The sequence below is a fragment of the Diabrotica virgifera genome, chromosome 4 (genome assembly GCF_917563875.1).
Source record: "Diabrotica virgifera virgifera chromosome 4, PGI_DIABVI_V3a".
NCBI classification, from domain to species: Eukaryota; Metazoa; Arthropoda; class Insecta; order Coleoptera; family Chrysomelidae; genus Diabrotica; species Diabrotica virgifera.
This window is the reverse complement of record NC_065446.1, coordinates 134902321-134974409: the sequence shown is the minus strand read 5'-3', so window position 1 is coordinate 134974409 and position 72089 is coordinate 134902321. Positions and strand designations below refer to the sequence as shown.

At 33.1% G+C, this 72089-nt stretch overlaps 1 protein-coding gene across 1 annotated transcript; it reads right to left on the bottom strand.

Annotated features, from left to right (window-relative positions):
* Nucleotides 1–25940: 25940 nt before the first annotated feature.
* LOC126883939 (uncharacterized) lies at nt 25941–68685 on the bottom strand. The gene is made up of 2 exons (XM_050649712.1): nt 67889–68685; nt 25941–27147 (listed from the first exon to the last, which is right to left on the bottom strand). The coding sequence occupies exons 1-2, from the start codon at nt 68615–68617 to the stop codon at nt 26698–26700; spliced, it is 1179 nt and encodes a 392-aa protein (XP_050505669.1). The 5' UTR covers nt 68618–68685; the 3' UTR covers nt 25941–26697.
* Between the last annotated feature and the right edge of the window lie 3404 nt (nt 68686–72089).

The following is a 72089-nucleotide window of genomic DNA, read 5'->3' as shown; positions in this document are numbered from 1 at the left end:
TTTGATAACGGATTTTGGATTTTCGGGAATAATTGCGGAACACCCTTCTTCCCAAGCCCGTTCAATTTCTTCAAATTCACTTTCGCTCATATTTTAATTTATAATAATCAAAATTGTACTTAAAATTATTGACAACTAAATAAAAACTCAATTCTCCATTGTTGTTATGCACCCTAGTTACTACCTAACAACCAAAGTATCTATTTTGATAAAATGAATGAAACTAGTCAATATGACGAACATGTTTAATTTTATAATTTATAATGTTATCAATCGTGTAAAAAACGTTATAAGCATGTCGAACGTTAAGGGTAACCGATCTCAGGCAATAATTCGTCGTCGCTCCGCTCCTCCTCCAAACAATTGTCTTCGATCGGTATAAAACCCTTACGGTTCTCCATACTTAATATACTATTAATGTTAACTAAAAGTGAGTTATAGCTAATTGAATGTACATTTTTTTCGGCGAGTAAAAAACTCTAAGTATTCAAGCTGAAATAACGGGAAATTTATGCATTTTATAACATAAACTTATTAAACATTTGTCAAAGTACTTAAAAATATCTATCAAATGAGCCCCCGAACATGTTGATAGCGTTAAAATTTATGCTCCAAAACTTTTTCAAAATTTATCTTTTAAAAATTTTTCCAAAAAATGTTATGTTTTTTTTTTAATAACTCCGTTCGTGTTTACGATATCAGGTTCATCTAAAAACTCTTTGAAAGATAATTACAAGTGCTATTCAAGTGCGTTAAACTTAATCTTTTATACCCCTTACTTTTTTAAAAATAAAAGGTTAAATGGCCCCAGTTGCATGGTTCCCACAGCAAAATTTAAGATTTAAACGTTTCTATCTCGGTTATTTTTTACCCTATAGAAATAGTAAAACAGGTAGAATATTTGGCACAGAAAAAACTAAAATTTAGTTATATATAACTTTTTACGTATATTGACTATTTTTGGAGTTATTATCAAAAATAATATGAGAATTACAATAATTTTAAAAATTATGATTTTTCAAGTTATACCTTTTTTTCACAAATATGCATTCTAAACCGGTCATATTTATCGAAAACATCAATTATGCTAATATACAAAAGTTCTTGTAAGGATTACTATAAATTTTAATTTTTGTGGAAATTGCGTAGGTATGTTTTATTTTTCACTTTTTCCTAAAAAATTCGAAACGGTTCTTTTATTTTCGTTATAACTTGCTTAATTTTTACGCTATTACCTTGTTCTGAAAATCATTTGATAGGTATTCCGAAATACTTTGATAAATGTTTAGCAGGAATATTTTATACATTACATAGTTTTCCCGTTATTTAAGCTTGAATACTTAGATTTGAGTACTCGTCGAAAAAGATACACATTCAATTGCCAATAACTCACTTTGACTTAACATTAGACTAGTTCTTTATGATAGTAATGTATTCAATTTTTTATTATCTTCAATTTCAGTAACAATAACTTTTTTGTAAAAGCAATAGTTTTTGATTTATACGTAAAAAACCGATTTAAAACATGCATTTTTTTACGAAAAAATAAAATTTTTGGTCTTTAATAACTCAAAAAGTGTTGATTTATTTTAATAAATTTATATAACAAATTTTGCTTATAATTGGTCCCTCTATCGACTTATGGCATTATTTTTAATAAAATAATTTTCACCCTCGAGAAGGCGTGGCATCCACCCCCAGAGTAAAAGCGCAAGTTCGCATCATGTCACCTTTGCTCCTTGAGGTATCCTCTAATTACTCACCAATTTTCATAAAAATCGATGGAGGTTCAACGAAATCGGAGGTGAAAACCTTCAGTGACTGCACTATAAATAGCAGTCTGATTTTTGCATGAGAGTTTAATGAAAGGGTAATAAATCAATTGGAATTTCTGTCCGACAAAATATATGGGACGTTTTCGTAGTCTGACGTTTCAAATTTTTAATCTGTTCCACAATTAAAACTTCCCCTGTTCCAGTGTTCCCGTACATCAAAATTTGTCCGACTAGACACCGTTAAGCTATTAACAAATTTTCTGCTTGCTATTAATCAACTTATTTTGGTACGCGGGATCCAGGCCTATAATTTTTTGGTTATTAATTAATTAATTAGTTAATTATTAATTAATTATTGTCTGGACAAAATTATATCGTGCGCTCCTTGTTTTTTATAATTTTTAAGACACTAAATTATATAACAAATAATTTTTATTTTTTAAACAGATCGGTAAAGGTCGTCCTTAGGTACATCGGATCGTATACCATACTCAACTATTCATGATTTTATATTATAAAATATTATATAGTACAATATTATAGGAGATCAAGCATCCTAATAACTCTCTTCAAAAAGGGAAAAAATCGGACCCGGAGAATTACAGAGGAATTAATTTATTAAACACAACACTAAAACTAACGACCAAAGTGATAACAAACAAACTGAATAAAATTATAACATTAGGCAAGCCAATTATAACAATTATAACCAACGAAACATGAAACGAAAAACATGAAACATGAAACCTAAAACACGTTTCATGAAAATTAAACACGGCTAAACAAATCTTGAAGTCCGCCTACCAATGAAACGAGTGTGATTCATGCTCATAACCCATTTTTATTTTCGGAAAGTTTCATAAATGACCGGACGTCTATTTGTTTAGCAGAACAACAACAAGGTTTTAGGTCGGGAAGATCATGCACCGACGTTATATTTATAATGAGGTAGATTCAAGAAAAATCGCTAGAATACAACAAACCAGCATACTTATGTTCCGTGGACCTTAAGAAGGCATTTGACAGAGTTAAATTAAAGGACGTTATCCATATATTGTACGCAAGAGAAGTACCTCTAGGAATAATTAAAACGATTGAAGATATCTACCAGAACAACACAATAAAAGTAAAAGTAGATGAAGAACTAACTGACCCAATTGAAGCTGGCAATGGGATAAGGCAGGGAGATTCCCTGAGTCGTCTGTTGTTCAACCTGATCATAGACGAAATAATGAAAAAATAAGAACAAAAAAATGATACCAAATGGGAGAAAAACAACTTAAAATAATCTGCTATTCAGACGACCCAATACTAATCTCTCAAAGTGAAGATGATTTACAACGTATGCTGCACGAATTTAATATAACCGCTAGAAAATTTAACGTGTTAATTTCCCCAAAAAAGACTAAATGCATGGTTTTAACAGCAGATCTAATAAGGTGTAAATTGGAGCTGAAGGGTCAAATAATAGAAAAAGTCATGGAGTTTAAATATCTAGGCATCACACTATGCAGCTACGGAAAGCTCGAATCAGAAGTGGAAGATCAGGTGAATAAAGCAAACAGAGCCGCGCAGGTTGCCTGAATGAAAAAATATGGAGAAATAAAAACATCGGAAAAGAAGCGAAAGGCAGAATCTACAAATCAGTCATTAGACCAATAATGACATACACGGCAGAAACACGACCTGATACAGAAAGAACAAAAATAATGCTACAAACAGCAGAGATGAAAACATTGCGAAAAATCGATGGTAAGACGCTGTGGGATCGAGCTAGAAGTGCAGATATACGAAGGAGATGCAAGGTAGACAACATTAAGAACTGGGTGAAAAGTAGAAGAGTAGAATGGAACGACCAATAAGCCGAATGACAACAAATAGAGTAGTAAGGACGGTGAGAGACGGTTCCCCAATAGGAAGACGATCAGTGGGAAGACCACGAAAAAGATGGAATGACAACTTACTGGAGGCACATTGAAAAACAGACAGAGTAATGTCTATACCTATAGAAAGAAGAAGAAGAAGAAGAAGAAGGAGAAGACATTATTATATATTATATGTAGTATTATCATAAATTAATTTGAATCACCGATTTTCTGTAAATCTAAACTAAAACCTATTATTATTGCCTTATTTCAAATACATTCATAAATTTGGGTGTCAGAAATAAATAGTTAAAAAATAATATTAATCGTATAACACTCTGATAACAATTTTAACTCTAGGCACCTAACCTACGTCTATGCAGTGCGTGTGACAACGATTGGATATCTATCAATATCGCCAAAATTCCTTTATTGCACATGTCTTGTCTAGATGATTGTTGTGATAGTTTAGACTGACCGGCGCGGCGTGCAGTCGAATATTGTGCGAGTATTATCGACATGTAAACTATGTACCTATTTTTAATTGATATACTGAACACAAACTTGATTCAAAACGAGTGTGGTGTGTGACAACAACGGCCAACCGTTATTTAGTGCAAAAACTGAAAGATGTGCTTCAAGAATTTGAAAGGTAGGACTGTATTATTATCTAAATACTTTTTGTATAAGTTTATACCTGTTTGTATTATACCTGTATGTTTATACCATACCTGCTTGTTTTGTGTTATACCTGTTTTTTGCGGTCTTGTCTTGCTCACTGCTACATGGCATTCTTAAACAAAACAATATAGAGAACATACAAGACAAATTTTAATTTCATTTAGGACATTTGTGACAAATTCGTTGTAATAAAGCTTTTTAATATAATTTTTAAGTAACCACTTTTTTATTCAAGATGTTGACATATTTATTCTGTGAATTGTATTTACTCAATATTTTGTTCTGTATGTTTATTTCATTGAATACTACGTTTTAGTATTTAATCAACTATTACACAGGAAACAAAACTAAAAGTTCTTTATGTCCTTTAGATTCTCCACGCAATTTTTTATTTGTATACGTTTGAAGTAGATATTCTCTAGATTTACAGATTAATTAAAAAATCTTTATTTATCAGTTTGTGAAGTCTGTTATCTAGTAAATTTTTGTGAGCTTTTGTCGCATTACCAACATTTTATGTGTTTACTAAAATTGTTCTCTTTCATTGCGTAGTTTCAAATGAGAGACCCTAAGATTTTAAAAACACAAAAAGTTTCATTAGTCCGTTCACTCACGGTAAAATATTGCAAAACCTCTGGATTTAGAAATCTTTGGATTGACATGAAATTTGGCATGCACATAACTAACACGTTACAGAAAAAAATGGTATTGTGTCGATGTGTGCTTTTGCCCTGGGGGTGAGTTCCACCCCTTCTCATGAGTGAAAGAACATCCGTTCAAAAAAGTCCGGAAGTGGGATAAACTAAAATATTCTAAACAACGTTTGTTCCATAAGGCATGAAAAATTTTCATTTTCAAATCAAAGAAACATGAAACGTAAATTACGTTTCATGGAAATAAAACACTGCTACACAAATATACGTCTGGCCATTTATGAAACTCTCCGAAAAAAAAAAATGTGTCATGAGCATGAATCAAACTCGTTTCATTGGTAGGCGGACTTTGAGATTTGTTTAGCAGTGTTTTATTTTCATGAAACATGTTTCCCGTTTCATGTTTCATGTTTTTCGTTTCATGTTTCTTTGGTGTGCGGCTTGACTTAGAGTGTACTTTTCATTCATTTCGACTGATTTGGGAGCATTTTTCATGTTTTTTAGACGGTTTCACAAAAAACTCAAAAACTAAGTATTTCATCTAAAAAAATATCCTCAGCAAAAATATCATCATCACCATCAATGGTGCTACAGCCCTATGAAAGAGCATCGGCCTTCCCAAGTCTATTACGCCAGTCTGTCCTATCTATTGCCAACCATTACCAGTTTGCTACGCCTAGTTTTCTCCCATCCTCATCCACACCATCCTTCCATCTGAGTTTTGGCCTTCCCCTATTTCTACTTCCCACAGGTTGTGACATAAGGATTCTTCTAGGAGGGTTGTTCTGCTGTGATGTTGTTAGATGTCCTGCCCATCTTAGTCTTCCTATTTATATAAGAGATACTACGTCTTTACCACCAAGTACATATATGTTTATATCTGTGGTATACCTTGTAGTTGTACCTACTCCTAAACAACATTTTCACAGATGCCACCGAATATTCCTCTCAGGATTCTTTGTTCAGATATAAGCAGGAGGTTTTCATCTGCCTTGGAGATGGTCCTCTCCGATCCATATGTTAACACTGGTTGTATAAGGGTTTTATATATGGTTATTTTTGTTTATTAGACTTAAGTTTCTGCTTCTCATATGTCTACTCAGTCCAAAATAGCATTTGTTTGCTAGGATTATCCCTCGCTTGATTTCTTCCGTCATAACGTTTTCCTTGGTGATCAGGGAGCCTAAGTATGTGAATTTGTCCACCACTTCAAAGGTAGAGTTATCAACCGTGAATTGGTGACCGATGTTTCTGGCTCTATTGTTGGGTGTTGATGTCATCATCTTAGTTTCTCCTCGTCAGAAAAAATATAGCTTTTTACAAAAGATAAAAACATTCTCTATATACGAAATCTGTAGACCCAGTAAAAGCAGAGATTTAGCTAAAAGTAGGTTCTTATTCGTCAAATTCCAAATCCAATACTTCTCAACGTGCAATATCCAAAAGAAGAATAACCTTCCGGGGGAATGTCATCACAACTTTTTAAAAAGTGTTGAAAGTGTTTAAAAAAACTTTTTTTATTTTTCTAGAAAGTTTTTAGCACCAAAAGTAAACAAGTTACATAAAAAATAATATAGGTCCCTTTTGTATGTTAAAAAAATCGTGATAATCACCCCCTAGTTATAATATCAACTCAAGTTAATAGTTACTTCTTAACAAGTTGATTTACTTATGTATTATTAAATAATACTGATCATTTTTTTCACCTGTCAAATTCTGACGTTTTTGCTTTTTCAGCCAAGCACCACGCGTCGTTCTAGTCAATCATTGAGTGTAATACTGATAAAACAGCATCTTCCTTGATAAAACAGTCTCTTCCCTGATAAAATTTGAGGTACCCTAAATTTCACATAATACGTACATACCTGTGTTTACTAACTTAATTTATGAACAGCCCTGGTACATAGATATTTTAAAAACACTAACCACGATATACTCAGATTTTCTACAGTTTTTATTTTCAAAATAAATATTTCTAAACTTTTCATAAACGTCAAACAGAACCTATGTAAACCGTACACAGAACACAGAACTATTTCTTCTATTTTGTTGCCGATTTCAACAAACCAGTGTTATCACATAAAAGGATTCGAATATTTACAACGTAATATTTTGGAACAATAGTTACTTTTAAAATACACATTATATTAGTAGAATTAGTAAAATAGTTCTAAAATTACATTCTCCTATTTTATTATTACAAAAACACGGGTGAATAATAATTAAATAAAATGCATTCACCTGGGGTTTAGGCAAAACCAATTACACGACTGCACTGTGGTGAACTCACCCAGCGTAGCTGGGTAGACCACGAAGCAAGTAGGCCGCGCAATTTTGACCGATTTAAATTTTCGCGATTTAACATCGTCATAATTTAATTTAAACAAAATGGACGTTAGCTTTAGATTTGCTGACAATAATCATGAACAAATTAAAGATTTGTTAAAAAATAATACGCCTCAAAATACAATTAAGACAAAAAGGTCTGTTTGGACACAATTTGAGCAATTTTGCACAGTAAGGAACTATCAGTTGAATGATAATACAAGTATTCAAGAAATTGCAAAAGTTCTTGAAGATTGGGGAATGAATATGAAGAAAATGAATGGTGAAGATTACAAGGAATACTCTGTTAAAACTATTTGGAATATAACAGCCAAAATGATTCAAGAAAAATATTTTTCAGAGTTTAATATAAGTTTTAACTCGTTTATCGACATTGAATTTAAGAAGGCAAGAGACGTGAGAAATGCAAAAAGGAAAGAGTTACAAAGTCGTCCCGAAAAAAGAAAATAAAGTGCTATAGCGTAGGATGAAAAAGAGTATTTGAGTATTATAGACTCGTGCGATGAAAATAATCCGCTAGGATTAGAGATGAAATTTTTTCATGTTGTCTCTTACGAGTTAGCATGGCGCGGTGGTGAGGGTGTTCATTGTAGAATTGATTATTTCAAATATGAAATAAATAATGCCGGCAAAGAAACAGGAAGGATTGAATATAATCCAATTTTTACCAAAACATGCCAAGTTGGTCAAAAAAAGTGTTCGGATTCAAAATGGCTGACACCAAACATTAAAGATCCAGAAAGGTGCCCAATAAGACTATATAAAAAAATCATGGAGAAGCGTGGTAAAAATATTATCAGCGATAGATTTTTCCTTACCCCAAATCCATACTGGCAAACATGTAATGGAATATGGTATAAAAATACTCCCATTGGACCAAATGAAATGGCTAAATGGTTGAAGAACTCTGCAAAAAAATGCGGATTGGACACACAAAACCGAAAAATAACAAATCATTCAAGCCGATCCAGTGTAGTATCTCATCTTGTTAAGGCAGGAATTCAAGAACAGGAGGCAATAAAAATAACTGGACATGCCACAGCTTCTTCGTTAAAACCTTATTTACAAGTTAATGAAGAACATCATAAAAAAATTATTAATAAACTTAGAACAACTACTACAACTGAGTGCATTGCCAGTATATCAACTGCGACTGTAATTAATGATACTGAAAGTGACGACAGATTAGACGTTATGAACGACATTGGAAAATCTCATATTAGTTATAAAAATTGTGTTTTTAATAATTGTTCATTTTCGATTTAAACAGTTTTTTATGTATTAACAATATAATAAATAAATTGGTTCATTTTTAAATCATAAAATAATTTATCTATAGTCTATAACCTACTTAAGACATTGATCCTAGTTGTCTTAAAAATATTTCACAGATGCCCGTATTTACTAATAATACATATTGGTTCACAAAATAATCTTTTCAAATACCACTCGTCCTCTAAATTTTGCTTGATAAATTTTTTCGTTTTCATACTTAAACTTCTTTATTTAGGGTAAAATCACTCAAACAAACCGAAATGGATAAAATCACTCGTCCTTCGGACTCGTGATTTTATCATTCGGTTTGTTTTCGTAATTTTGCCAAATAAAGAAGTTTTCGTGAAAACAAAAAAAATTATCGATAAAATTTAGATAACTGGTGGTATTACCTTTGATAAATTTTAGGTACCTATATGTAAGTTTCATCGGTTCAAAATGCTTATTTTTGAAAGGCTTGAACAAGTGACTAATCACCAATGTATGCAAATTTTGAACAGCCATATCTTAACCAGTTTTTGTCTTACAGAAACAGTTTTTCTTCTTCTTTCTCATAATACTTAATTCTCTTCAGGGCGATGGATGTCGGGTTCCGCCTTTTATTCATTTCTTCCAAGCACTTCTATTGGTAGCCATGTTCTTCATATCCCTTATACTCGTGTGTCTCCTTTCACCTATATCCTGGATCTCGTCCATACATGTCTTCCTCGGCCTTCTAGTTTTCCTTTTTTTCCCATTTTGGCTTCATGTACCTTCTTTGTAAGTCTCTTTTGCTCCATTCGTTGTATGTACCCAAACCAGCTCAATTGTTTGTTTCCGATTTGCGTCATTATCGATTCCTGTTCCAGCTCTCTTCTTATATATTCATTTTTGAATCTATCAAACTTCGTTACTCCAGCTATTCTTCATGTTTTATCCTTGATTTATGTCTTCTGCACTGTCCATGTTCCTCTCCATATATCATTATCGGATTTACTATGTTGTTATATATTCTGAGTTTAGTTTGTTGTCTATTTCTGACTTAACAAAAACTGTATTATTTAAAGAGCAATACAAGTTAGTAGCCTTCTGCAGTATTACTTATTGACATGTCCGTTTTCCCACCATCTGTTATTATATTTCCCAAATATTCAATAGTAGATAGGTGTTTTATTACTTGTTCCCCTAGTATTATATATTAGTATTTCTTTCTTTTTAATCACCTTCATTTATTATCACAAGTTTTTTTATAAAGATTAATTTCCATTTTTAAATTCTGTATCACTTTTTGCAAAATATCTATTAGTTTCTGCATTTTCTCTACTGTCTGTGATTAAAACTATATCACCAGCATACAGAAGGGAGTTGATCTTTATTGCATTTAAGTCTTTATATTCTTTTTTTATTGAGGATGCAGTCATTTATTTGTAAGGGGCAGGATAAGAAAACTCATTGTTACTATCGAGCTTTCGCAAAATTTATTTGCTTAAAGTATATAATTTTTAATCAATACAATGAAATTAAAATTTAATTTATTTAATATGAAATTTATTTAATATGAAGTTCATAGTATAAAAAAACTTACAACGTGAGCTTTGGCCTAGACCAAACTAGTTTGTCCTAAGCGTGTTAGGATAAACTAGTATGTCCTAAGCCAAACTAGTTTGTCCTAGGCCAATCCTGATATAAAGACGCACACTTCAGGCCAAACTAGTTTATCCTAAAGTGTATGTTTTTATGTCAGGATAAACTAGTTTAGCCTAGTCGAAAGTTATTGATTATAGATTGGTTGCTGATCTAAACGTAAGTTTAGAAGACACTATTAAGGGTTGTAAGACTTTCAAGTATTTAGGGTAAATGATAAACCAAGATGACACTTGTATGAAAGATAGAGAAATGAAAATAGTACGGGGAAAACAAGCCACGAAAGCACTCCATGGAGTGATATGGAAGAACACTCTAACTAAAGAAAACAAAAAGGATTTTTCAGGGCATAGTGCTGAATATTGCTCTACAAGAGCGGAAGAATGGCCAGTGACAACAATAATATGAAATAACATACGAACAGTTGAATTGGAGTTTATCATTCTACCTGGTATAATGACGGAGGAGTTGAGTTCACGGACAGACAGACAGACGAACGTACGGACAGACGGACGTGGATAATTCAACGTTTTCACATTTTTAAAAAATTGGTGAAAACAATAATAATTCGTACTCGATTTTATTCGTCAGTGTATATTTTCTTTTAATGTTTGGAGAAAACCTCATCCTTGTATTTATTATTTTTTATATTATTTAATTATACAAGGATATATTGATTTATAGCATGTATCAATATCTTCATTCTATGTATCATATGATACAATACATCGATGTTTTATTTTTTTTGCCCTCCCTACATGTAAAAGTCCTTAGGTGTTCGCTAAATTACTTTCGACTCGGCTAAATTGGTTTAGACTAGGCCGTACTAGTTTATCCTGAAGTGTGAGTCTTTATTATATCAGGATAAAGTAGTTTGGCCTAGTTTGGCCTGAAGTGTGCGTCTTTCTATCAGGATAAACTAGCTTGGCCTATGTCAAACTAGTTTGACCTACGCCCGATAGGACAAACTAGTTGGGCCTAGGCCATACTATTTTATCCTAACGCGCTTAGGACAAACTAGTTTGGTCTAGGCTAAACTAGTTTGTCCTGAAATCGAGTTTGGCCGGTAACATATATACATACAAATAATATATATACGTACAAAATTTATTTCACCGAAGTGATGACGGTCGCGGTGCAGGTCGCCAAATCAATCCTTTTTCCCCATCCAAAAATAGGTTTTACATTTATTTTAAATTCAAATACTTCTATACAATTTATATACACATACACATAATATAAATGTATAAAATATATTTCGCCGAAGTGATAACGGTCGCGATGACGGTCGCGAATTCAATGCTTTTTCCCCATCTAAAAAGTGCACAACGTCCTTAAAAGAAGTTTTCACTTCAAAAATTATTAAGAACAAAATTGTAGCTAATAGCGAGCGTATAGCGAGCGTATAGCGATAGGGAGAGTATAGCGAGCTGTTGAAAGGTACACACGTTATTTTGATAGTCCGTTTAGTTTTGGAATTAGCAGTGGTAAACTATCTGAAATTAAATTTTTAAAAGTAGTGCACATAAGTTAAAGTGTTATCCAGTCTGTTTGGTGAATTTGGCTCCAGAAAAGTGCATCCAGGCCTGTGTGTAGATAAATTCATCGTATTGCAAGGTCAGCTTTATTTACATTATTTACATTAATCACTATCTATCACTCCCACCATGCCAACTAGTCAAACCTGCGCTAATTGTTTAAAAGCGATCGACGACCGTGAACGTTCGGCCCTACAATGTAATGCCTGCAAAAGAGGAATTCACCTGGCATGTACCGAGCTTCTCCAAGATGATCGCATAACCAGATGTAAGGTGCGAGGAATTAAAATCATTTGTAACAGCTGCTCAAGCAATATTGAAGCGTTTTCCAATTTAAAATCCATTCTTAAGGAATATAATGATGATCTACACTTAAAAATTAGTCAAATAGATGAAAAGATCGCTGAAATTACAACGAAATTCAATGATCTAGAAATTAAATTATCATCTGCTGACCAACATTTGTCACCACAATTTGCTGAAAATATCGCCAATGAAGCCGTCGATCGTATTAATCGTGCCAAAAATGTTATTGTCAGTGGCGTACCAGAATCTACAGGTGATATTCAAACTAAAAAAGATGAAGACAAAAAATTTTTGGAGGAAATTTTGTCGGCTGTAGAATGTAATGCTACCCCGGTTACTTTCTTTAGAGTAGGCAAAGTTGGTGATAGATTTCCTAGAATGATTAAAATGGTAATGAATAATGAGTATGAAGCTAAGCAAATTCTACGAAATAAAAGGAAACTCTTAGAAAAAAACAAAAACAAAAAATGTATCCATTGTTGACGATAAGACACCTATGCAAGTTAACTTTTTAAAAGAATTGCGATCTGAGTTCGAGACTAGAAAGGAAAACGGAGAGCAAAATTTAACAATAAAATACATACGTGGTATACCAAAAATCACTAATTTTCGACAATAATATTATAAAAACCTGCTTTTACGACTGGCTCTGCTTTTATACCAATTTAGCGACATTGCATTCTAAATTTAATGAACTTTTATGTTATATTCACGATTTAAAACCTAAAATAATATTAATCACCGAGACTTGGCTAACACAAAAAGATTCTGACAATTTATATACTATAGATGGATACTCTCTTTACAGATTTGATCGCAGCAATCGAAGAGGGGGAGGAGTGTGCATATACTTGTCATTAGATATTTCTGAGACTTTTTCTGTTGCTAATCTGCATGTTGTTGTACCTAATATTGAACTTTTATGTTTAAAAATTTCTCTTAATTCACTTGTTATTCACTTGGCGCGCATATATCGTCCGGGTAGTACTGTCCTAGAAGATGACCTAATCTTGATTGAAAAAATGGAACTCCTTTCAAACCTTGAAAACCTTGTCTTATTTGGTGATTTTAATTTTGCCGATATCTCTTGGCCTTTGACTATTGTAAGCAATGAACTAACAAATTCGAAAAACATTTTTACAAATTTTGTTCAAAGTTCTAATCTACACCAATTGATTACCAATCCAACTCGTTTCAGAATAAACAATTTGCCATCAACGTTAGATTTGATTTTTACAAATGATGACCAGTTGCTTACAGAACCGGTGATTCGCACTCCAGTGGGCACTTCTGATCATGTAGTTATCACGACAAACATACAGTTTCTTATGGAATATAATCATCTTTCTGAAAATACAGTTATACATGAAATAACAAATTTTGAAAACCTATCTCTTCAATTGCATGATGTTGATTGGCCGTTACTACTGGGAAGTCTAGAACATCCGGAAGAAGTTTGGAATAATTTCATGATCATTGACAACTACAAAAGACTCAACACTACAAAAAAAACTTACTATAGGAACAAACTTAAGCCATGGATTAACGGTGAATTGATATCACTTATAAGACACAAAAGAAAATTATGGCGAAAATACAAACGTACAGGTGATACACGTGACTTGCAAACTCACAAAAACTACACAGGAATACTAAAAAAGTATATCAACGAAGCCAGAATGGCATATGAAGAATCTATTGTAAGCTGCAACGACTCTAAAAAACTGTATAAATATGTTAGGTCTGCTATGTCTTCTAAAGTGTCCATTCCACTGTTAAAAAAGCATAATGAAACGATTTGTCAGAACACGTGTGAGGTCGCTAATATTCTCGCAGATACATTTTCTAAAGTTTTTGCTATTGAACCGTCTCAAAATCAGTTTCCTATAATCAGTAATCCACGAGTTATTCCCAAAATTGATTATATTGATTTTTCACCTGAAATCATTCAGCGTCATATTCACAAATTAAAAAACAACTCATCTCCAGGGCCCGATAAAATTTCTACATTATTTTTGAAAAAATGTTCAGATGTCCTCTCTGTTCCACTATCACTAATGATGCGTTCATCTTTTAATGCACACTCTTTGCCTTTAATTTAGAAAAGTGCTTCGGTGACACCTATATTTAAAAAAGGGAATAAGTTAGATCCTAATAATTACAGACCAATAAGCCTTACACCTGTTATTTGTAAAGTTATGGAATCAATTATTACAGAGTGTCTTTCAGAATTTTTACTTCGAGAAAAAATTATTCCTCAACAACAACATGGCTTTGTGAAAAGTCGATCAACCATGACTAATTTACTGTGGTGTGTTAATGAATGGACAGCAGCATTAGATAAAAAACGACCTGTGGATATAATATATTTAGACTTTGCAAAAGCATTTGATCGAGTACCAAGAAGAAAATTGATGTATAAACTAGAACATTTTGGCATTCGCGGACAACTTCTTGAGTGGATTAATGATTTTTAACAAATCGGGAGTTTTGTGTTAGAGTTGGCAAGTCGCTGTCATCTAAAAAAACGGTTTTAAGTGGTGTTCCACAAGGATCTGTTTTGGGTCCACTTCTATTTGTGTTGTATGCTAGTGATCTTGAATCTCATATCAAATCTAGGAAAGCTTTCTACGCAGACGATACAAAAATATTTGCTGACCCACTCTTGAATGGGCAAGACTTACAAAGTGACTTAGATTCGATCTTCAAGTGGTGTTCGGATTGGATGTTACCTCTAAATAGAGATAAGTGTGTGGTTTTACATTTGGGAAAAAATAACCCTCGTTTGTCTTACTCGATAGACGGGCATTTACTGGATACTGTGGAATCATATAGTGACCTTGGTGTAACAATTACTGAAAATTTGAGTTGGTCGGAGCATATTTCAAACGTTACTAAAAAAGCGAATAGTAAGTTATACCTACTTAGTAAGACTTTTACAAAAATATCATTTTCGGGTTCTATTCGTTGGTATAAAACTTATGTCCGACCCCTACTGGAGTACTGTGGAACGGTTTGGTGCCCAGAATTAGTGCGCGATAGAACTCTCCTCGAAAATATTCAAAAGAAGGCCACCAGACTATGTTTCAAACGAAGAAGGCCAGATTACCAACAAAGACATTCTTTAGCCGGGTTATCAACTTTTGAAGCTCGTCGACTCCGTGGTGACTTAATTATCACCTTCCGAATTTTAAAGTATGGATATGGAGATTTGCAACACTTGTTTATTTTAGACGATCACAGCAGATTACGTGGACATAGTTTGAAAGTGAAGAAGGAACCCTTTTCGTCGATAAAGCGCCAACATTTTCTGTGTAATCGCATTTTTAGTATATGGAACAGTCTCCCAACGGAAATTATAAATTCTCCATCTATTAATGTTTTCAAAAACCAACTAGACAGTTATTTGTTTGTAAACTGATCAGTGTTGTGCACAATCTATTAGTCTATAGTTTATTTGCGAAGCTAATTTTTGTAATGTAGGTACTATTTCATTTTTCTTGTAAATGGGCTTATGGGTCTCCATGACTCCAGCCCTTATTTCTATGTAATAATAATAATAATAATAATAAAAAACCGAGATTCACTTCATAAAGACATATAATCTGGGCAGATTATCGTAGCATAGGCCATTTTTGGGAAAAGTTATTCAAAAGATTTTAATTTTACACCAAAAATACTCAAATAAAAATTCACTGGAATCAAATTCTGCATAGAGAAATGTTTCTCCCGATTTACTTAGACCAAAATTTTCCTCGGAAAATGCGGGTTTTTCATACTTACAAAAGACCATGGAAATTAAATGGACAGTTTAGCAACAATTGAATTGTTAATTAAAAAGTTGCGGTCGCTATAATAACCACAATAATTATGGTACATAAGAATAACTATGATTTTTGTATAAAGTAACACTGTACCTATCTAGTACATTTTAAATAATTGAAATTGGACTATTTAAGCGGTCTCGGGAATATTTTAAAATTATAAACAATTTTTTGTCTTCTAAACAAATAAAATATTTCGGGAAATATTAAATTAAATTAAATAGTGAAAACGGTATTGGAAAAAAGTGACAGGGCGCTTTTTTAAAAGAAAAAAAGGTTTAATTGAAGACGTTAGGACCAGAAGGGGGCATGCCACCAAACAATATTTTGGAGAAAACATCATTTTAAACTATTTTCAAATCCTGAAATCCAATTTTTAAATTTTTCGGTAGTAAGGCCCATAATCGTTTGGAAATATGATATTAAATAGACAATAAAAGTAACACAAATATTTATTTAACGGTTTTTGAGTTTTTGAACATTTTTTGAAAAAATATGAGGCTTGTCCCCTTTTGTATAAAAAAGTATATTCTAAAATATGAACATAAAATGCAACAATAAAATAATTCAGTTGGCAATATTTTCAATATCTGAAAAGTCGTCCAAATGTTCAATGCCTTCCAGTGGTTCATTATTCTCAGTATCTGGTAGAATATGTTGGCACACTCTTTTTTACAACCGCAAGGTTTACCTAATTTTTTGGTTCTATTTTCTTCCCTTTTGTATTTATATACATATTCGTAAACTAGATTTTTTTGTCTTTTGCTTAATTTTTTATGTCACTGGGTATCCTTGTGTCTCCATCTAGAAGGCGCCTTCTTTTCTGAGAAGTTTATGGGGTATAAACCTATTCATTTTCCTACAATGAAGTAGGTATTTTACTAAAAAGGTATAAGCCACAAGAAACCTTTAGGACAATCCTAATATTTTTAGGTTCGAAAAATATAACATAAGGGGACAAGCCACACAGTAAATAAACTTACTGTTCCTGAGTTTATATTTACCCAATCGCTGCTACTTCCGGATACTGTAAAGTCTTTGTTATCTTCGCTTTTATTTAAAAACAGATCTTGGTCACTGTGTTCAGAATCAAACTCAGAAAAGTCTATTCTCCGTTTACATGCACGGGAATGTTCCACCGCCATGTTGATTACTACTGTGGCTTGTCTCCTTCTGTTGCAATATAAAGTAATGGTGACACAACGGGACTTAACTACAGCGGCGCCATCTATGAGAAAACTACTGAAATTTTCTATTTAAGACATTAATATGGTCCTAAAGTTTGTGATTTCTACTTTAACTCATTTTTGACGAAATTGTGGCTTGTCCCCTTCTGGTCCCAAGGTCTTTAATTATGATGAGTGGTTCCTGAGATACAACCGGTCAAATTTGGCGGGCATTTACATATCTCTGTCTCCACACCAATTTTCGTATCTTTAAAATACTCATAACATATATTATTACAGTAAAAACTATCGATATTACGAGTGAAAATTACCAAAAATAGCAAAATTCCAATAAAAAATTACACTGGAGAAAATGTAATCTCAAAGTTCAAAATCGGTATACGTTAAAAAATGCATTTTCTCGGCTTCCCATGGTGCAATTTTCTTCATTCTTTTTTTGTTCCCAAGTAAGTAGAGTAGAGCCATCTAACCAACGCATTATTAAATGCCAGAGTTGCTTCTGTTTTGTTATAATAAATTTATTTATTTATTATAACAAAATTTTTTAATTTGTTTAAATAAAGTTTGTTTAAATAATTATATAGCTTTCAAATTAAAATATTTGTGTTTTTAACTTTACAAGGTACACTTGTAGTAAGTTTATCTAAAAAAAGTCCACCACTGTAAAAAATATGTAGTTTTATTTTCTCATAAATAAATTAATCTATTAAAACAAAACAAAAGCAAGTTTGAGATTTAATAATGCATTAGTTAGATGGCTCTACTCGAGTTACTTGGGAACAAAAAAAGAATAAAGAAAATTGCTTCATGGGAAGCCGAGAAAATTCATTTTTTTTAACGTATACCATCTGCATCTTTTAACATGCAGCATCTTTCTCAAATTCCGTAAACTGACAAAAGCCTACCTATCCGAAATACCATATTATGCAGTAGAAGATTTTCTTAATCAATAACTAAGAAATTAGAGTACCCTTTGCACAAGTAGTATTTTTATTATTGTTTTTTATCTGCATTTGGGTGTCATATGCAGCAGCTTAACTTTTAAATTTAATTACTAGGTAGACTAAGCAATTTGAAATTTATTTATATTTTTTATTACAATTGATCAACTGTTTAACTTCATTATTATTATTATTTTTTTAATTTATACTGACGATTTATCTAATTTTAGTAAATTGAATTGTTATTGTTTTGTTTTCTTAATTTTTGTAAGCTTTGTCGATAAAATTTTACAATTTTTTATGAAAATAAAGCATATTTCTATTATATTCTATTATTCTTCTCTTTTCTTGATGTTTTTTTCTTTATTTGTCGTTACTTCAGGTGTTGTTGTTTCATTATGGACACCTTAAGTCGTGTGGACCATACCCTCAGAGGAGAAAAATACGTAATCCCTCAAATAAACATCAAAGGAAAGACTGATAAGAAGAGGGAGCAGGTCCCAAATAATAAATATCGTGGCTGCGAAGTATAAAGAACTATACCTCGTCCAATTTACTTACCGTTGCACGTCATCCGCGCCATAGCCTGTGACACGATACCAACACGAAATATCTAGGCGGTAGGTGTGTTCCCCTTTAGAATCATTTTGATTCTAAAAAAGAACACACCCACCGCCTAAATATTTCGTGTTGGTATCGTGTCACAGGCTATGGCGCGGATGACGTGCAACGGTAAGTAAATTGGACGAGGTATAGACCAGCATAAATAACACTGACGAACTTTTGCATGCCGCAAAAGACAGACGTCTAACCTTGCAAGCAATTTGATTTAACCCGACCTGTGGGAATGTCCACCCTCTCGAAAGAGTACATTCGGGTGTAACAATTCATTGGGGCGAGGTGTTTTGACCCGAGTGTAAACAGGGATCACCCCACCTCGCTCCACTCTAACGTTACGATAATTCGCCAAAGCACTATATAGGTGCACGACACCATTGAAGAAGTCGTGTTCCGTCTGTTGTGAGAAGCTCTGCCAGTGTTCCCTGTTTAGTCCGTTCGCTGACAATAAAATATTGCAAAATCTATAGATTTTAAAGAATCGCTTAGATTGATATGAAATTTGGCTGATATAAATAGGTAACATGTCAAAGAAAAAAAGTGATATTGTCCGATGTGTGGTTTTGCAATGGAGGTGAGTTTCACCCGTTCTCGGTGGTAAAAAAATATAAGTTCAAAATAAGCCTGCAAGTACATAAACTGACTAATTCTAACCAACTTTTATTCTATAGCATTTTTTCACTAAGGTAACACTTTTCGAGTTATTTGTGAGTAAATATGTTAATTTTTCAACAAAAACATCACGTTGTTAGAGGGTGTTTTAAAAATAACTAAAAAAATAGTAATGATTTATCGAAAAAAACATCCTTAGACAAAATATAGCCCATAAAGTAAAACAAAGGTGTTTGAATAAGATCTCCAGACCCTGTAAAAATAGTTTCATACTCCTGAAATAAGCAAAAAAATAAGCACTTTTTGGGGAAAACTCAATACAACTTTTTTGAAGTGTGTAAACAAATCTTTATTTTTGTTTTTATAAAAAAATTTCTATCTAGCATTAAAATTAAGGAAATTGCGACCAAAATACAGTTGGTCCCTCTTTTTTTTGGTAAAAACTCGTGAAAATCACCCCCTAATTAGCATCCCAAATGAAATTAATCATTACCACTTTATGGTCGAAGCGAAGATCGGTGGGATATGTGCATTTTATCAATGAAATTCGATATTTTTAAAATATTCCAGAAGCCGCTACAGATAAAATGTTTTAATAACCTATTAATCCTTCAGGATTACCCGACAGATATTAGTACAGTTAAAATAATATTAAGACGATAACAGGACAATAATGATTTAATGAGTGAAATTTAGTTTTTTTTACTTTAATGGCAACAAAAAGCAAGCCCATTAGCAGAACCCAATTAAAAATTATTTTGCACATCATATTTGAAACATTATTTGGTTGAAAAATCTCATTTTTGTTGGCAAAAAATATATTAATTTGTTTGGACTAAATTACAGTTGTGCTCTGATCAACTTTCACACAGTGTTGCCAAACTGAATTTTGTTATTTTGGATGTAAATTTTTTCCACGGATCTCCGAGAGTACAATACAAGTTTCTTTACTCGTCTACGTATTGTTTATAAAAATTGATGAAAAAGATCTTCTGTGTAAAGGTATATTTATTTAAAACCCCAATAAAGGGCTCCATTAAAAAACAGAACCCTTTCGCTCTAAAGAGAGCATCATCAGTGTTCTAAGCCTAAAATAAATATAACCATAATTAGTGAAGACAAGAGTAAAAAATTTAAAGATTGATCAAGATAAAAAATTACGTTATACTCACAAATTCTACATGCTAAGCCACCAAAAATACATGGGTTAAAACCCTTAAAATGCCGACCAAAAGTCTTATATTGGCGTGTTATATATTAAACCCTGGCGATACCTCAAAGCATCATATAACTATACCACGAGCATGTGGGTGGTTGAGTTGATTTCTCTGTCTTCACAAAGAGAAAGGTGAAAGCCAACTGAGTACAGGTGACAGGTGTGAAAGCGTTTCTGACTGAAGATACAGTCGAACCCGCTTAATGGAATAGCCTTCGTGCCAAGCGAAAGTATTCCTATAACCGGGATATTCTAATAACCGCTCATTGGTGGCTATTAGAAACCTTTCGGGTCCTCAAATTTCTATTCCTTTAAGCGGGATATTCCTTTAACAGGTATTCTAATAAGCGTACGAGACAGACGGTGTAACATAAAGTTTTGTGAACTGATATGTAGTTAGGTACAATAGCCAATAGTTTTAAAAATTTATTTATCGTAAAATTCGATACTAACAACAAACATCTTGTGCTGGGATTACAAGTATTCACTATTAAGCTAACAAGAATAATATACGGAGTGAAAATAACGTTATTTAAAACCAATTGTCAGCGGGGTTTAATAAGTGTATTACTAAAGATAGGCAACCAACCATACATGAGGTGTATTTTAAAATAAAGATATTATTTTGTTTTAATAGTTGAAAAAGAAAAATTTGCCCATATGATCAAATGCATTTAGGACAAAGAAAATAAGTAGATTTTTTAAACTATTAAACACGGTGAGGGCAATGTCTAGGTAGAAGTTTATATTCTTATAAGTATGTAGTTGTTTGACATCCAGCACAAAGATGATTGACGTACCTAACTGAAGAAATGAGAAAGTCAATAAAGGTATGACTAGTGGTAAAATTATGAGCCAGGGAGATCTGTATGTCTCATATTTTAGTATTGATATGAAGGATGAATTAATGTAACTGAAATTCGTAGTTTAGTAAAGTTTATGGGGTATGTAAGGGTTACTCAACATTGATTAGGAAAAATAGTTGTTATAAAAAGGTTTAGAAAAATTATTCTGTCCTTATAGGTATGTGTATATCTAGGGCAATGAAAAATTAAGTATGATTTTCCAAGTTATTACTTTTATGGAGAAAATAAAGAAAGAGGGTGTTGAGTAAAAGTTGTTGTTTCAAAAAATTTCTTTCTCTAAAATATTAAAAAGTTAAAAATTAGATCGACGAAAAGTAATTAAATGCAATTAAGTTGTGGAATAAGTAAACATCACATCAGACAGCACAGTGATTGAGATTGATGATTCATGATTGAAATGAGAGACTGAGAGCCACAGTAGTCCGACCACCACCATCTACCATAGGATGAGGATGATAGGCGAGAAGATAAGATAGATAGATGTAAATGTGTAATTGAATCAGTAAAGGGTATTGTTGATGTTAATGAAATGAATGTTGTGTAGTGTTGGTTGGAAACTAGATGAAGACCCCTATAAATAGATGGAAATAGAGAATAGTGAGAGGATTGTTTATATGCTCTGTAAAGTTCATCAGTTGAAACTGCTTATTTTTGAAGGGGCTCTAGTTGGAAGGACTTGAACTGGTCAATATTCACAACTGTATGCAAAATTTGAACAGCGATATCTTAACCAATTTTTTCCTTACAGAAAAAAAAATTCATCATATGTTTGTTATCACTAATAAATTTTAAGTTATTTTGAAAAAAAAGCATTTTTCTTTACATTAAAAATTAAAAAAAAAATACTTTAAAAACAAATTAAAAAAAAATAATCCCTTTGAACCAATAGTGTAGGAAACAGAGGTTGAACCTCGCCAAATGGACACAAGTCCCGTTTTATTTTTTTTCTGGTATATCAAGGGGTGCTTATTATGGGAATTCCCTTTTTTTTAATATTTCGCCTTGGAACACCCCTTTTCATCCCTTTAAAGGGGGTAATTTGTGGTTTTTGCAAGACGTAGTCCGTCCTGTAAGTTTTGCAAAAAATTTACTTAATAGTAAAGTGAAGAGGACTATATTTCCTACTATTTATTTCCCGACAGCATATGTCTATCACCCACCGTTTAGCGGGGTGGCACCCCAAAATTGACAAGTTTTTAAAAAGATGATTAAAAGAATATTTCTCCCTAACTGTAACGGAAATCTAGAAGGAACCCCGCGTCAGTTAATTAAAAATAAGTGGCTGATTTTTTGGTATAGGTTTTATTTAAGGAAAATTGCCCATTTCTTAATTACAGTGTGTTAGATTTAAAAAAAAAACCCTTTTTATACCATCTGAACCACTTATGCTGGAGTAAAAAACTTTCAGCGATTACCCAAGTATAAGTATTATTCAAAAAATTGTATAATGCACCCTCATATTCTCCCCGGAACCACCACAAAAGAAGGAGAATTAATAAAGAAAATATCCAAAAATTGATTTTGGGCCACCACTGTGATCTTAGGGTGCAAACAAAGTAAAATATGCATAGGTCATAATGTGTAGAAGACAGTGACAGTAATGTGTAGCAGACAGATTTTACATAAGTACGGTATCAATAAAATGAATAGGTGACGAAACAAACAAAAAAAAAAAAACAAAAACTGGAGCCCGCCAAAGCATTTCTGAGGTTTACGGCGCCAAAGTGCCGTAACGGTTGCTTATCCGAAAAAAAAATCGTAGGACCTTATTTGTAAAGAAAATAGTGGTTTTAATTTTTTTTTAAGTTTTGTTTCAAAAAAATGCATAGGTAATGATAAAATCGTAAAAACCGCCTCGCCAAGGGATATGGGTATTTTCTGCAGTTTATTTTTAAGGATATCGGTAGTTTCCGCAGGGATGTTGCAATAATCATATATATTTATGAAAAACCCTATTGATGGAGCATATGCCCAGATGGGTCAAAAAGCAATCAAAAACATTTTTTTTGCAACACCCTATTTTATTTTTGGCTACAGGGGTTGCATCAAGAAAACGCTTTTGGTGTCCATGCATGGATAATAAGTACGTGCACAAAATGATATATGAAGCATTTTAATAAAGGGCATGCTGTGTGAGGGACTCCAATAAAATCACTTTCTCTATTAATTCTCCTTTTTTGGGGTAATTGCGGGAAAAAATGGGGGTGCATTATACAAATTTGTTAATAACACCAGTACATGGACAATCGTTGAAAGTTTTTTTATTCTAGCATAAGCGGTTCAGATTTCACTTATTTGTTATTAATTGCCGCATAATTTCTTTTCGATTTCCATTACAGTTAGGGAGAAAGATTTTTTTTAAAACATCTTTTTTAAAAACTTGTCAATTTTGGGGCGCCACCCCCGCAAAACCGTGGATGATAGACGTATGCTGTCAGGAAATAAATAGTAGGAAATATAGTCCTCTTCATTTTACTATTAAGTAAATTTTTTGCAAAACGTACAGGAAGGGCCACGTTCCGCAAAAACCACACATTACCCCCTTTAAAGGGGTGAAAAGGGACGTTCCAGGGCGAATTTTTTTAAGAAAATATTAGTTTCATACTAAGCACCCTTTGGATAAGTAACAAAACCGGACTTGTGTCCATTTTGCGAGGTTCAACCTGTTTCCTACATTACAATGAAACTTACAAATCATATAAATAATTAGATAAGTAAAGTAACTTGTGAAGCGGTAGCGATTAATTTGATAAAATGTTAACTAAGAGGTAATTTTACCAACTTTATTTTGAGCGTAACCTGCTTACTTGATGCTAGAAACTTTTTTAGAAAACAAAAATAAATATTTTTTAAACATTTTAAAAAAGTTGTAATAAGTTTTCCCCAAAAATTCATCACTTTTTGGTTACTTTTTTGAAATTTTTTTTGGCTTTGAAATTTTACGGATATGAACGTATTTTTCATTAGCTACAACTTTGTTTTTACTGGAATCTCATACATACACTAGTTTTTTTACCTTTTTGATAGTTATATTTTTGTTAAGAATATTTTTTTCTAGAAAATCTGACTTTAAAATTACTTTTTAAGTTATTTCCTAAAAACCACCTAAAAACGTGTTTTTTTATTAATAAATTAACATATATTTACACGCAAATAACTCGAAAGGTATTAAATTAGTGAAAAAATGCTGTAGAACAATATTTGCTTAGAATTAGTAAGTTTGTCCATTTCCGGACTTATTTTGAACGTATTTTTTTTTCACCCCCGAGAAGGGGCGAAACCCACCCTCAGGGCAAACGCACACATCGGCACTATATCACTTTTCGTCTTTGACATGACATGTTACCTATGTGTATCAAATTTCATGTCAATCCAAGAAGTTCTTTAAAATTTGGAGCAAAATCCGTGAATCAATGTACCTACTATTTTTATTTTTTGTCTGAATAAACTATTAATTTAGTTTCTGATTCGTTAATAGTGGTTCTAAGCAATGTTGTGTTTTATGTTCTGTATTGTAAAAAAGCTTTCTTATTTTATTTACATTTTGCCTTCACTTTGTCTGTTAACCATGGAGTTTTCTTTTTTTGGTGTGTTAGTATGTATATATTCAAGACTTTCCTTTCTCCAAGTGATTCTGTTGCTGCGTTAATTATGTTATTTTTGAGTTTTTCACAGCATTACTCGATGATATCGTTTTCTAATATTTCGTTTTCAGAAGTTTTCTCTGATATTCTTTTCCTCTAAATAATTTCGTGGATCCCGTATTTAGTCCTTCGACTCTGATTTTTGTTTGTGTTGTTGGTGCTGCTCTCTTGGGTGTGAACTATTTCTTATTTTACATAATACTAGACTGTGCTAGCATAAGATTTATTTTTGATGGATGTATATCTCTGTTGGTTACAACATAATCTATCATATATTATCTTTGCCCACGGATGTTGAATTATTATATTGAATGTATAAATTTATGTTGGTTTTTGTAATAAAAATGTGTTATATTATAATATATTCTAAGTTCGTTGTTTGTGCAGAAGTTTATCATCAGTTCTCTATTCTCATTTTTAACATCTTCACTATATATGTTTGCTTAATTCCGGGTATTACGTGTTAAAATCCCACATTAATATTATTTTCCCTCTAACTTGATCTACTACTTGTTGCAATTCGACATAAAGTAATCCCTTGTTGTTTGAGGCTTGTTATTTTCTGGGCCATATACTCCGATGTTGTTGTTCAGGTCCTCCTTCAGCATTCTTATTTTTGCTGTTTCAATGGTTACTGATATACATTGACACTCTTTGATGTAATTTTGGTATCGTTGGTGTACTAGTAAGGCTACACCTTCTTTGTCCCTGTTTTCTTTTGCTACTCAACTGAGATTAGTATATTGTATTTACCTAATTTTAATTTAACTTTTTTTTCTTTTCTTTCCTGTAGCTTCCATATTTATTTATTATTTCTCTCTAAGCCCTTGGTGTATTTCTTGGTCTCTAGTGTTGAGCGATCTGATGATAGGTGGTTATTCTCATATGGGTTTTGGGTTTTTCTCTTATCTCCTGTTCTTACCTAATGACGAAAAATACATGACAAACTTACTTGTTTAGATGACAAGACTAAATATATAGCTTTTATTTGTATTTAGATATATGCTATAAAAAACAGCAATTTTAACCAGTTGTTTTGACTTTATATACATCTATGCATACAGTGCGTCTAATATACTTACTGTTGCACGTCATTATCTACGTCAGAAATCTAAGTTGACATAGTTACCAAAGTATAAAAAAATCCTGAATCCATTTTAAATCAAATAGATCAAATAATTATTGCAAACGTGGATTATAGAACAAAACAAATTAATATTGAATGTAAATAAATAGAAAGATAACAAGAACTAAAAAAATAACCTTATGTTAAAGTAAATACTAAAAACAGTAAAAATGTATAATAAAACAAATACTTATAGTAAAGAATAAAAACAAATATGAAGTGTCATCACCGTAACTGTCAAATAAATGTTACCAATTTATGCCAAAGTATCACCTTCGTTCGATTAAAGTTACAACGTTTTTCGAACAAATGTTCTTCATAAAAACGCTTTGTAATCTATTTATACACATTAAATGAAACATATTATTGTGTATTTCTTTAAGTTAACATTAATGGAAATCTTCAAATATTATTTCTACGCGTATATAATAAAATATATCTAGTGGCTGTAATTCCAGTGTACTCAGCAAAATGATTCTGAAAAGGAACACACCTACCGCCTAAATATTTCGTGTTGGTATCATGTGACATCACGGGCTATGACGCGGATGACGTGCAGCTGTAAGTATATTAGACGGAGTATATAAAACACTTTACCATATTAATAAAATTCTTGTTGAGCTTCTAAAAAGAACTCTACGATCTTTTCAAGTTTTTGTCTATAAGCATTAGCACTTGCAACATTTGGAGCACCTACTGCAGGTTTTTCTACCTCAGAACTCTCTTCGTTTTCCTTCCTAAAATGTTTTTCGAAGTTTATTGAACCCAGTTCCAAATAGGCGATCGAAAGGCAAAATCCATAAAAGGAGTATTGCTGCCAGTGTTGTTGAAGTTTTTCGAAAGTATATATTTGTGCAACGTCACAACCGAGCTCTTTAAGAAAAGACGTCAGTTGTTCGTAGTAATATTTCAAGAATTCGGAAACGTTGGGGAAGAATCCGCATCCTAAACTGCTGAAGAAGTAGTACGATAGATCGATGACCGGGGAATGGAGTCCGGAAGCTTGGAAACCGGTAAGAGCTACATCAATGGCATGTGTCTTGTCTTGTCCCTAAAATAAAAAAAAATATTTCAATCCAATCCATTGCCATCTACAGTCACCCAACTCAATTTTTTTTAAATTTCATGATGAACAAACTTTCTGAATCATAAAAAATTAAATTTTTAGAATAATAAACGTCTTGTATATAAATATGTAACCCAAGTAAATATAAAGTAACATAACATAAAGCTTTTAATTATGTTTCATAATATAGAAACCAATAGTTTTGTAAATTTTGTGAAAAATTTAACTACTGATAAAGTCGTAAACATTTCGAGTAAGGATATTTGAATCGTCAACCTAAAACGATACATACAATAGATGGAAGAGTATATACAGTGCGGTGGAATAAGTGTTGCCCCCCCTGTTAACTTCTTTATTTTAAGAATATAAGCAAAACGCTCGGACAAGTCGATTTTTAAACTAATTATAGTATATCATAACATCAACGTTTCGAACTTTACGCGATTCTTCTTCAGGTGACAGGCATAAATTTGTTTTTTTTAAATGGTAAAGTACATCATGTGACACCTCATTTAACAGCTTTTAAAATACTGATTTCAAAAATGTATAATAATTTAATCCCTTTTGAGATCGCAGGCCCAAAATTTCGGTCGAACTCTTTTTAAACGCATTTATTTTTTTCGAATTCTGAGAAAACTAATTAGTATTTTTGAAAAATTTAAACGCAAAATGAAAGATTAGATTATTACCGAGGGCTGACAGTCCCTTAGAATAAACAAAAAGTTTCTTTTGAATGATATATTTGAAATTAAAAATCACATTAAATTTTCTCTTTTTTCCACCACTGTGACTTATTAAAATAAACATTATAGGAGTTCTCAGGGACTTTCGACTATCGAGAGTACTGTAATATTTCATTCTGCATTTAAATTTTTCAAAAATATTTATTAGTTTTTTCAGGATTTGAAAAAAATGATTGCAATTAGAAAGAATTCGACCGCAATTTTGCACATACGCTCTCAAAAAGGATTACAGTATTATACATTTTTGAACTCAGTATTTTAAGAGCTTTTAAATGAGGTGTCACATGATGTACTTTCCTGTAAAAAAAAACAAATTTATGGCTGTCACCTGAAAAGGGATCGCGTAAAGTTCGAAACGTTGATGCTATAATATACTATGGATAGTTTAAAAATCGACCTATCCGAGAGTTTTGCTTATATTCTCAAAATAAACAAGTTAACAGGGGGGGCAACACTTATTCCACCGCATTGTGTTTACTCCCGTTAAAGGGGAGCCCGTTATACAAATGCAAATATTCCATTGAAATTATAAATGCAATATACTTCTACTAACCTTTTTAATTTAAGTTGAATAAATTACTGTCAAATTGTGTCCAAATTTTCTTTCTAAATATCTTTTTTATTCTATATAATAATTAAAGTATTAGGGCCGGCGTAGCTTACACGGTAGTGTGCTTGACTCGAGTGCTGGTAGGCCGGGGTTCAAATTCTAGCGCCGGCAAGAACATTAGACATTTTTAAAAATGACTATATATTCCAGGTCTACTCAGCCTGAATAAAATGAGTACCTTGGGTAAAACCAGGGGTATTATTTTTCTCATAGACCTCTTTCAGTGTGTCACAGTTTTTCGATTTCTTTCTAACGCATTAAATTTTATGTGCCAGAAAAATGGCACGTCCGTGATTACAGACATTTACAACATTTATTCTAGTTGCCGATAGATGGCGCTATAATAAAAAAATTATTTACTAATTATATAATATATCTACGAATATAATCTGTATAATTTATAAGACTATTCAAATCAAAGAAAAGACCATTTTACAAATGCAATAACCCGTCTGTGGCTCAGTGGTAAGAGCGCCTACCTTTGGATCGAAAGCTCCGAATGGTCGTGAGTTAGAATCTCACCAGGGTCAGAAATTTTTTGTTTATTATGAATTATTAAATGAAAATAGTTTGTGTCCTCGTGGGATCGGTACTCACCGGAGGGACCGCAGACGTTCGGATACAATTAACGTCTCTTTGAAAAGACAATGACGTCGACTTTTCAAAGTAACAAGACGCTTACTCAACACACACACACACACTACACATTACTCCCCTGAGTGAAATTGACTGGCCAGTTGGTTGTGAAATCCAGTGCCAATAAAACACAAAACACACACATAAATGCAATAAACACAATTTATTTGTTTTTATACCAAATTGCAAATAAAATGTGACAACTGTCAGATTTAACTAAAATGTCATGTTAGAATAAAAATGTTGTAAATGCGTATTATCACGGACTTACCTTTTTTTCTATCATAATTTGTGACGCATTGAAAAATGCCCATGAAAAAGGACTATAATAATAGGCGGTTGAAGCGTAGCACTGACCCTGTTACCTTCCTTGTATACCGTACGCCCTAGATGTAGCAGACTACCCTGCTGTAATCTGTATAAAACGGGAGACTATTATAATATTAATATTTAAATTTAATATCAAAGACTATTTATAATTTATTAAATAATTTACAATAATTCAATCAATTATTATGTGTGCACCTAGAGCCACCTGCTAACGTGACAAAAAAGCATAAATCATACGTTGTTTACTTTTGACAGAACCCTCAAAATCAAACTAAACATTAATTTAACATAGTTTGTTTAAAATATAAATAATAAATAAATAACAAAATTCCTTTATTAAATTTCGATAATAATATTTTAGTAGAACGTACCTATATAATTTGTTTAAAGTTTAAATAATAAAATGAAAATGAAAGACGAGAGTAAGTGGATGGAGGTTGCCTTTGAAACGGAATGAAATATACAGGGTGCGCCAAACCTCTGGTTTTCTTTGATTACGGCTAAACTATGAGATATACAAAAAAATGTTAATAACAAAACTAATGTGTATCAAAGAGGTCTATAATTTAAAATTATTTTCAATTATACAGGGTGAGTCAGAACGACGGTATGAACCAAAGTTTTATTTTTTTAAATGGAACACCCTATATATTAAATCATTTTTGAATATATTATTTAAAAATATGAAAAATTTGTATAAGGTCTTATAGGCCTAAAGTTAATAATTTTCGAAATATTTACATTTTTATTGAGAAAAATGGTAATATTTATAGGGTTGTGGATTATGTTTCCAAGGAAATAAAAATTTAGGTGATAGGTCAAAGTTTTTAAAATATATTGTTATTTTTAAATAATTTAATATTTTTTACTTTTAGCCATAAAATATACAGTGTGATCACTATTTGCAAATACAAAATTTTCTCATTTTTTTTAAATGGGACACCCTGTATATTAGTTTTGCGTTTTGTAGTAAATATTACAACCTTTCTTTTGGTATAAGGTTGTATGTACCTAGCATGTTTCGTTTTGTAGATATTTAAAAAAACTATAGATTTTACGTTTTTGCGGATTTTTTATTTAAAATTTTTTTTCCAAAAAAAATAATTATAATCTGGTTTTAGAAACATACACTAAAATATAAAATATGAAAATAAAAACGTAATTAAAGATTAAAATAAATCGTATGCTAGTACAATTCAATTGAATTTAATAACTTTAAATTATTTTACAAAAAATATTTTACCATATTATTGAATGCATAAATTAGTTACTAAATTAAATAAACAACCAAATTTTAAATCAACCGTAGTAATTCTTCTACCGCAGCAACTTTCCTGTACCAAATTAATTGTTAGTTATATTGTATTTACGAGTAAGATCAGTTAATAACTTTTTAATTTACCTACACCTTGAGAACGTATAAGGTATGCTTTGAAACAAATGAACGTTATGGAAGTGTATTAAGAAGTAAATAGTATCTATGTACCTACTAGTGTCACAAAAGCTGGTAATAATTTCTAATGGTTTCGCCCAAAACAAATGTCATATCCAAAAATTTTTCGGTTAAAAAATTAAAATTTAAAATATAAAAAATTGTTACAAAAATTTCAACTACAAAAGTATTACCAGCTTTTGTGACACCAGTAAATACTATTTATATTAGTAAATAATTTGGCTGATACATTTAACATTCAGCTGTTTTAAAGCATACTTTATAATAATTTTTATATTCTCAAGATGTATGATGTATGTAAGTAAATTTAAAAGGTAAATTAAAAGTTTAACTAAATAAAATTTAACTAACAATTAATTTGGTACAGGAGAGTTGCTGTAGTAAAAAAATTACTACGGTTGATTTAAAATTTGGTTGTTTATTTAATTTAGTAACTAATTTATGCATTCATTAAAATGGTAAAATATTTTTTGTAAAATAATTTGAATTGTACTAGCATACGATTTATTTTAATCTTTAGTTACGTTTTTATTTTCATATTTTATATTTTAGTGTATGTTTCTAAAACCAGATTATATTTATTTTTTTTGCAAAAAAATTTTTAAATAAAAAATCCGCAAAAACGTAAAATCTATAGTTTTTTTTAAATATCTACAAAACGAAACATGCTAGGTACATACAACCTTATACCAAAGGAAAGGTTGTAATATTTACTACAAAATGCAAAACTAATATACAGGGTGTCCCATTTAAAAAAAATAGAAAATTTTGTATTGGCAAATAGTGATCACACTGTATATTTTATGGCTAAAAGTAAAAAATATTAAATTATTTAAAAATAACATTATATTTTAAAAATTTTTACCAATCACTTAAATTTTTATTTCTTTGGAAACATAATCCACAACCCTATAAATATTACCATTTTTTTCAATAAAAATGTAAATATTTCAAAAATTATTAACTTTAGGCCTATAAGACCTTATACAAATTTTTCATATTTTTAAATAATATATTCAAAAATGATTTAATATACAGGGTGTTCCATTTAAAAAAATAAAACTTTAGTTCATACCGTCGTTCTGACTCACCTTGTATAATCAAAAATAATTTTAGAATATAGACCTCTTTGATGCACATTAGTTTTTTTATAAACATTTTTTTGTATATCTCATAGTTTAGCCGTAATCAAAGAAAACCAGAGGTTTGGCGCACCCTGTATACTGTCTTTCATTTTCTTTTAGCTTTACACCTAGTACTCCTTAGTATTAATAGTAAATACAAGGAATCAAGATCCGTTGGAATTTTACCTAGATGAATTGACTGATTGTGGAATGCAACCTTATATTCCCCCTAGCCTGCTTTTTTACGGAATTCAGGTTGTCACCAGAAACTAGATTCTAACGATAGAAGTTTTATATTTTCGAATCTAAAACTTCTTATTGATTTTCGGTGTTAATAATAAATAAGTAATAAAATTATCGGACAATAAAATTATCCGATTTATTATACCGGACGCATAGCGTTTCCGCCTGACTTATGGAAATTGGAATATTGTTCTAGATTTTTTGTGGTGTCTGATTTTCTTATTAGGTCTGTTTATATTTTAAATAAACCGATTTACATGCCGGTTCGCCAACTGCTAGTTACTGGAAGTAATTCTACTATAGAGGGTGATTCATTAAGGATGTCCAATCTCTAGGTTGTAGATCCTACACCTTAAAATATTAAGATTTAATACTATATCACTTAAATCAAAAATGTGGCTCGTTACTGATTTAAGGGGTGTTTTATTAAAAAATGTAATAATTATTTTTACCCAGTAATCTAAAACTATTTAAAATATCATTATCATACTTAGCAGAAAGTGTAAATACTGAACACTTTACTAAATTTTGATAAGTAATTGTTTCTGGTTGCTACCAGAGGCGTACGATAGGGGACAGTGAATTGTTGACCCATCCCAATCTCTACGCCACTGGCAGAATTGCTATTTTAGTAAAATATTTCAACTCTCCAATACTGTATATGTAATTATTATACTCATTTGTAACGATATAGTAATTCGTTTTCGAGATATTTGAAGTTGAAAATAAAACGGTACAGCTATTTTGATTAATGTGCTGTGCCCCGTCATTTTTAAGTTCAAATATCTCGAAAACTAATGATTTTATCGTTACGAATGAAGAGTATATAATTTCGATGAAAAGTATTGGAGAATCTAAAAATTATGCTAAAATCGCAATTCCGTCAATGAAGTAAAATTTGGGAAGGGTCAACCATACACTTTCCCCTGAAACAACCAGAAAAGTTTATTTAACATAGCATGACATAGCTTAGTAGGGTGTACAGTGTACAGTACACTTTTTGGTACACTACCTACACTTTTTGGCAAGTCTTATAGGAATATGTCAAATACTTTTAAACTACTAAGTAAAAATAATTTTTAAATTTTGATATGTTAAATAATATGTTAAATATTAACTATTTTTGTATCCAGTACTTTAAAAGTATTTTTAATATGCTTATCATACTTGGAGAAAGTGTAGGTAATATACACCCTACTAAATTATGTTAAATAAACGTTTCTGGCTACTACCAAAGGCGTACAACAGGAGAACGTGAATGGTTGACCCTTCCCACATTCTACGCCACTGGCAAAATTATTATTTTAGCGCCTTTTTTAGATTCTCCAATACTACCACTTTAAATAATATACTCTTCATTCGTAATCAATAGGTAATTCGGTAGAGTCGGAAACAACAACAGCGGAATAGAGGAGTGCATGGGAAAAGAAGGAGAAGAAATGCTAAACAGAAATGGTGAAAGAATAATAGAAATATGTATGGAGAACAAACTAGTTATAACAAATACAAAATTTAAACATAAAGAAGTACACAAATACACGAGAGTACAAGACAGCAGAAACGAAAAATCAATCATAGATTACTTTTTGGTAAGCAGCAACAAATGGAAAAGAGTACAGGATACGGAAGTGAAAAGAGGCTCGGAGATTGGCAGTGACCACCACCTAGTAATAATGAGAATGAGAACAACAGAGGAAAAGGAAGGAAAGAGAAGAAAAGTAGTAAATGAAAAAATAAAAAGTTACAAATTAAAAGAGGAAATATATAAGAAGGAATTCCAAGAAAAATTAGATAATACTTTGAAAGGTAGGGCAAAAAATACAAATATAGAAAAAAAATGGCAATATCTAAAAACCAGCATAATCAAAGCAGCTGAGGAAACTTGCGGGAAAGAAAAAATAGCAAATACTAACATGAGGAGAACAGAATGGTGGACGGAAGAAATACGAGAGAAAACAAAGAAAAAAAAAGACAAATGGAAGAGATACCTAAGCACAAAACACCCGGAAGATTACGAAGCATATAAAGAAAAAAGGAAAGAGGTTAAAATAGCGGTGAAAGCAGGAAAGAAAGGTCATGGGAGAGATTTGGATAAAAAATGACAAAAAATTATAGGAAAAACCAAAAACTCTTCTACGGTGCATTAAAACAACTCAGACAAAAGAAAGAGCACATTATGTCGAATATGAAAGACAAGAATAGATACATACTAACAGAAGAAAAACAAATAATGGAAAGATGAAAAGAACATTTCAAAGAGCTTGTTACGTTTAAATTTTGTGCAAAAGCACAAATATAATTTGTCATAAATATAAATTAAATATTTACTGTACTGGCCTAACGTCTTTTGTGTTATTGGTCGTAAAGGTATAATTGTATCAGTATGGCCAAATACGTTTCTGGTGGTATTAAATAGTAATTAGTAACTAATTATTTACGTGTATTTTGGCCCTACCTGTAGGCAACACACATTGTTTTATATATTTATGTATTAGATTTTTAAATGAGCCGCTTATCCATTAGGGCTAATTGATCTAAGCATTGGCGACACTGTTGTGGAAGCCGAAGAATTTCCTTCGGTAGAGGAGGTCCGAGGGGACATTTTTGGAATGTGTTAGTGAGACATGGTGGAAGGCAAAGTTTGAAAAGGGCGTGATAGCAAATATTCTGGATGAATCCTACCTCGTGCTGAGGGATATTATTGCACACCCCTCTATAAGGGCTACCTATTGTGTTGAGTGTTCCTAGGTCAGCCTATCCTCAAGGGATAAAGTTATTTGTCATCTCCTGCCGGTCTGATGTCCCGTTGACTATATTGGACTCCTGGACTATATGGGAATTTGGAAGTTTTCGAAGATATTGTGAATTGTATAAAAACCCCAGTTCAATCATTGGTGTAATTTGCTGGGGTTTTTTTTTGATCCGGGTTTGAAGAATTATTTTTGTGTTGGAACATTTCCACCTATTTTTCCTGATAGAGGGACTTGTAAGCAGAATGGTCTTTCATGGTATAGGGACTTTTCCTCTCTATAAATGGACTTTTGATTTCGTGTACGTTGATATTTTCTACTAAACATATTTCCGTTTGGATCACGTTTGGAAATCCTGCCGGCTTTCTGTAAAGGCCATATCGACGGCGGTGGAAGAAATGCTATGTTATTAAATTCAGATAAGTTTAGTTGTATGGTCGGACGGTAAGTTCTTGTAAAACTTTTTTATTTACTTGCCTGGTTTCAAACAATATCTATTATTATTATTTAACATTAGGCCAGGTATTGACAACTATTTTAAATTAATTAATTGTAATTTGTGTAATTGATAGTATATTTAACCCTACATATATGACATCAAATATTTATCTTGACGGTCCCCTATCTGATCAGATACGCAGGGCTTGGTATTGCGTACATCTACACCTCTTCTTAATTTTATTGTTACAGCGGAGAATAATGTTATATAATATTTATTATTGCAAAACTGACTTATGTTTACAGGTTTTTTAATTTATATTTTAATTATGCTGAAAATACTGTTTATGTTTTACAGGTTGTTTAATTTATATTTTTAAAATGAGGAACTTAGGTACATGTTATTGATAAATTTTATTAAAGTTTCTTTTTTTATTTATTTTTTGAAAAAGAGGTGCATTTGTTCGATTGGTATTTATTTATTATTTTGTTTGTTAGGACTTACCGATTCCGTAGTTCCTTTCATTCATTTATTCATTTGTTTTACGTATTAGAAGAGTCAATACATGTTTGGTTTACTTTAAGGCTCGTTTTATTTCTTGTCTGTTCCTAAAATAAAACATTCATAGCCGAGGGGTAGTCCGTTGGAACGGACTGGCGCCCCTTATTACATCATATTTAGGTCTATAAAGAACTCCGACCCACTCCGCTGCCTGACAGGGTTCAGCTAGCCGGACATACCCCTATGTCTCCCCTTCTACTTGTAGTAACTTGAAGGGTGGGGGGTGACATTTTTGGCGCCCAACGTGGGGCCATACAGCTTGTCGCATGTCGTTGTTAGTTATCTTGACTCTTCTATGTATAATTATAATATTCATTATAGTACTCGAATGTAGTTTTGATACTTCACTTGAGTAATCCATTGTGCCAATATTTTTGTGTGTGATTTGTGTGTTGTGGATAGATTTAAGTGCTGAATGATTTGTTAGATCTTATAGACATACATTTTTACTTGTTTGTCCAAGTTTTTTTAGTGATTTCTTGTTGCCCATTTTCTTAGCAATGTCAAGAAAGCTCCAAGTTAAGCGATTGAGTCAGGGTGAGCTGACTTATGAACTCAAAATTCGTGGAATTGCCACTGGTACGGTGGATAGTATGCGTAGTGAGCTATCCACTGCCCTTCGACTTGAAAGTAGTGGTGATAGTATAAAATATCCTGCTTATCCTTTTAAACCTGAAGAAGATGTTAAGGCTGTTCGTGATAAGTTACAAGTTTTGGGACCTTTAGTAGAAGCGTTTCGTGGCTCTAAAACTAGCAACGATTATTTGAAATATCAGTCAAAATTGTCTCATATCTTGAGTAGAAACGAGAACATTCCTGAGACTCAAGTAGAAAGGCCTGAATTTTTGGCTACGGCTTTTCGCCTGCTGGACTCTTTGCATCGTCAAGCAGAAGAAGACGAAAGTTTGGCTTCAGTGCCTACCCAAGTTGACTTCCTGGGTCTTAATCAAACGCAACAGTTTGCGGCAGCTATAGCTCAAACTTCGAGTCCTGTTACCCCCACTGCTCCTCAAACTTCTGCTACTTCTTCTTTTATTAAGCCTGTTCCTCCTAGTAAATGGAATCTTAAGTTTTCTGGCGATAAGAAGGGTATGTCGTTGAGTGCTTTTATCTCTCGAGTTGAAGAGCTGAGAGTGGCTAGGCATGTTTCGAAAGAAACCTTACTGGAATGTGGTATTGATTTGTTTAGTGGACGAGCTTACCAGTTTTATTCAGAATATAGGAGTCTAGTGAACAGTTGGGATGATTTTCTGGTATTGTTAAGGGAAGAATTTCTCTCCCCTAACTATAATGAGCATTTGTTGGATGAGATTCGCCGAAGGACCCAGGGTCCTGACGAATCAATGGGAATTTATTTGGCAGTGATGTCTGGGTATTTTAATAGGCTTACTTGCCCAGTCTCTGAGGATACGAAATTAAAGATTATTTTAAGAAACATAGCCCCTTTCTATCAAGACCAGCTGGCCTTGGTGGAAATAAACTCCTTAGCTGAACTGCGGGAGTATGGTAGAAAGTTAGAGGTTAAAAAAGAGGCAATGGAAAGTTTCAGTTCTCCTGTTGGAAGAAGAAACGCCTCTATGAATTTTATGGATCCCGACCTCGCCTATGTTGAAGTATGCTCAACAAGTAGCGGGGATACTAGTCACACAACATCTAGTAGTAGACGTTCGAATATTCTGTCTACTCCAAAACCCATTATTTGTTTTAGATGTAATCAACCTGGCCATAGGGCTGCTGGTTGTTCTGAACCGAAGGGTAAAATGTTTTGTTATAGATGTAAAAAGGAAGGGTTCACAGTGAAAACCTGTCCTGTCTGCAATAAGAAGGAAAACTAGAACCATCACACCTGAGTGATCGGATAGGGTGTGATGATGTGAGTAATTCGATCGATAAATTTAAGGTGATATTGGATTATGTGTTAGAAAATGTAGTAGGGGATGAAAGACCCTATTTAAGTATTGAAGTTTTGGGTAAGAAGATACTAGGATTGATGGATTCTGGTGCTTCCAGAACTATTATGGGTACGAAGGGACTAGCTTTTATTCAGGAGGTAGGACTGCATATGAATGCAAGCCGTACTGTCACTTGTACAGTTGCCAATGGACAACGAGTAAGCAGTGTTGGAACCGTTGAGTTACCTGTAGTATTGAGGGGTAACTTTCGGTTAATTGACGTATTGGTGATCCCAGAATTACCACATTTATTAATTTTAGGTACCGATTTTTGGCGTAGTATGGGTGTTGTGCCCGATCTTCGAAGAAATGAGTGGCATTTTTCTGATGAACCAGTATTAATAAATACTGTTGAACAGATGCTCGGTAGAACTAAGTTGGCATCTTTAGAGAAAGATAGGTTACAAGCTGTTATTGATCGTAATGTGAAATTAATGGGTACAACCTTGGGTTGTACGGACAAAACAGAACATGTTATTGTTACAAATAGCCCACCGATTAAACAACGATATTATAGGGTTAATCCAGTAGTCCAAGCTCAAATTGATAAGGAACTTGATGAGATGCTTAGTCTAGGTGTGATAGAGTCTTCTAATAGTGCTTGGGCTTCCCCAATCCTGCTTGTTAAAAAGAAAGATGGGACTTATAGATTTTGTGTGGATTTTAGGAGGTTGAATTCTGTCACTGTTAGAGATAGCTATCCTTTACCCCAGGTGTCCGACACTCTCGATAAGCTTCGTGATGCAAGGTTTTTGTCTAGCCTTGATGTTAAATCTGCTTATTGGCAAGTGCCGGTGGCCGAATCTTCCAGACAGTATACAGCTTTCACCGTTCCCAACCGTGGACTCTTTCAGTTCAAGCGGATGCCCTTTGGACTTCATAATGCTCCTGCAACCTGGCAAAGGCTAATCGACAATGTTATAGGTCATGATTTGGAACCTTACGTTTTTGTATATTTGGATGATATCGTCATTGTAAGTCAGAGTTTTGAACAGCATTTAGCTACCTTAGAAGAAGTTTTTCGACGCCTTAGGGATGCTAACATTACTGTTAGCATGGATAAATGTCAATTTTGTCGTCCCGAATTGAAATATTTAGGTTATGTTGTAGATCGTAATGGTTTACATGTTGATCCTGATAAGGTAAAGGCAATGTTAGAGATTTCTGCTCCTACTAACGTGACTGAAGTTAGACGTGTTGTTGGAACCTTTTCTTGGTATAGAAGATTTGTGCCTGATTTTTCTTCTATTATTGCTCCGATTACTGCTTTACTTAAGAAAAAGGTTAAATTTGAATGGACAGATGAGTGTGATAGATCCTTTAAACGTTTGAAAGAATGTCTGATTGCTGCCCCTGTTTTGCGATGTCCCGATTACACAAAGCCGTTTGTAGTTCAAACAGATGCCTCGGGATACGGAATTGGTGCTGTTCTTACTCAGATACATGAAGAGGGTGATTGTGTGATAGCTTACTTGAGTCGTTCTTTAACTCGTCAGGAACGTAATTATTCTACAACTGAGCGTGAATGTCTCGCAGTTTTATGGGCCGTTGAAAAACTGCGCCCTTATCTTGAAGGTGTGGCATTTAGTGTCATAACTGATCATTACAGTTTATTGTGGCTTCAGAATCTGAAGGATTTAAATGGTCGTTTGGCACGTTGGGCTGTTCGTCTTCAACAGTTTAATTTTAAGATTATCCATCGTAAGGGTAAGGACAATGTCGTTCCTGACATGTTATCTAGGTCTGTTCCTGTTGTTGATGCTTTGGAAGCTGAAGATGTTTCGGATTTTGTCGGTTTGGATTCTGATAAGTGGTATCAGAAAATGTTGTTGAGGGTTCGAGGTAAGCCCTTACATTTTTGTAGTTGGAGGGAGTCAGATGGCAAGCTCTGGAAATATGTAGCTTCGCCATATCCTTCTTTGTCTCCATCTTCGGATTGTTGGAAGCTGGTCGTAACTAAAAAGGATAGGCCTCGGATTATTTCGAATTGTCATGAGCCACCCACTGCAGGACACGTTGGAGTGTTCAAAACATACTCGAAGATTGCAGAACGTTTTTATTGGCCAAAGATGAGGAGTGACGTCGCTAATTTCATTCGTCGTTGTAACATTTGTGCTGAGTATAAAGTTTCTCAAGAACGCCCTACGGACAAAATGGTTTCTCATCCCAAGGTAGATCGTCCGTGGGAGTTAATCTCTATAGATTTAGTAGGACCTTTACCGAGGTCAAAGCAAGGTCATACTTTCATTTTGAATGTAACCGATTATTTGAGTAAATTTGTTCTTTTGTTCCCTCTTCGAAAAGCCACTGGTGATGCAGTTGTTAAGAAATTGGAGAATGACGTATTTTTGTTGTTTGGTGTTCCTAAGGTAATAATAAGCGACAACGGGCCACAATTCCGTTGTACACAATTTAAAAAGCTTGCCGATGCTTATGGTTGTAAGATCAAGTTTAGTGCAAATTATCATCCTAGGGCTAACCCCACTGAGAGGATGAACCGCACTATGAAGACAATGTTGGCCATGTATGTCTCTGATAATCATCAAACGTGGGATGTAAATCTTCACAAAATTGCTTGTGCCCTTAGGACTTCTGTGCACGAAACCACTAAATTGACTCCATATTTCATTAATTTCGGAAGAGATATGAAGTTATCTGACCAAGACTATTCTAATGTTTCGGTTCCTGAAGATGGTACTCAAACAGTTAATGCTAGTCGTAATTCGGCTTTTAAACAGATGTTCACTGATGTTCGATCTCGTCTGGAAATTTCTGGAAAGAAGGCTTGTGATAGGTATAATTTGCGACGTCGTCATGTAGAATATTTTCCCCACCAACTGGTGTGGCGGAAAAATTATGCCCTCTCGGATGCCACTAGGAATTTCTCACACAAGCTGGCACCTAAGTTTCTAGGTCCGTTTTCTATAAAGAAGTTGTCTCCTTGGACATATGAGTTGTGGGATGAACGTGGTCTCTATAAGGGGGTTTGGCATGTAAAAGACCTGAAACCAGGTCCGGAATTAGAGTAATTATAATGTTGGTTCTTCTTGTTAGCCATGGATTCCTTGAGGTGCATTGACCCTAGAAGCACAGAGGCAGCAAGAGAGGTGATCTGGGATACTTTCGCGCTGAGGCCTAGCTAAGAGGGGTAAGACTAATTTTGAGCGAATTGAGGAAGTACTAGGCTGGCAAGAAATTTTCTACGAAAATTTCTCCGAAGTTAAGGGGGAATTGTTACGTTTAAATTTTGTGCAAAAGCACAAATATAATTTGTCATAAATATAAATTAAATATTTACTGTACTGGCCTAACGTCTTTTGTGTTATTGGTCGTAAAGGTATAATTGTATCAGTATGGCCAAATACGTTTCTGGTGGTATTAAATAGTAATTAGTAACTAATTATTTACGTGTATTTTGGCCCTACCTGTAGGCAACACACATTGTTTTATATATTTATGTATTAGATTTTTAAATGAGCCGCTTATCCATTAGGGCTAATTGATCTAAGCATTGGCGACACTGTTGTGGAAGCCGAAGAATTTCCTTCGGTGGAGGAGGTCCAAGGGGACATTTTTGGAATGTGTTAGTGAGACATGGTGGAAGGCAAAGTTTGAAAAGGGCGTGATAGCAAATATTCTGGATGAATCCTACCTCGTGCTGAGGGATATTATTGCACACCCCTCTATAAGGGCTACCTATTGTGTTGAGTGTTCCTAGGTCAGCCTATCCTCAAGGGATAAAGTTATTTGTCATCTCCTGCCGGTCTGATGTCCCGTTGACTATATTGGACTCCTGGACTATATGGTAATTTGGAAGTTTTCGAAGATATTGTGAATTGTATAAAAACCCCAGTTCAATCATTGGTGTAATTTGCTGGGGTTTTTTTTGATCCGGGTTTGAAGAATTATTTTTGTGTTGGAACATTTCCACCTATTTTTCCTGATAGAGGGACTTGTAAGCAGAATGGTCTTTCATGGTATAGGGACTTTTCCTCTCTATAAATGGACTTTTGATTTCGTGTACGTTGATATTTTCTACTAAACATATTTCTGTTTGGATCACGTTTGGAAATCCTGCCGGCTTTCTGTAAAGGCCATATCGACGGCGGTGGAAGAAATGCTATGTTATTAAATTCAGATAAGTTTAGTTGTATGGTCGGACGGTAAGTTCTTGTAAAACTTTTTTATTTACTTGCCTGGTTTCAAACAATATCTATTATTATTATTTAACATTAGGCCAGGTATTGACAACTATTTTAAATTAATTAATTGTAATTTGTGTAATTGATAATATATTTAACCCTACATATATGACATCAAATATTTATCTTGACGGTCCCCTATCTGATCAGATACGCAGGGCTTGGTATTGCGTACATCTACACGTCTTCTTAATTTTATTGTTACAGCGGAGAATAATGTTATATAATATTTATTATTGCAAAACTGACTTATGTTTACAGGTTGTTTAATTTATATTTTAATTATGCTGAAAATACTGTTTATGTTTTACAGGTTGTTTAATTTATATTTTTAAAATGAGGAACTTAGGTACATGTTATTGATAAATTTTATTAAAGTTTCTTTTTTTATTTATTTTTTGAAAAAGAGGTGCATTTGTTCGATTGGTATTTATTTATTATTTTGTTTGTTAGGACTTACCGATTCCGTAGTTCCTTTCATTCATTTATTCATTTGTTTTACGTATTAGAAGAGTCAATACATGTTTGGTTTACTTTAAGGCTCGTTTTATTTCTTGTCTGTTCCTAAAATAAAACATTCATAGCCGAGGGGTAGTCCGTTGGAACGGACTGGCGCCCCTTATTACATCATATTTAGGTCTATAAAGAACTCCGACCCACTCCGCTGCCTGACAGGGTTCACCTAGCCGGACATACCCCTATGTCCCCCCTTCTACTTGTAGTAACTTGAAGGGTGGGGGGTGACAAGCTAACTCATGTAGACAAGGACAACATAGGGGAGATACAAGAAAGAAATGAAGAACAACAAGTGGAATCCATAACAAGAGAGGAATTAGAGAAAGCAATAGAAAGAGTAAAACTGGGCAAAGCACCAGGCAAGGATAATATCACCCCGGAAATGATAAAATTCATGGGGACAGAGGGAATGGATAGCATGAAAGAACTAATGAATGATATCATAAATAGAGCAGAATTACTAAAGGACTGGAAGAAAGACATCATATTACCAATACACAAAAAGGGAGACAAGAGAAACTGTAATAGTTACCGAGGTATCACCATATCAAGTATCCCTGGGAAGGTATTCGCAAGAATAATAGAGACAAGAATAAAAACCCAAATAGAAACAACTATGGAAGACACACAGTGTGGATTCAGGAAGGACAGAAGCACGCAAGACCTAATATTCACATTAAGACAAGTAAGTGAGAAGGTAATCAAGAAGAATAGAGAGATACATATGTGCTTCATTGACCTGGAAAAGGCGTTTGACAGAATCCGAAGAAAGGACGTTTGGAAGACACTAACAGAAAGGGAAGTCGACAGACACATAATAGAAGTAATAAAAGATATGTACAAAAATAATACAAATACAGTAAGAACCAATAACTAGGAATCCAGAAAATTTTCTACAAGTCAAGGCGTCAAACAGGGATGCGTGCTGAGTCCACTGCTATTTTCAGTGGTACTGGATGAAGCGATAAAGAAAGCCAAGAGAAGAATGAGAAAATTAACATTAGGACACTGGCAAATGAAACAGACTCAACTATCGGAGCTACTATTTGCAGACGACATGTTATTGATAGCAGAAAACAGAGAAGACTTACAGAACAATCTTGAAATCCTAGAAGAAGAACTATCAAACATAAATATGAAAATTAATACAGAGAAAACAAAAACAATGATAATTTCAAATACGAGGAAAAAACACGCAATAGAATTAGACGGGAAAAAACTAGAGCAAGTGGAATATTTTAAATACCTAGGAGTAATAATCGAATCAAATGGTAAACAAGACATGGAAATAAACGAGAGAATGGGACGAACAGGAAGCTTATTTAACACTATGAAAACAACATTTTTTGGGAAAAAAGAGATACCGGAAAAAGTAAAAACGGCAGTCGTTAAATCAGTAGTTAGACCAACAATTATGTATAGCAGCGAGACATAGACATTGACGGGGAGACAAAAATCCAGAGTTAATGCTATGGAAATGAGGTTCCTGAGGAAAATAGCAAACAGAAAGAGGACAGACAAAATACGAAACGAAACAATTAGACAAAACCTAAAACTAGAACCAATCAATGAAAAAATAGTAGAAGGACAACTTAGATGGTTCGGGCACGTGTGTAGAATGTCGAACGAGAGGCTAACAAAACGAGTGTTCGAAACGAGAGTGCAGGGGAAAAACAAAAGAGGGAGACCAAGAGTTATGTGGGTAGATGAAATCAGGAAAGAAGTCGAGAAGAAGGGATTGACATTGGAAAGTGCAAGAAATCTAACGCAAGATCGGAAAGCATGGAGACTACAATGCCAAACTCAACTCCACCAGCCTTACACCTAAAGGTAGAAAGGCTTAGGACTAAGTAAGTAGGTAAGTAAATAATATGTTAAATATTAACTATTTTTGTATCCAGTACTTTAAAAGTATTTTTCATATGCTTATCATACTTAGAGAAAGTGTAGGTAATATACACCCTACTAAGTTATGTTAAATAAACGTTTCTGGCTACTACCAAAAGTGTACAACAGGATAACGTGAATGGTTGACCCTTCCCACATTCTACGCCACTGGCAAAATTATTATTTTAGCGCCTTTTTTGGATTCTCCAATACTATCACTTTAAATAATATACTCTTCATTCGTAATCATAAAATCATTAGTTTTCGAGATATTTGTAGTTAACAATAAAGGGGCACAATATATTAATCAAAATAGACGTGCCGTTTCATTTTCAATTTCGAATATCTCGAAAACTAAAATGACTTTATTGTTACGAATAATAATTCACATAGAAAGTATTGTAGAATCGAAATATTGGGCAAAAATAGTAATTCCGGCGGTGGCGTAGAATTTGGGAAGGGTCAACCATTCACTGTACCTTGTCGTACGCCTCTGATAGTAGACGAAAACGTGTGTTTATCATAATTTCGAAGGGTGTACAGTACAGTACCTACACTTTCTGCCAATTATGACAAGCATATGTCAAATACTTTTAAAGTACTGGGTAAAAATTTTCATTAGTAAATTTTTAAATAATACACCCTGTAACTTAGTAACGAGCCACATTTTACTTAACTGATTTAAGTTAAATCTTAATATTTTGAGGTCTAGAATCTACAACTCAGAAATTGGACATTCTTATGCCTGGTTGCACCAACAGATCTTAAGCTTAATACGTGTTTTAAACTAAGCTTACGATTGCCAAGTTGATTGGATTGACAAGAAAATTGACAAGAATTGACACCATAAGAAAATGATGGTGCAACGAAAGTGAGACTTAAAGCGGCTCTATCTACAAGCTGAGCTGGGCTAAGTTGTAGCTTATGATTTGTTGGTGTAACCAGGCATTAATGAATCATCCTGTATACAGGCTGAGTTTTTAGTGCGACATTGGTCGATAATTTTATTATGGTGTACAATGCAAAGGTGCCCAGACGTCAATCAAGATATATTATATGTCTGTTTTATTGACTATAATAAAGCTTTCGATAAAGTACTACATAAACAATGAATGAAGGTCCTAAAATTAAAGAAGATAAACTACAATAACCTCAGGATCATATCTAATTATTTATACAATAAGCAGCGATCAAAAGTACGTGTTAACAAACGGCTGTCGGATTGAATTGAAATTAGACGTGAGATGAGACAGGGATGCGTATTGTCGCCAGTTCTTTTTAATGCCTACTCGGAAGAGATCCTAAAAACATTCTTCTTGAGGGTGAAACAGCTGGAATAAAGGTGGACGGAGTTCCCAATAACAACATTAGATATGCGGATGACGCTGTCATCGTAGCCGAAAATATTGAAGTTCTTCAGAGACTGAAGAAGAAGATAGAAAATTATTTCTTAATAACTTCTTATCTTACTAGAATATTGTACACAAACAACACAAATAATCCACTGTATGATGGAGATATGTAAACGACGTGTTTTCCATTTCGCTTCACGGAGCAGAAGCATTGGATATATTCCTAAATTAAATCAACAGTCAAGAAAAATCAATCAAATTCACCATGTAAAAATAGGAAAACAATTTACTTCCTTTCCTCGACGTGCTGAAAAGAAGTTACACTATATGTAACCATAGTGTACAGAAATCCAACCCACACCAAAAGGTATTTAAATTTTCACCCAAATCACAATGTAAACATCAAAAAAGGAATCGTCAAATCATTATATGACAGAGCCCAATATACCTGTTCTAACGAAAAAGTGTTTTAAGAGGAAAAAATCTGCTAACAAAAAAGGACTATCCAATGTCATTTGTAAACAAGGAATTCCACAAAATAGAAAAAAGGAAACAAGAAAAAAAAACAAGCATTCCAGCTACACCCAAAAAAGGGTCACAACAATACTATACGCAAAGGTATTATCAGTAGTAATTGCACAAGAGCTCTAAAATTCTATATTAATTTTAGAGATCGAGTGCAATTTGTTGCGATTATTTCAAGAATAAAACTGTTCAAAACCAAAATTTTATTGTAATTTATTTATGTAAGTACAAATTAGTACAAAATTAAACACACAGTTGTTATAAATATTTTACGGTTGAAAGTCATCACTTTTATAATTTTTAAAACATTAATTGTCATTAATGTCACTGAATGTATTTTTTCATAGCAACGAAGGGCATCTGACGTAATATACTTGACGAAGGGAAATTATCAAAAATTATCAGTCTAATTTAGATTTCTGTAGCTTTCTATTGGTCAGAATCTTCTATGAATGAAATAATCAGTAGTAATTGAACAAGAGCTCTAAAATTATTGAATTTTTCCCGAGTGACACTTTGACGGTTTGAATTGTGTCAAAGTGTCACGAGGGCAAAAATTCTATATTAATTTTAGAGATCGAGTGCAATTTGTTGCGATTATTTCATGAATAAAACTGTTCAAACCAAAATTTTATTGTAATTTATTTATGTAAGTACAAATTAGTACAATTAAACACACAGTTGTTATAAATATTTGTATTACAAATCATTTGTATTACAAGTCATTGTGACATTAATATCACTGAATGTATTTTTTCATAGCAACGAAGGGCATCTGACGTAATATACTTGGCGACGGGAAATTATCAAAAATTATCAGTTTACTTTTTATTTCTGTAGCTTTCTATTGGCCAGAATCTCCTATGAATGAAATAATCAGAAAAATTGAAAAAGATAGGGAATAAGTACAACTTAACAACAACATTAAAAAAAACCAACACATTTAGATCTATCCTATCCAAAACCAAACCGAATAACATACAGTAGAGGTCAAAGAATGGCACCTACAAAATATTCTATGAATGTGAAAATTTCTACGTGGGGGAAACTGCAAGTCCACTAAGCGTCAGGATTAACGAACATGAAACATACACCAAACACAGGGATTTCGACAAAGCACAGATATGCAAACATTCCTTGGACAATGAACACAGACCACAGTGGAAAGATGCATCAATAATCACGAAGGAAACAGACATGACAAATAGCAAAATTAAGAAGCTGCCCACATCCTACCCAATGAAGAAAAATGTTTAACGAATCGATCAGCAGAATGCTTGCTGCCACTGTAGCCAGTACTTAAAGAAGAAGTGAGCAACAAAAGTATACCAATAATAGACAGAGAAACGCAAAAAACATATTTTATCTCCACATACACTACGCGTATACAACGAACAATACATATAAATTACTTTGCCCCAATGAATAATATTATGACACTCAGAATTATTGCAAATATGCACAAAATAGTCAGAATTTGTATCACGAGCATAAAAGCACCCACCCTCACCTTTCCAGCCATAGCTGTCTATTGCCTACAACCATCATAGGCAAAGTACAGTAATTATTGTTCTTAATTTCTTCTTTTGACAACAATTTCCTGAGTAGAAATTGAAACGTTAAGTATTTTTAGGTAAAATATATAATTGTCATGACAACCCAACTGTGTCTAATCCAATCTAAACATAACATTTGCATTTATTGTGTTTCTTCTCTAGAACCCCTTGTAGTATTTTACAAAGTCGTTTATACGTTTTGAATGCAGAATAAAATACTCATACTTACTTACTTACTCCGTGGCGTTACAACCCTTCGTGGGTTTTAGCCGACTTGACATTTTTTTTATTTTTTTTTATTTATTTATTATTTAAACATAATATGACCTGGCCTCTAGTGACTAATCCAGGTCGTTTTTTCCTGATGGGATTACAGATATTTTTTTTTATATTTTTACATTTTTTACTCAACTATTAAATCTATTTTTACAATTAACAATTTGCCATAATCTATTAATTACGTTTAACAAACAAATTTAAATAAACAATTTAAAATATTTTTGGTACCATCAACTCCCTTCTAAGTTATAAAGACAGTCCCTCTATTTTCAGAAGAGAGTTGGTAGTTTTTTTTTTTTTTTCAAATTTCATGAATTTTGTATTGAATTATTATTTTTATTTATTTATTTTATATTGAATTATTATTATTATAATTGTAAATATCTATTTTTGAATTTATATTTTATTTTATTTATTTTAACTGTATCTTACTCAACTTCATCAGGGTTGGATTATTGGTTGTCTTCTTCTATTATTATAGATTTCTTGTTGTTTTTTAGATATTATTTGTGTGAGATTGTTTAATATTTCAAAATATTCTTCATTTTGTAATATACCTCTTATTTCAATTTTTTCTAATCTTCTTCTCATTTCTCTATGTTCTTCATTTTCTATAGTATTTTCACAATGTAACACTATATGTTCTGGTGTACCTAGTTCTCCACATTCACAATATGCATCATCTTTTAAGTTAAATCATTCCAAATATGTTGGGTACGGTCCATGTCCTGTTAAAAAGTGTATTAAACCTTGTTTTGGATTAAAATAATTTGGAATGTTTTCTAATATTGGTATAAAATTGTATAAACGTCTAGCCGACTTGACAACATGCCTCCACTGTTTTCTGTCTTGAGCAACCTCCATCCAATTCTCCACGCCCATAGTCCTTAGGGCTCTTGCTATATTTTCTCGCCACCGGAGTCGAGGGCGTCCGCGTGGTCTCCTTCCAGTTGGGACTTCCTCCCACACCAGTCCTTACTGTTCTTTGGTCAGAATGTCTTCTGAGGTGTCCTGCCCATTGAAGTCTTCTGGACTTTATTTCTTTTATGATGTTGGCGTCTGGGTAAAGTTCTTCTAACTCCTTGTTAGTTCTTATTCTATATTGTCCTGATGCTTCATCCAGCACAGGACCAAAGATCTTCCTTAGGATTTTTCTTTCCCAAACACATAGTCTCTTTTCGTTTGCCATTGTTATTGTCCACGTTTCGCTTCCATACATCACAACGGGTCGTATGATTGTTTTACAGACCTCTAACTTCATACGTCTTGTTAGTTGTTTCGATGTTTCGATTTTATAAGGTTTTGGAGGGCAAAAAGACATCTGTTGCCGGCCTGAATCCTGTTGTTTATTTCTTGTGGTCCGATATTGTCTTCAGTTATTGTTGTTCCAAGATACTTGAATTCTCTAACGCGCTCAAAGTTAAAGTCATCGATGGTGATGTTGGGACCGATTCTGTCTCTGCTTTGGTTATTGCAGCTCATATACATATATTTCGTCTTGTTTTCGTTGATTTGGAGCCCCATCTTCTCTGCTTCCCTCTCGAACCTCACTAAAGTCTCCTTCATCCTTAATCGTGTGTTTCCTATTAGATCGATATCGTCTGCAAATGCATGTAGTAAGTTTGGTCCTTCTCGATGAAATACTGTATTGGGTTTTTCTATTCTTGTACTTCTGATTATGTGCTCCAAAGCTAAGTTGAAGAGTGGTGAAAGTGCATCTCTCTGTTTTAGTCCATTGTTTATTTCAAATGTCTCCGAGTATTTTTCTCCAACTTTCACCTTACATCGTAACCGTTCCATACACATCCGTATCAACCTGACTAGTTTTTTTGGAAAGCCAATTCCTGCATCGCTGTCCACGGTCTAGCCCTGCATACTCTATCAAATGCTTGTTTAAAATCTATGAATATCTGATGAAGCTAACGATCAAACTCCCAGCATTTTTCCATTGTCTGTGTTATTGTGAATATCTGGTCAATATTAGAGCGGCCCGGTCTAAATCCGCATTGATAATCTCCAACGATTTCTTCTGTGTATGTTTTGGTTCTTTCTAGCAGGATGTTTGCAAGGATTTTGTAGGTGGTGTTTAGGAGTGTTATTCCCCGGTTGTTAATACACTGCATTTTGTTTCCTTTTTTGTGTATTGGTACAATAACCCCTTCTTTCCATTCATCTGTCATTGTTTCTTCTCGCCAAATGTCTTGAATTAGCTTGTATATAGAACTGTACAACGCTTCTCCTCCATGTTTTAAGCACTCTGCGGGTATACCATCGCTACCTGGTGTCTTATTATTTTTAAATTTTTTAATTGCCTGTATTACTTCTTCGTATGTCGGGTATTGGTCTTCTATTTCAGCTGTGTGTACCTCTATGTTTTATGTATTTCTGCTAGATTGGTCGTTCAATTGTTGATAGAAGTATTCCTTCCAGGTTTTAAGAATTTCCTTGTCATCAGTGATAAGCTGCCCGCTGTCGTTTTGAATGAAGTTTTCTGTTCTTGCTTGAATATGCTAACGGAATAGATAAGAATATGATCAATTTATTATTATCTTTTTCAACTTAAAATTGTCAGGTCAAAAACGTATTATACGTGGTTGACAGGAACAGCATGGTGAGGGACATACATTGCTTAGAGAAAAACTAGAATGAGTAGGAGAATTTAACTATCTTGTCTCCTATATAACGGAAAATGGGGTACTCGATTGAGAAGTTGAACAAAGTATATAGGCTCGTTTGTTTAACTGAAAGCTCATGAGTGGGGTACTCTTGTTATGGAATAATCGGTGATGGACTGAAAGGAAAGAATTACAATATACAAGAGTGCTGTGAAGCCTGAGTTGCTGTATGGCCTCTACAGAGGGTTCAGGAAAAGAAGATGGACGTTACGGTGGATCTTGCATAAGAATAAAAGGGGCAAGAGCAGGAACAACGTGATTAGGGAAAGAACTAGGGTGACTACAGTCTCAAAGGTCCAATGAAAAAGATTAAAATTGTTTGCTCACGTCATCACGTCAGACGCAGAAATGAGAGCTACGTGGGATGACGAATAGAGCTGTTAAATGTTTTGAAAAATTGAAACAGAGGAAAACCGAGGAGAACGTTGAAGGACTATGTGGCACAGGACTTAGAAGAGAAAAGTTTAAATAAAGAAGACAGGGTGGATGACGACAGAGTTAAATGAAGGAGAAAGGACGAAACAGCAGCCTCTGAATATAGAAAAGTTTAGAAAGAAGAATATTACTTTTTCAACATAAAAAAGGTGTTTTAGAATGATATAAGTTTTTATTAGTAATGTGTGTTTTTTTCTCCTGGTGTCTACACAAGAATGAAAAACCGCTAAACCCCGTAAAAATGAGTGGCGCACACACTATTCCACCTACAAAAGAGATGACATGAATATTACGTGGGGCAAAAATGTATTTTCACTTTGATGGAAAATAAAATTTTAGTTTTATTTTGAAGCTCTTTGCTGCGCGTTTTACTTCAACTACAGCAAATTACTATGGAAAAATATTTCATAGTAAAACTATAATCTTATTTTTCATCAAAATTAAAATACACTTTTGCGCCACGTAATATTCACGTCAGCTCTTTTGGTTGAGGAAATAAAGCTGGAAAAATGGCAAAACCTCGCAATTTTTTCGTCCAGCATCAATTTGTACAAAAATTTGGGATTAGGCTCATTTCACCCTCTAGTTCATTTTATATATTGAGCCGTTGTACGCTTTTGGTTTTTTAAGGGTGAAACCACCCGTAATTGTAAAAAAATATAAAATAACATTTTAAACTTTAATATTGTCAACATTTGCTTCTTATTAGTTACATAATGATTGTTTTGTGCTTTAAGATATAAAATCACAATATTTCAACCCTTACAACCACCCTTGTTGGAGCTATATATGAAAAGTCTACTTATCCTAAAAGAATAATTTCGGCTTGCATCAATTTACATAAAAATTTGGCGTTAGAATCTTCTTACCCTGTACTTCATATTCTATATCATGCTCAAGGGCGTTGATTATTTTTAGTGGTGTAAACTACCCTTATTGTCAAAAATTATATAAAAAAAATTGTAAACTTTAATATATTTAAAATTTGGTTAGGTCTGGTTAAATAATAATTGTTTTATGCTTTAAGATATAATATAATATTTCAACCCTTAAAAGCCACACTTAATAACATTGCAATTTTTATAAGTAGACAATTTAATAGATCTATACAGAAAAAAAGTAGAATTAAGGAATTACAAAAACATTTATTTACACAAATATACGAATTTACAAATATATAAAAATACACATACAAATGGTTTTTTAGTCATCCAGTATACGAACCGGCTCTGTGGTATTATGTAGGTACATTGAAAATGCTCTATAGGGGACTATTCGAGTTTTTCGAAAAAAAAATAGTTTTATAAATATAGCTCCTTCATTTTTGGCGATGAAAAGTTTTTTCAATAACAGTTTTGTAAGATTTTTGAAGAGTAATAAGACTGTGTAAATTAAATTCCGTAAGATCCCTTAATTTTTAATTGAGGTGGTTTTAAAAGGCTCGAATAAGGGGATGTTTGGTCGTAAATAGATGATTTAAACAGCTATATCTCGCTAACTGTTTACTGTAATGAAAATCTATGCATAAAGAAATTTTAGCTATTACGAGAGCTACAATTTAGTAGTTTATCATTTTTTTCGTATCTCCAGTATTTTCGGAGATATTTTGAAGAAAATGATAAAAAATGCAAAATTGCAAAAAATAAATTTTTCTTTAAACTCTAATTTTTCTAAAATTAGGCATTTTAAATAGGTCAAACTTCTTGGGTGTATTGATATTATAAATATAAAAGTAATTACAGAAAGGCGAAGACCAATTTTTAGTTACAAGGATAGGTAGGGTGTTGTTTTCACTGTTTTTTTTTTCGTCGAGAAAAATAGGTACCGACATTTTTTTGATCATAAGTTGCTCAATTTTTATGCTAGAAACTATTTATTATTTTTTTTGAAAGATTTTATTGTATGCTTGAAAAAACATCGGTGTAGGTTTTCCTGGAAAAATGCAAAGTTTTCCCATTATTTGGTTTTAATTATTTCAAATTATGCATTTAACGAAAAAATCTACCTTTTAACATGCCGTATCTCGGTTTGTATTGGTCGTAAAAATATTATAGAAAAACAGTTTCGTTTATGTTACTAAAAGATACAATTTTGATATCTACAGTTTTTTTGATTAAATTCATATTTTTCGAGTTATTCTCAAAAAACCCTCTAAAAAAGTCGATTTTTCCGTCGAAAAACTGTTACTTTCAACCACGAATAGCTCGAAAAATATTAGTTTTTCGAAGAAAATGTAAAAAACATTTTTTTCTTAAAATTACCTTTTACATCAATTTACATGGTTAAAATGTAATAAAAAATTCCCACCCTCGAGATGGGGTGGCAACTACCCCCAAGGTTTTAGCGTACAACATCATGATATAGAAAATGATCTTTGGACTATTCCCTACCTTCTGTGAAAATTTCAAGTAAATCCATGCTGGACGAAAAAATTGCGAGCCAAAATGCTTCATTTCCTCGACTATTTTGTAGCTGGAATATTGTGTGCGCCACTCATTTTTACGGCGATTAGCGGTTTTTCATTCTTGTATCAGGAGTTTTTTTATAAATTAAATATCTGAACTGGAATGTAATGGCATTATCGCCCAAATGGGCTAGGTAGTAGTTACTAGCTACTAGCACTAGTATGGGATACAGTCGTAGTAGTAGACATTAAATTTTGGTATAGGGCAATACAAGTTCATATCAAAGCCAACCCAATATTTATTTTTTCAATATACCTAATTGTTTGTGTCCATCGAATGTACACTAGATTTTTTTTCATCCGGAATAAATTTAAAAAAATATTGCGATATCTGGAAAATGAACTCAGATTGTCCGATTCAGTTTAGCGTCGTAACTACTATAACTTTATAAACTATTAACTATTTCGGCGATAATGGCACAGCATAGAAAACGCAACAGCAGTGACACACTAGTAGGCGGGAAAAGTTCGCGCACTATTACGGCGCAGATCGTCGGCCATTTTGTGCGTAGTACCAGACAATGTAGAAAATCGACAGTGTTGCCGATTTGTACATAATTATCAGATTTACTTAACTTTTATGACATTGTGATAATATTAAATATTTTTTAACATAATTTTATACGTATGCCTGTAAGAATTATGTCAATAATTGGGACATAACACAAAATATTGACGATGAATGGCGATTGTATTGTTAATCTTTTGCATAAATTCCAGAAATTATTCAAAAAGAATCTCTCACGAGTAATAAAGTTGGTGACATCGGCAACACTGATGAACTAACACATCACATCACCACTGAGATGTACTACGCGAAAAACGGCGACCCTGTACTTTTCAACTTCAAAGGCGGCATCAGGGAGTGTCCTTGCTGGTTTCGTTTATTATGCTGTGATAATGGTTTAATGCAGTGGTGCTCAGACTTAAACTGAGTGGGATCTACCACATAAACTGCAAGTGTCCAGCGATCGATTGCTAGTAAAAAAACAAGTTAGAAAAGAAAAAACTTTATTGCACATTTCTATTTGTTAAAAAGTGGTAAAGTTGAGCATGTGGTGAGTAAGCACAGTCCCCATATTTTACATTTTTTGTATTTTTTTCGTGAATCGCGATCGATTTCAAAAACTTTGGCAATCGACCGGTAGATCACGATCGACCATTTGAGCACCGCTGGTTTAATGGATGATATTTTGATGATGGATGATAGTATCTGATACAGCTATGGTCAATTTGGTATCTGAATTTATTATAGGATTAGTCTGCTTAAAACACCGTTTTACCATCGGAAAATAGATTTGATCATATTTACGAGGCCTATAATTTAAAAACTCGAATTTTCCCAAATATGAGGTAACCGTGGTTAGACGCGTCTGGAGGCCTCCTACAAATTCTCGGTTATTGGCAAAATTCTTAAAGTTAAATGTTTTAGTTTTTCGGCTGTGCTGAGCTGTGTGTATGTCCGATCTTGACGACTTAGGCACCATTTCAAATCCAAACTTAAGAGCAACCAATTGGGTGTACTCACGGTTTTCCTGTCTATCTTTGAACCTGAGATACATTCACCCAAAAAATATGCCCTGTTGTACCTACCTGCAACCTACTCAGTGGTATAGTTCTCTTATGAGTGGTCAAAAGTCACAAGCTACACTTGTTCTGAATCGGTGCTGATCCCTTCTTGAAACATAGAAGAACATTAGATCGGTGTAACTTTTCCACACACATACAAACATACCCACATACATACCCACAAACATTTTCCCCTTTTTAAATAGAAAATGAGTAAAATTTCTGAGCTCGATAACTTTTGAATGGTATAAGCGGTTTTCAAAATTAGACAATTGTTGAAAATGTCAGTCAACACTATCAGAAGCCGCAGAGATCGGACTTAAATTTTCAAAAAATTTTCAAAATTTTTGGGAGTTTTGGAGACGAGAACAAAAATCCAAACCTCAAATGGGGAGGGCCGTAAAATCCACACCCTCGGACCAAAATGGATGGTTGCTATATCGATTGACTGGTCTTTTCTTAAAGTTTAATATTAGATTTGGTCCATTTTTCAATTCAGTCAAGTTGACACAATCGAAAATTACGCATATACATACAAAAAGACCGTATTATTCAGTAGAAGAGTTTCTTAATGACTAACTAAGAAATCACAGTAATGTACAAGTAACTAAAGTGTATTTATCTATATTTGGGTGTCACATACAGCAGCTTAAACTTATTAGTTCCTTTGTTTGTGTTTTATTATATGATGTTGTATGTTCAATTTTGCAATTTATAGTAATTTTGCAATATATTGGTTTTTGTTTTTTTACTTCACTTTTTTAACTTGTTTATATTTTTTTTATTGACGATTTATCTAATTTTATAAAATTGTATTTGTTATTGTTATGTATATCTTTTTCGTGAATCTATGTTAAGCTTTGTCCATAAAATTGTATAATTTTAAGTGACAATAAAGCATATTTCTATTCTATTCTATTCTATAGGGTGGAATGCATAAAACGTATCATCTGCTAATGCTTCAAGTATGTACTACATTATTGAAGGATTTACTACACTTACAAAGCATTTACTTTCCTCCGTAGCATATGCTGCTATTTACCAGATACATAGAAGAATGTACTATGCTTTTGAAGTATTTGCTATTTTAGTAGTATTTGGTCCAGTTTAAGTGAAGTTGGTGGATGAACGACTTCGGCGTAACTGGGTGTTTTTTTGTTACAACAAGGTGTCGTAGAAAAAACTACAAACTAAGAAGAAAATACTTAATTTGTAGAGTCATTCTTTTATCAAATAAAATTTAATTATTCTCAAGAAGATTAACAAATAACAATTTATTTTTCATTTTTATCCTCGCGTAATTCTTTTGTCGGTTCGGAATCTGAGTCACTCATTTTTACTCATGTACAATTATTCTAATAATTAGGTACGTAAAAATGTGAGATCACAAATCACAAGCACATGTAAAACTAGTTCCATCACGATTGGTAGATACCTCATGTCAGTACTAGGTACTTCTGTTGTGTAGTATGTTCTTCTCAACAAAAGCACATACTTTCATGTAAAAAAAAATGCTCCAAAGTAGATACTATTTGCTGAAGCAACAGCATGTACTACGTTTTATGCATTCCACTAATAATGTCACATAATATAGGGGGTGTGCGCCACTAACTACCGTTTTCTGGGAGGCATGCGATGAATATGTGAAGGTGGCATTGAAATTTAAAAACATAAAAAAAGTCTCAAGCACGACAGACTACCTGAGAACCTTATTGTTCCAATTGATAAAAATAAAAAAGATAAAAAATGCATATATTAATAACACACACTTGTATATCTACCAATGCTGACGTCTCGTGATAAGCAGTATTATAATTTTTTATTTATTCATTCAATATAAAATACTTCACGCTGTGATTTCTAGTAAAATATTCTCAAGTAGCTAAAAAACCAATGTGACTGACAAATCCTAGATAAAAACTCATTATGAAACAATTAACTATAAATTTATCGATATATATTATAATTTTAGTACTACAAACCTTACTAAATAAACACCTGTAGCTGTATGAATTTTTCTGTTAAATTTTCCTAATAAGTTTTTTGAGTTGTTCACTAGAAAAATTTTATTAACTCGTATAGAGATAAATAATTACCTATTATATAATGATAAAGGGTAGTCCATGTTGAGATAGGCAAAATGCCCTCACTCTTAGAACTACAATTTTTAATTTTTTTACGTTCTATGTGATTAAAAAATAACACTCAGTGCCATTTTAACCCTCCATCCTCTTTCCTCCTCTCCCGCCTGCAAAATGTCATTTTTTCGTTTGTATTTTTTTAGATGCAATCAATTTAATAATTAAAAAAAATCACACGCATTGTTGAGGCTTTTGCAAAACATTACTTTTTATAGACTGGTAGTTTGAGTGAACATAACCTCAAAATGAATTTTTTCCGAAAAAAAGCGTATAACTTTTTATTTGAAGATGGCTACCGGTCTGTTTTATTTTGTGTATTATATCACACTATATTTTTTATTTTTTCAGATTTTTCCGAAAGATGCGCCATATTTAAAAAACCCGAAACCAGGTTTTTAGGGTTTTTGGTAATTTCCCCCATTTTATAGCCTTCAAATAGATACGTCACGATTGTTTAGGTTGTATATAATTTGAACTATGTAAGTCCTTTAAGTCCTTTAGAGGAAGACCACCTACTCCTTGGACTGACGATCTCAAGAAAATGTCTAGAAATTGGATGCAAAGTGCTCAAAATAGATCACAATGGACAAAAATGAGGGAGGCCTATGTCCAGCAGTGGGCGCAAAAGGCTGGATGATGATGATGAGGAAGTTCTTTAAGACATTCAAAAATAGAAGACACACGTTCAAATCTCCCAAAAATATGGGAGGTTTTTTATGTTTTTTTTTTTGGGTTTGAACATGTTTCGATCATTTTTGAATGTCTTAAAGAACTCAGTTACTCCAAATTATATATAACCTACCAAACAATCCTGATTTGATCTATTTTGAAGTCTATACAATGGGTAAAATCCCCAAATATTACAAAAAAACAGATATGCGAATTTTTGAAAAAGTTTTACCTTACGGAAAAATTTGAAATAAATTGCAGCCATCTCAAAAAAAGAAGTTGCATGCTTTTTTCAAAACAGCATGCGTTTTGAGGTTATGCATGTACACTCAACATTTGTTTTAAAAGCCACAACTATTTTTGGTCGAGGGGGCAGGGGGAAGTGGGAAGGGTTAAAACTGTGTTAAGTCATATTTTTAATATCACAAAATTGAATTCTGGGAATGAGAGAATATTGCCTACCTTAACGGGGGTATACTTTATACGATAAGCATTTTTAGGCTTGATATATTTTTATCACAGACAACCAAAATACTAGATGTTAAAGTCAACTAAATAACTGTATCATAATATAGAAAGAGCTCCAGTAAAAATACGAATAAACTCTCAGAAAATATAAAGGACTAAAATAGGGGTTTGCGTCTCACCAAGGCTTTTTAAAATATGAGTTGAACAGCCTTTGAAGATGAACAGTTTATCTTTTACTGAGATTCATCAAATTGTTTGAGAGTTTTATCAATATTCTTGATTAGTTCCTTGATGTGCATTTGTTATTAAGGAGCTCCAAATTGATTTTTGATGATACTTATCAGCCACTTCGGAAGCTGGTTTCTTGCAGCACTTTTGTTGATATCACAAAATGGTTCTGGGCCTACAAAGGGTTCTCTGGTTTCTTTTCTTCTGCAATCTAATCTGCTATTTCAGTTGCATCTACCCCTTCTTGACCCGGCACCCATATTAAATACACTTTAGTATCTTTTGAGAGCTTGTTGAGGAGATCTTTGGAGTTCCTCATAAGTTTGGATTTGGTATGATCGGTGATCGTTTTCGTTACAGCCAGAATATGCGCTGGGTCATGTGTGTAGATATTTATTCTTTTTGCTTTGGTGCGTCCTTTCAGGATTTCATCAATGCAGGCCACCAAAAGAAAAGCTTATTCCTCAAAGACTATACATTAACTAATCTGTAAGATTTGTACCTTCTTCTTAAAGTTCCCTCTCCTATCGGAGGTTGGATATCATAATGGATATGGTCACTTTGTTGGCTGCTGCTCTGAACAGTTGTAATAAACTACAGTTTAACCATTCTCTAAGGTTCCTCAGCCAGGAGAGGCGTCTTCTTCCTATGCTTCTTCTTCCTTGGATTCTTCCTTGCATAATAATTCTCAGCAACTCGTATTTTTCTCCTCTGGTAATGTGAGCTAAATATTCCAGTTTTCTAGTTCTTATACTCTTTATAATTTCTAACCCCTTATTTAAACGTCGTATCACTTCAACATTGGTAATCCTTTGATCACACTGAATTTTCAATATTCTTCTGTAACACCACATTTCGAACGCTTCTATTCTTCTTATGTGTTGTCTCTTCAATTTCCAAGCTTACATTCCGTATAGCAATATAGAAAATATGTAGCATCTTAGAGCCCTCAATCTGAGAGGCAACTAAAGGTCTTTGTTTGTAAGCAGTGCAGTGTCTTAATTTTTATAAATGCTTGCCATGCAGTTTCAATTCGGACTTTAATTTCTTTACTTTGGTCATTTTTGTCATCGACCCAGGTTCCCAAATTTACTTATTTTTATTTGGGTTTTATTAAATTTACGTCTTTACTTTTTCTATTTGGGTTTGCTCTATCATTAACCTTTCATTTCCATGTTCTGTTTTAGAGACGATCATAAATTTAGTTTTTTTCTTGTTTATTTTTAGTCCGTATCCAATGCAATAATCGTTAATTCTATTAAGCAATTCTTGTAGCGATTCCAGGGTTTCTGCCATTATAACGGTGTCATCAGCGAATCTTATGTTATTTACTATTCTTCCGTTTATAGAAATTCCATCACTTAGCTCCGCTATCGCTTGCTGAAATATGGCATCACCGTATAGGTTAAACTGTAGCGGCGACAGAACACAACCCTGTCTTACCCCTCTCTTTATATCAATATTCTCGGATTCTTGTTGTTGTATCTTTATATTGGCCTTTTGATTCCAATACAGATTTATGATAATTCGTAAATCTCGTCTGTCTATATCTCTGTTTTTCAATAATTCTATTAGTTTTTCATCTCGGACCCTGTCGAATGCTTTTCCGAAGTCGATGAAACAGGAATAAATATCCAGGTTCATATCTAAGCATCTTTGAGAGAGGACATTAAACGCAGACAATGCCTCTCTTGTTCCAAGTCCTTTGCCGAACCCAAATTCGGTATCATCCATATCATATTCTAGCTTTCTGTGTCCATGAATCATATCACCTTTAGAAATATTTTGAGGGTATGGCTTATTAATGATATTGTCCTATAGTCCGAACAATCTTTGGAATATATTGTTTTTGGTATTGTTACAAAGGTGGACACCAAACATTCCTAAGGGATTTTTCCGCTTTTATATACTTCATTAAACAGATCCAGTAGTACAGGTAGAGTTTCATCGTCTAGACATTTCAGTAATTCCGCAGGTATTTTGTCTGGACCTACAGTTTTTCCGTTTTTTGCGTTTCGTATTGCTTGTTCGATTTCCTCCATTATAATCTCTGGTCCCCTTTCGCTGTCGATTTCTTCCGGTTTTTGTCTATTATCCTCAAACAGATCTGTTATGTATGCCTTCCAAATTTTTAATTTCTCCGTGACTTCTATAATAATTTTTCCATTTGTCTTTAAGAAGGCCATCTTTCTTTTTTCGCTGTGTATTTGTGATTTCCTTTATTTTCTTGTGCATGTTAAAGCTATCATACTTTTTAGAATATTCTTCTATTTCACTACATTGATTTGAAAGCCAGGTGGATTTGGCCTCTTTTATTTTCTTTCCTATTAATCTCTCTACTTCCTTGTATTTTTCCTTACTCCTGCCTTTATGTTTCCTTCTTTCCTCCATTAGCTCTAGGATTTCTGAAGTCATTCATCTCTGTTTTTTTATTATTTTTGTGGGTAATATCTTCTTTCCTGCCTCTACTAACGTTTCTTGTATCATGTTCCATTTGTCACTAACATCTGTTGTTTTATCACGTCTTGTTTGATTTTCTTTAAGTTATCATTTATTTCTTGTTTTAACCTCTGACGTACAGGATCTTCTTTTATATTTGAGACATCAAATCGTGGTATATTTGTTTGTTTTTGGATCTTTTTCAGTTTTATCTCCATTACGCCTACTAATGGATTATGATCAGAATTTATGTCAGTTCCGGGGTATGTTCTCACAGACCTTATAGTGTTTTTATATATGGATTTGATTAAAATTTGTGATTGTACCAGGCTGATCTAGTACCATAAGCAGTATTAGATCCATTAGTGAATCATATTGTTTGGGACTTTTTGCTCTCCAATCTGCTAAAGATAATAAATGTGGATAAATAAACAAAATACAAAATTAAGCAGGCGAAAGCACAATGGTTAAAAGAACAATGCGCAGAAATAGAAGAATTCCAGAAAAGACATGATACACTCGGGTGCAAAATTAACCGGACACCTTAAAAATGGGTAATTTTTGATGTCTCGCAATTCCTAAACCTGCTGTCCGATTTAAGTGATTTTTTAATATGTTTTTTAATATATTTTATAATATAGCCTTATTCTTCAACAATATCGTTCCAATAATATTGTTGCTAAACAGGTAAATTTTCATTGTATACCGGGTGTACCAATGAAGCTGTGTTGTTTTCTAAAATTTCGCATCGCCTTGTGGAGTATTCTAACATTTACAAAATACTCAAATTTAAACCCAAATATAGTCTCATGTTTTCTCAACATTCTGTTTTTTGAGTCTTTCCCTTATGTTGGACCGTTAAAAAGTTGGGTACTTTAACAGTTAGCCATGTTTTTTATCAAAACAGTATGTTTTTAAATAAGCATGGCAAACTTTATGGAGTTATTCTACATGAAAAAATAATGACAGTTTGCTTTATAAACCTATGTCCGCAAATGCTTAATTTCTAAGATAGAGGGTGTTGAAATTTTTGTTATAAACTGACGATTTATTTATTGCTTTAAAACCGGTTGAGATATGCAAATGAAATTTGGTGGGTTTTAAGACGTAGTTATTATACAACTTTTGACATACAAGTTAGAATTTAATATTCACCATTGGCGCGCATACGGGTAATATGAGCTGTCATATTACCCGTATGCGCGCCAATGGTGAATATTAAATTCTTAGTTGTATGTCAAAAAATGTGCAATATTTACGTCTTAAAACCCACCAAATTTCATTTGCATATCTCAACCGGTTTTAAAGCAATAAATAAATCATCAGTTTGTAAGAAAAATTTCGACACCCCCTATCTCAGAAACGAAGCATTTGCGGACATACCGTTTATAAAGCAAACTGTCATTATTTTTTCATGCAGAATTAGCCTTTAAAGGTTGCCATACTTATTTAAAAAGACCCTGTATTGATAAAAAACATGGCTAGTTGTTAAAGTACCTAACTTTTTTATGGTCCAATGTACGCGAATGAACAAAAAGCAAAATGTTTGGAAAACATGAGGCTGTAGTTAGATTACAATTTCAGTATTTTGTAAATGCTAGAATATTCCACAGGGTGATGCGAAGTTTAAGAAAAAAACACAGTTTCATTGGTACACCTCGTATACAATGAAAATTTACCTGTTTAGCAACAATATTATTAAAACGGCATTGTTAAAGAATAAGGCTCTAACATATTAAAAAATCACTTAAATCGGACAACAGGTTTAGGAATTGCGAGACATCAAAAATTACCCATTTTTAAGGTGTCCGGTTAATTTTGCACCCGAGTGTAGTTTAAACATACATAAATACATTAAAGAATTAAGTCCCAACATCATAAAAAGATAATCGGGAATACTGAAAGATACAAATGGGAAACTTGTGTTGAATACAAACGAAAAATTTAAGAGATGGAAAGAATATAGAAATGAATTGTTGAGAGGCAATAGAACAAAGCAGATGGAAGTACAAGTAGAAGATGATATGGTTTTAAGGATATTAAAAGAGGACACATACCGAAACAATGGTAATTTCTCTCTCTCCTCCTTCTGTAATATCCCTAAAAATACAAATGCTAAAGATTGTACTGAATACAGAACAATATCATAATAATTCATGTTCTAAAATTACTTTTGAAAATAATACATGTTTGTACAAATAATAAAAAACTGAAAGAAGGAATATAATATGATAGTCAGTTTGGGTTCAGAAAAGGACTAGGAACCAGAGAGGTGTTATTTGCTATTAATATGATAAGTCAAACATGCAGGGATATGAATGTGCGTGTGTACGTTTGTTACGTTGATTTTGAAAAAGCATTCGACATAGTAAGGCATGAAAAATAAGTCCAAATTCTAAAGACAAAAAATATAGGCAAAAGGGACTTACGAATAATAACAAACCTTTACTGGAATCAAAGAGCACAAATTGTAATAGAGATAACGAACACACTCTGGCAATTAAAATCAGAAAAGGTGTTAGGCAGAAATGTACGAGGCCCATTTGTAAAATAAAGTTCTCTATGCTGCTGAAAAATAATGCGACGTGCTGGCAACACGAAATTACACATAAAACCTTCATCTCTCTTACCACATCCGTTTCACCACGCTGCATTGCTCAGTGTCGGCCTAGCAGCTTTCGAAGATGGAGGTCTTGGTCGCTGTTACCGCCAATGTAAAATTCATGCTGTGATACCTTTTTTAAATGCAAAATGGATTTTACCTATTGACATTTTATTTATTTATTAAGCTCAACAGGCCTTAAGACCTAGGGCAGACCTATTGACATTCATCGACAGTTAATCGAAGTTTATGGGTAAAAGCGCATATCAAGTGAAGGCGTTCACTGAATTCTCTACAGCATTTGCGAACATGTTGAACAGGTATGCACTTTGTACATATATGTGATAGGATAGGAATGTGATAGGATAAAAGAGAGGGAGACTTGATGTGTAATGCAGTGTTGCTAGATTTCTCCCAGCACGTTGTACTATTTCTCATCAGCATAGGTAACGTTTTTTACAAATGGCATTAGCGGTAACAGCGAACGCGACCGTTACATTCGAAGGCTGCTAGGCCGACACTGAGCAATGCAGCGAGGTGAAAGTGGTGCGGTAAGAGAGAGAAAGAGTTGATGTGTAAGGCAATGTTGCCAGACTTCTCCCAGCACGCCGCATTCTATCTCAGCGGGTGCGGTAATCTTTTTTTACGAACGACCCTAGTATTATATGTCCATTACTACTTAATGTAATAGTGAAGCCATATTTGAGGAAGCATTACTATCTCAAAGTGAAGAAATACTAATTAATGGTTGAAACATAGTTTTTAATTTCGTACCACTTTTTTTAAAAACATGTTTTAATATTGTGAAATATAAAATTATTTTACTCTTGAGTGAAATTAATATTTTTAAACATACCTCGTATAAAATTGACAAAATTAAATATCTGACATTTGTACATTTTATAGCATGCAAAACATTTTATGAAGAATAACTTTTTTTGTAAGGTTGATAATAGAACATTTTCTATAGGTTTCAAGTTACGAAAACATACGGTATAAAAGTTCAAAAAAGATTTTTTTACATTTATTATTTTTTAAGCTTGTTATTAAATAATGTAGTTTAGGTAAGTTGTACAGATAAAAGTTTTTATAACTTTTTATAAACTTTTTTTAATTCATATTTTTCGGTTTCCGTATTACATATTTTTATTTTTCTTAATTTTCTCAAAAAGAAGTTGATCATTTCATAAACAAAATTCATGTACGTAACATTTTCTGCTTAGACTGTACTTATGCACATATTTTTTTCTTTGTAATATAAATATAAAATAACTTTAAATGTTCTTTAATTTCCTATTTCTCGAATTTAATTTGATAAAAAAATGAATAACCATTTTCAATTTCGTTGCAAAACGAAAACACAGCCGAACCATATTCTAGTCCAATCAGAGAGTGCTGCAAGCACCCCTACCGGTTTCGAAACTTATTAGTCTCTCATCAGGAGGCAAAATTCGTTCGTTGCAATCCGGGGCTGCACGCTGGGGTTTGTTTTGGGTGGATCAGGGAGAGCAGCATATGTGCCTCCTGATGAGAGACTAATAAGTTTCGAAACCGGTAGGGGTGCTTGCAGCACTCTCTGATTGGACTAGAATATGGTTCGGCTGTGTTTTCGTTTTGCAACGAAATTGAAAATGGTTATTCATTTTTGATTTACATTTACTCTGTGTGGAGTATGAAGGGAACCATTCTCGTTGGAACTTTACCGCGCTGAGCAGATGGGACGTGAATTGTAAATTGTAGAATTCCCTCATCTTCCTTAGTCTCAGCATCCGCATGGCTTGCAAATTGTAGAAGCCTCGGAGGTGTAACCAGAGAAGGTTCCCATTGTTTTCATTCTGGTGGGATGTAGAACGGCATTATGTTGTTTTATATGCCATTAGAGTGAAAACTTAGTCTTTTTTTTTAATTTGATAAGTTCATTAAAAAGATATGTTACGTTAAGACGAACGCGCGCTCCGACGAACGCCGCCGTACAGTGCGCCAATGTTTGTGAGAGGGGTGACTCGAGCGTTATCACTAAAAAAATGTAAAAGCTATAGATTTAACTTTAGAAAAAAATTTATATATATATAATTTTTTTCTGCAGCTGTCGCGAAAATAAAACTTTCGGTATGATTTATTAAATCGAAATTACCTACCATTTTACACAACTTGTACCGAAAGTAACTACTTTCGGGACGATTTTGGGTAGCTAGGTAACGGCTTTGACAATAACATCAACTTTGTATTTTATTATGACAACGCTTGTCATTTAAGATTCGTGTGTGTTTTCGCCAATGAACTGTCAATACTGATGGAATCGCCATGAAGTTAGTTTAATGGGGCCAGGATGAGATAGAAGATAATCAGGTAAAGGAGGGAAGATAATCGCCATCTTTCATAAACAAACAAATTGATAAATAGTGCTCAGGTACGTCAGGGTTGCCAGATTGGGGTATTTTCCCACAATTTTGGGTTAATTTGAAAGCGTATAGGGGAACTTCTCCAAGCAGAAATGGTTGAAAGATTTTTTGGGGGGAAAATTATGGAAGATTTTAAGGGGTCATGGGAAATTAAATTTGCGAATGTACACATTGAACTATATATTATACTCTCATATAATCGAAAAAGATAGGACATGAATTATTTTCAGGGCCCTCTGTTGATAAGTAGTATAATTTTGGTTTACTGTTCTCTACACTTGACTAATAATTTATTAAAATGCGGCAAAAATTTAAATTTGGGTGATTTGAAGGAATTTCAGTTTCTAACTAGGGGTTTTACAAAATCACATCTGGCAACTCTGGTGGTAGTTATAGCAAATTTTACCTGAAAAATTATCTGTCTCTCTAGTACCTCTCTCTTGTATGTTGGCGCCAATCTCGCTTCAGTGTTTGAATGGGACAGGGCCATTCCATCCGTGTTGACAGTTCGTTGGTTTTCACTCAATTTTTCGTTTTTCAATTCAAACAAATGGAAGTCAGCAGTACAAGTGAAGCCGGAATGATTCCAGATGAGATTGGGGAAATTAAGTATCAATGTAAATAATTGTTATTATTGTGTTATTAATATTCATAAGTAGATTTTTCTAATGTTGAATTCACGAGAATAACTTTAAAGTGTTTAATAAAAGTTCATAAGTAAAGTTTATCCATATATTCTTTTTAACAAGCAAAACTGCTGAAGAAAAAATATTGTACGTAACACGATTCAAAAGTGATTTTACGAGACTCGCAGGATTCCAGGACTCGCCTACGGCTCGGCCTGGAAACTTCCTACTCGTCTCGTAAACGATCACTTTCAGAACTTGTTACGTAAATTACTATTTGTGTAAAATTTTCTACTTTTCAATGGTAAGGTCAGTGTTTTTCTGAAGTTTATATTTTCGTAAGTATTTAAAAAAGAACTAATTTTGCTGTTCATTTGTTTAATAAAAAATAAAGCACCAACTTTTGAAGCAGAACTTTTTGATATGTTGTTTATTATAGGTACATTTCTGAATCAAATTATCAAAAGCTGTATCTTGTTTGATTTTGTCCGTAAGTAAAAGCTCCATTGACTCCACTACCTTCCCTAGAAGAAATATCCAATGATGTTTTTGAGTTAAGTTAGACAACGGTTTTAAATGTGAATTTAAGTAACAATAAGTTGTAAAATCTAGTTTGTTCGTTGGTGTATACGAGTATGAAAATTGTTAATATTGAATAATAATTTTCTGTAAACATTTTCTGGAAAAATATTATGTACCTCTTATTTCCTATTCCTATCTTGAACATACTCATCAATTACACGGACCCTTTATTTATCGTGGTTATCATTTCTTGCAAACACACAAACACTGTAACTAGGTACTATATGTTTATAGAAGTATTAGCAGTTGACTTTATAATTTTACTTACCGCAAACTTCAACAAAGTGTTGTTCTGATGGTAATCTCCATGAACTAAAACAGAATGCTCGACACTTTGATTTAGAATATCAATGATACTTCTTCCGTTAAAATTTTCTAACGCATCTTCAAAATTCTTTAACAGATCTAACCTCATACGGAGCTTAAGACTGAACTTCAATTTCTCAAGTCGAGCATCAAAGAATTGAGCCACTTCTGCTAACATAGTCTTCGTAACGACTTGGCAGTTGGAGAGTACTTCATCGAACTTTTCTTTGTGAATATGACGCAAGGCGAAAGATAGAGCATGAAATTTGGCAATTGTATTTAGTATTAGTTTGAAATTGTGCTCACTCAAATCACCAGACACAGCTTCGAATCCTCTTTTTTCAATATCATCTAATACGATAATTTCTGTACCTTCCTGGTTGAAGACTTTGTAGCATTTTTGAAACTCTTGCACTGGATTCTTTATCCTCAAGTACTTTTGTATATCCTTAAATAGGGGAGTAACTCTGTTTAATACGTAAGCTTCCCTTTGGAAGCCCTCCGCTACATTTACACCCTTTCCTAGTTTGATCACCAGATTTAAATTTTCGCCACTTGTCTTCACGTCAGCTAGCACTTGACGGTCGTCTTCTTTGTCGTTTTTCTCCGATACCAACTGCACGTTCTCAAAATCAGAGAGAGCCGTTTGTACTACTTGATTGAGATCAATACTCATACCGTTTTCTGCCATTGTGTAACTCAAACGGCAATTGTGAAACGATACAATTAACTACTTGATTTAAAAAATATGTTTCGTTTTTATATTTCCGATAACGAAGAAGTATAATTTGTGATAAGAGAGATATGCTTGAAAATTCGGAGTAATGCACTTATGTGTTGATAATTAATAATTATTAGGAGTTTACCTACAATAAAAATGTTTTATAAGGTGAAAATATTTATAAAATTATTTATACAATTTTGCTTCTTCTACTAATATTCATTTATCGATAATATTTTTTGGCGTATCATGGAACTAAGTAAATATACCCTTTTTACTACAAACACACACTTACGTCAGTCAAGATTTCTGACGTCAGAGCACTGTCAAACATTAAAATGTGACTTTTCATCCTGGCCATATTTCTTGCATAGTGAGAAGCTCGGCATCATTACTTGTCAGAAATATTTTTATTTGGTTTCGTTTAATGTACAGTTACGATCACGGAATAGTTTACACCTTAATTTTTATATTGTAATACTGTAAAATTGCAGTGCCGTACGGATTTGATAGATGTCAAAAAGTCAAAAAGTTTCAAAAAGCCAATGCTTGTCAAAAGTTTTGCGAGTGTTGAAAAATAAAATAAAACGACATCAAACTCCTCCAAAATGGTTAGAATGCATTTGAAAAATGCGCAAAAAGCAAGAGCAATTGCCAAACTTGAAGAAAGTTGGTCCCTAAGGCAAGTTGCTGCAGATTTGAACGTGAACCATATGTGCATATGCAATCAAACAAAGAGGCGGTTCAAGAGGGCAGAAGATCTCCACAGATCAACAGGATGGGGTGTTAGTACATTATTTGAGAGACTCTTCTTTTGCCACAGCTCGAAGAGACAGCGTTTTCGGTCAATATTTGCACTGCACGTAGAAGAATTCAAGCAAGTGGACTGATAAATTGTGCAGCTGCAAGGAAACCTTTTTTGCTGAGGATCACAAGAGGAGACGAGTTGCATTTGTAATGAATTCATAAACAGTGAAGAGAACTTTTGGTCTAGGGTAGCACTTTCCGATAAAAAAGTATTTCAGTCATATATCAATGGTCGAGTAAGTGTTTTAGGTCTGGATCCCGCGTATGAAAAAAAAGTTGATTAATAGCAAGCTGAAAATTTGTTAATAGCTTAAGGGTGTCTAGTCGGATAAACTTTGATATATGGGAACACTGGAACAGGGGCAGTTTTAATTGTGGAACAGGTTAAAAATTTGGAACGGTCAGACCACGAAAACGGCACATTTATTTTGTCCGACAGAATAGACTTACACTCTCCAAACAGAGATTAAACTCTCATGCAAAAATCAGACTGCTATTTATCACCTATCATAATTCCTGCCATTTGACATATTCTACGTGTTCCACTCATTAAATCGCCCATTTGGTGACAAATGGCAATCTGATTTTTGCATGAGAGTTTAATCTCTGTTCGGAGAGTTTAAGTCTGTTTTGTCAGACAAAATAAATGTGCCGTTTTCTTGGTCTGACCGTTCCAAATTTTTAACCTGTTCCACAACTAAAACAGCCCCTGTTTCAGTGTTCCCATATATCAAAGTTTGTCCGACTACACACCCCTAAGCTGTTAACAAATTTTCAGCTTGCTATTAATAAACTTTTTGTTCATACGCGGGATGCAGACCTATTTATAGGCTGAGAAATCATAGGTATTTTTTTTCCTGGAAGCCGTCCGTACATGCATCCCGGTGGCACTGCAGCTTTTCAGCTTATTGTGCTTAATCATAGGTATGATGAACAATATTCGCATCATTTAAGAAATAGTGGAGGATTCTCGATCAACGTATGGGGATGGATAAGTGCTGAAGGCCCGGGCGTTTGTTGTCATATAGGAGAAAAATTAACATTATTACATTACAAACATATTCTTTAGAACACAATGTTGCCATCAGTGATCCAGATATTCCCCAACAAAGACTTCTACTTCCAACATGACAATTTCTCGGTGCATATGAGTAGAAATTGTTCGATAATGGCTGGAATAAACTCATGTTAATGTTCTTCCGTGACCTTCCCGGAGTGCAGACTTTAACCCCGTTGAAAATGTGGGGGCAGAGTTAACAAAGAAACTGAATGAAAGAAACCTTAGACCACGGAATTGAATTAAAATATGGGAAGCAATTGAGCAGGCATGGGAAGAGTTTGTTGACTATAACATGAGGGGATTAGTGCTATATATGAACAATAGACTGCAAAGTTGTATTGACAATAATAGGGCTTCCACCAAATATTAATTATTGTTTAATATTTATCATTGTTTATCATTATTTAATATAAAATAGATTTAAAATAAAATGCATGTTTTAAAACCACGCTTCCTTATTTTCTTTATTAACACCATAATCCATTGTATTAAAAAAAACTTCTTTTAATATTTTCCATTTTGTTAATAAATTCATCATTTTACTTTGATAAAATATGTTTCTATTTTGTTTTTGATTACGCTGAATTCGAATATGCCATTGCAATTTGAAAATTCTTATACAGAAGCTCTTATACAGTATGTTTGCGTAGCTAGGAACCACATGAAAAACTTTTTTATTATCAATTTTACGAAAAAATGTTATTCTTCATAAAATACTCTGGATAGTCAAAAATCTAAAACTCAACCATCAGATATCAAATTTTATCAATTTTATATGAGTTATGTCATAAATATGAATTTCGTTAGAGAGTAAACTACCTTTATATTCCAGAATATCAAAAAATGATATTATGAAAAGTTGTTTGAAATTAAAAACTATGTTTAAATATACAATTACATCATTAAAACCAAAAAAAAATTCAATTTTTTCTCGAATTAGAGATACTCATCATAATTTTATTATAATTATGATAACTATGTTATTATCACTTTTACCAAAAAAGTTATTCTTCATAAAATGCTCTCCCTGGTCTAAAATCTAAGATACAACCATCAGATATCAAACTTTTTTAATTCTATACGAGGTATGTAAAAAATTTGAATTTTTCTTAACCTTTAACTACCCGCGCAACAAGTTATAACATAACTACACGCGTGGCGTAATTTATACGCCACAAGAAAATACACTTAAAAACAGCGGATTTGTTTATTTTTTTGAAAAAACACACTTAGTTATTTGTTATAAACCTTATTCGGCATCAGTGAATACTTGGAGTTCCTTCTGAGTAAGCCAATTGGGATTTATAACTGGAATCATGGAATAACTGGATACCATGATAAATAAAATTACTAATAAAATTTTTTTTTAAATGTGATTTTTTACAGGACAAAAAGTATTGTTTATAAAGAAAAATATATTTTGTGCCATAATGACTAAAAAACAATTGAAATCATGTACTTATATTACTACTAATATTATTATAATCGTGGCGTATATTGTCCACCACCGGAAACAATAAATAATAAACTGTAAATTGCGATCTTCCCAGAAAGGCGATTATAACGAAACTAAAA

What these genes read in the sequence shown, in the direction of transcription:
- LOC126883939 (XM_050649712.1), bottom strand. Translation starts at nt 68,617, where the DNA reads ATGGCAGAAAACGGTATGAGTATTGATCTCAATCAAGTAGTACAAACG. An exon ending in ACACTTTGTTGAAGTTTGCG is followed by an intron (nt 27,148 to 67,888) that starts GTAAGTAAAATT and finishes TTTTTATTTTAG; the next exon opens with GGACAAGACAAGACACATGC.